Genomic DNA, 72,089 nt, shown 5'->3' on the forward strand with positions numbered 1-72,089 from the left:
AAAATATTCTTAAAAATAATAAAAGCAAGAGTAAATGTACAGAAAAAAACTAGAGTAGGAACGAGCAAACAAAAGCAAAGAAGAGAACTACAAGTCCCATGCTAGAGGACAAATCTCTGAACCAGCTGGAAGTTACAGTAGATTTGCTTCTATGTTTCATGCAATAAATATGGAAGAAAACATCTGTTGGCACCCCCTCCTCCCCAACACAAGCTAGTCTGATATTAATTCAAGAAGAGTTGTTTTGATTTTCTAGGTTGAATATTCTGAACTGAGTGAAGGATGCTACTTTATATCCTTGCACTCTCCTTTTATTTTAGAGTTAGAAACCTACATTAAGAAGTGTTGGGCAACGGGATCCCTGGGTGGCACAGCAGTTTGGCGCCTGCCTTTGGCCCAGGGCGCGATCCTGGAGACCCGGGATCGAATCCCACGTCGGGCTCCCGGTGCATGGAGCCTGCTTCTCCCTCTGCCTGTGTCTCTGCCTCTCTTTCTCTCTCTCTCTGTGATTATCATAGATAAATAAAAATTAAAAAAAAAGTGCTGGGCAACCCAGGGTTTTAGATTAATATTTTTAAAAATATTGTGATTTAAATTGGATTTCTATAGTCATTGCATAATGGATCATAATTCCACTGAATATCAAAATTTCCCTATGAAGTTTTGCATCAAATTTTCTTGATCCATTAAAATGCATATTTGTATTTATATTGGGATTATATTTAATTTATGAATTAATCTAGGGAAAACTGAGTTCTTACTACATTGAATTATCTAAGAACAGAAATGTCTTTCTACTTATTCAAGTCTAATATTGTACAGAAGTGTTTTAAAATTCCACTCATATAGTAAAATTGTATACTTTCTGTTAACCTTACTTTTAGTTTCTTATCCTTTTTGTTATTTTGTTTTTTATCCTCTCAATATATCTACTATTATTTATATATGAAGACTATTGATTTCCTATTAGGTAATGAGAAAACTTATAAACCTCTGAGCTAAAAATTACAAAGTTGAATATTAAAAATATTTTTATTGAATTTTCTTTTTTCAATATTGTTTGGACATTTAGAGAGGATTTGAGGATAAAATACCTAGTTTCACAAAGTGTCTTTCTATCCAAAGAGGGTTTGTAGACATGACTATTTCAGTTTATTTTTTGAAAATGTATATATTTTGTCCTGATTTTCCCTCATGAATTTTAAGAAGGTGGAAGTGTATGTTTCATTTTTGTGGTGGTATAGCTGAGCTCAGGGATAGACTTATAGCTCAGTCATACATGAATATTCTCTCATTAGAGCCTCCTCTGTATTGAAGTATTTGGGTGGTAAATCACTAGGGATATTCACTTCCACATTTGGTCTCTTTACTTACTTTATTGAATCCTTTTACTATTTGAGTTGGCCATTGTTTCTTTGGGGTTTTCCAGATGACTGACTGTATCATCTACACATAGAGAACATTTTATTTAGTGTCTTCTTACTCCAATTGGTTTTCCTCCTTAATTGAACAACAATGGAGTTATTGGACTCCTTGCCTTATTTCTGATATTAATGGGAATGGCTCTGGTTTTCCCCAAATGTAAGCTAGTGTGTTTAGGATTAAGATAATTATGCATAAAATCATCATAGGAAAGTCTCTTTTAATTCTTATTTTCATGTATTTTTTTAATTGGAAATGAGTATTGACATTCTTTGAAGGCTTTTTTTTTAAGATTTTTATTTATTTATTCATGAGAGATAGAGAGAGAGAGGCAGAGACATAGGCAGGCATAGAGAGAAGCAGGCTCCATGCAGGGAGCCCATTGTGGGACTCGATCCCAGGTCTCCAGGATCACGCCCTGAGCTAAAGCCAGACACTCAACCACTGAGCCACCCAGGTGTCCCAGAGGCTTTTTATTTTTACATCTATAGAGCTATTTATATGATTTTCCTTACATATTCAGTATAGTGTGTTACATTAATGCAGTTATATTATATAGAGGTCCTAATCCTGAAACAACTCTGAATTCTTGAAATGATTTTTACTTGTTCTTTACATATAATTTTCTTACTATAGTGCTGAATTCTATTTATTTACATTATACGTGGAATTTTTGTCATGATATTTGTAAGTGATATTAGTCTAAAACTTCTCTTTCTTAGGTGTAGATATCAGTTATGTTTAGGAACAATTTATAATACATTGAGACTATCTGGCTTTTGAGGTTTGGTAGATTGCTTTGAGATACCATTTTGACCTTTTGCTTTTCCCAGGGGTAGTTTCTTAATAACTTTCTTAATATCTCCAAGGATAATTCATGAATTGAAATTTTCTATCTTTAATGAGGTTAATTTTTGAAAAAAAAATGCATTTCTCTAGGAAATTCTCCAATTCCTTTAGTTTCCCTACATATTTTCAAAAAGGTCTCAAAATTTCTATAAAATTAATTTTGTTTCAATGGTTGTTTTCCTTTCAGAATCTCTTATTATATGTTGCGTATTTTCTCTTTTTTTCTTAATTTTTTTTAGCAATATCTCTATTTGTTAATCAGGACCTACATATACATTTGACAGAAAGGACCAATAATCATCCAAATTTCTTGGCCTTTAGGATGAAGTAAATATCTGGGAATTTGAAAATGGTTCCCTTGGAAAAGAGGTGAATATTTTGTATGTCTGGGATGAGACATAAACAGATATTTGATGACCAAATTGATACACTTGGTTAGGAATTGACAGCTGTAGGAAATATCCACTTATTTTCTACATCCATCTGTGGTCTTCCATAGAAATGGGAGCATATCATCACATAAAAGAAAACTACATTTCTGAACTCCCTTATAGCAAAACTTATCAATGATGTACACAGATTCTAGAAGTACACACAAGGAAAGGAATAGGTTTTTAGTTATTTCTCCTTTGCTTCCTACCTTCATGTTGAATGGCTTTTGAATATTGTGTTTGGAGTGGCCATTTTAGACCCTTGCAAATGGCACTTACACATGGAGGAGAAGCTGAAAATAAATGGTGGTGGGTTCTCTGATACAAGCATACCATAGTATGCAAGGACAAAGACATGCCTATCAATCTCTGGCTTTACACTTTTTTGAACTTTAACATACGGAATCATGATGGGTAATATTTGACTCTAGTTTCTTTTACTTGACAATATGCTTGTTCAATATGTTCATTTTGTGGAATAAAATACTTTGTTCATTTTTATTTTTTAGAACCTTGTCCATCATATGAATTCCCCTCAAATTATTCAGATATTATACTACCAATGAGCATTTAACCTGTCTCTACTTTACAGTTAATGCTGCTATGAAGATTTTCTTGTGCTTCTCTTTTGGTAACTGTGTGTGTGTATATATGTGTGTGTGCACTTAACTGATTGACATGTATTTGTAGGTACATAAATATATATAAATATTATGTACACTTATACACAGGAATACAATTGCTGAGTGATAGCATACATAACAGGATATAGAAATGTAAATTAAAGCTGTTTTCATAAATGTGTTGCCTATTTGGATTCTCTTATGAAATTCCTATTAATACTTTCAACCAATTTTTAAATTATTTTTCTTCCATTTTCCTATTTAAATATTTTGTTTACGTATTCTGGATATGAGTCCTTTGTTAAACAAATTTCAAATAAATTTTACCACTTTTTGGCTTGTTTGTTCTCTCCCATGTTAATGATAACTTTAATTGTTCAAATGTCATTGTTTTAACATAGCCCAAATTACCAATCTGTTCCTTAATAGATTGTGTTTTGGTGTGTTTAACAATAATAACAACAAATATATATATATATTATGCAAGCTTTTGAAATAGTCTACAAGCTTTATTATTTTTAACTTTACTCTTGAATCAACAATCCATCTGAGATTGCCTTTCGGGAAATGTTGTAAGCTCAAGGTTAGGATATGGTATGTGGTTAGGATTATGAGATTTTTAAATATCATATGAATATTCAATTGACCCAGGACCATTTCATATAAAGTCCATACTTTCCTACTCAGCTGTCCATATATATATGCTGACTAGTCTTCAGATGTTCTCTCTCATTGCATTTGTCAAGGTTTTATCCATTTTTCCAGTACTATATTATTGTATATATTTCCATGATGAGATTATAGGCAGGACTCCTCAAAATATTACACTTTAGCATATGGATTATTTTGAATTTAAATTACTTAAGAAACAGCCAGTTCAATAACACTCTGACCCTCCTTTGTTTTCCTGAAAGCAGGAAATTGTCATGTGAAGGCCATATCTGTATCTAGAGAGTAGAAAGCATCCTTACCACCAGAGATAGGGAAGTCAGGGCTGAAAAGTCTATATAAACAAACTTTATTACTTCTTCATTACTTTGCTACATCATTCCCAATCTCTGTTGTCAAATCTTCACAAATAATTGTTTATATACAAGCTGCCCCCTTTGGTCACTTCTTTGAGTCTCCTATTTCTATGAGCTCTTGTACACATGAAATTAACTTTGGTTTTCTCGTTTTAACCTGTCTTACATCAATTTAACTACTAGGTCCACCAAAGAAATGAGAAATGGATGGTCTCCTCCCCTGCAATTTTGGCACCCAGCATGGAGTTCTTCACTGGCTGGATACTGCTTGCTCTGAGGCTGTGGCACCCCAAAGATTCGGGATTTCTGATGAGAGTTGCCAGAAGGTAAGAGTTCTTACCACATCAGTATTCCAGATCTCTACCTGTGGAGCCTGGTGGAAGAGAAAGTGGTAAGAGTCCTTTTCATTCCTAAATTGAAATTGAACAGAGGAAACATTTGTGTGAATTAATTCCTTGTGTATAGAAACATTGATTTGTTATGAGTACTCTTGTTTTCTATTGATCCCTTTCCTCCCAGAGATGGTCAGTGTATTCCTTTGTCTCTGCCTTTTGTGTCATTTGTCTTAAAGAAGAAAACTATAGGGTAAAACAGACATAGGTCCTATAAACCTGTTCCAACCAGCCTCATCAATTGGTGAGTTCATGCTTCTTGCCAGACCAATGTGTATTCAGACAAGGTTTGCTGTGGGTCCCCCATGAGAAAATAGGGTGAGGCTTTCATTTTACTTGTTCTATATCTTGATAAGCTTAGCTTTGTGACAAGTGAGACCATTTTTTTCTGATTTCTGCCATCCAAAAGATACATGTACTATTGTGAACTCGGTAGCCAGTTGAATAGACTGGGATTCGGTGACATGAAATCATAAGCAATATTCTCTTTGTCTACCAGCTTTCAGGGGATTTTGTCATGAGAAGTCCCACTCTACAAGGGACATTTGTTGTCCTAACCATTCCTTTGTTAGTGCTGAAGAGTCCCATTCCTGTAACGTCTGCCTGACGCTATCAATCTATAATTCTTTATGACTGGAGGCATCCCATGTTCCCATGAGAAACCAAAACCATTTTTACAACACATTTCTTACAGCCTGTGACAACAAAGATCTTTACTTTGTTAGGTTGACTCTAGGGGTCAACTTCTCATAGGGGTCCCCAAAGTGGGATTTATGTGTCCATAATATGTCCATATCATGTGTCCATGATAAAGATTTATTCTAAGCCTGGAAACTTATCTTTGAGTATTTCCATAAAAGGGCTTATTAAATTATGTTATTAGAATAAATATGCTAATGAAGGTCCCATCCTTAATGACTAGATAATGGATCTTTTGAACCAGAAAAAAACTTCTATGCTTAAAAAAAATTTTAGGTGAATTCTCATCCTAAATATATGTCTTATTGGTATCTCAGGAAGATGAAATTGCAAAGAAGACATAAAGGAATATAATGGCTAGCTTAGAGATTTTCTTAACACAATGAAGGAATAGAAAGTAGTTTTGGAATAAAACCTAAAGTCCTTATCAACACAGACTCCCTTTTTCTGTCTTCTTGTGTATCACTTTATCCTCACTCCTTGTCTTTGAGTCTCCAGAAGATGTTTTAGATCTCTGGGGCCCAGGTCTGAATCCCCCTTCTCAAAATCCAGGCCAGCTCTTAAACAAATTTCCTTGCTATCCAAACTCCTCCAGCTTCCCCAGAAAATTCCTTAAACACATAGCTACCTGTTTTAACTTCCCATTCCTTACACGACTTACAAAAAAGCACTCCAGCATGACCCGTAGGCCTGGGGTCTGCAAGTTATTTATAGAAATGCAAATATCAAGAAGTCAATTTAGCAAGAGCATCTGGGACATGTGGTGAGGCTTGTTTTACTGTCCCCTACAGCTCCTCTGACTTTCCAGGGCTCTGTAATCAGGCCCTGCCAGCATCAGGTCTCCCTATGTGATATCCTTTGCAAATATACCCTGGACCCCCACTGCAGAAAGAATTTATGTACCTTGGACACAGTAGATCTATCCAATTATAATGCCCTTTTACCTCCATTTTCAGAAGATCCTACCAAAATTAAAGAAAAATTAGAAACATTAATGATCATTCATAAGCCCACTCATAGAGATTTTGACTGGCTGCTGCTAAAGAACATTCTTCCCACCCATGATTATATTGTAGTTTCAGACATGCCAAACAGCCCAGGGGAGAGAAAACAGATCCAGAATTTCTCCCCAACCCTCCTGCAAATGACTAGTTAAAGGCTCAACTGAAAGTGGATATTCAAGCACTGATGGAAACAATAGTAGAGGCTTTCCCTTCTAAAGTGAATTAGTCTAAGTTTGAATTGTATACTCAGAGAGGAGAGCATCCAAAGGTCTTTACTGAATGTATCATACTGACTTTTTCAAGGTGAATTTCACTAAACCCCAAAGCTCTAGAACACAGGAAGTTTTTGATTTCCAACCTAGTAGGAGATTTTCTTCCTGATACAAAGAGGCAAACTCAAAATAATGTAGTTGGGTAGACCAGCCAGCCTATATGTCATAATAAAAACAGCTACTCAATTTTTTTTGAGAATTGCTTACAGGAATACAGAAATAAAAGAGTTTAAATCAACAATTCTTGCTTTGCAATTGGAATCTCTAGAGAAACAAAAGCATAACTCTAAGAACAACTCAAAGCTCACTGGAAGCCCTTCCTATTTGCCTTCAGGTATTTGTAGATATTATTAAAAAAAAAAACAAAAAGCCAAAACCGAAAAATAAAAAACAGGATGTTGAAAGAATGATTGTCCTTCACTTAGCAGAAAGAAAAGTTTAAAAAACAACTCCCCTAGGCTCCAGCAGCCCCAGGGAGTCTGTTTTTCTCCTCCTCTGGGATAATTCTCCATCAATTGACAGAGTTAGCCAATCCTCAGTCATACTCCTACCATGAAACTTAAGCAGAGAATTGGGAATGGAATTTTTAATTGACATTGATAGGACTTCATGCATTCGGAGGATTTATCTCTACCTGTCACCTCTGATTGTTTTGAAGCTGTTGGAGTCGCAGGACGACCTATCGCACTGCTGCTATACCACCAGCTCCCCCTATCTCTGTAGGCCCCCGTACCCAAGAGGACCCTCTAGTGTCCAGCTCCTCACCAGCAAACCTCTTGGGTAGAGATTTGTTATGCAAGTATAATGCCACTATAAAATGTCAGAAGAAAGGCATTTTTATTTCCCAGGCCAAATCTTGTTTCCTACTTCCCTTTCCAGAAATTCATCTTGATTTAAATTCCTCTGAAGAGGGTGAAACTTTAAAAGATGTCCCAATTAGTCTCTGAGCCACACATGCAAATGAAGTTGGATTGTTACTATATGCAAAATCCATATGCATTACTTGGGAAAAGGATAAATGCTTTCCATCAGTAACTCAATACCCTCTCTCCTGAGATGCAGAGTAAGGAATTGAACCTATAACAAACTCATTTACAACAGGGTGTGCTTTTCTTCACTTCTTCACCCTGTAACATTCCAATCTGATATGTAAAGAAGAAAGGTAAATTTGACTCAGATGGGAACCTAAATCTATTAGTTTTTGCAAGACCCAAGAGGCATAAACTGTTTTGTAATTCCTTGCCATCTGTTAGTACCTAATCCAGCTACTATTCTTAAAGTGATTCTCTTTACATTTATATTTAGAAGAAGACAGTTAACATGCACTCAAATACCTCAGGGATATTGTGATTGCCCTGCAATATTTTCCCAAGTCCTTAAAGCCAAGTTAGACTCTGTTGCCTTTACTCAGGTCTCCACTCCTGTTCAGTATGTTGATGACCTTTTACTCTGCAATCATGCTAAACAGGGTGCTCTTATTGACGCCCTTATTCTCCTAAAGACACTAGCTGAATGAGATCATAAAGCATCCCAATCTAAATTTCAATGGGTGCAAACAACTATTAGCCTACTTAGGATTTGAGATATATCAGGACATTCAGAAGTTCACTCCACATGATTAGGGGATAGCTCCGTGGTAGAGCAATTGCCTGCAAAAGTTCATCCCCAAGTGCCTTGAGACTGATGAAGGAACAGAAGGCTACCTGAGGACAAGGCAGCACTCTCTACAAGGTGACAGACCACCTATGAGCGAACCCTTTTGACTAACCTTCCATCATCTGTCATTGTAACAATTAAAATCCAAGTACTTTACTACCACTCCCCAATGTTCAGCATTATGACTTTTTATTAAGGAGAGCCTAGAGTTTTAGAAGTAGGTAAGAGGTCTGCAAAGGAAGAAAAGAACCTAGATTAGAATGAGGAAGAACAAACAAAATAAAAAATTGGTGCACATTTCCCCACAACTCACTTAACCAGTCTCTAATCCTGGGAATAGACCAGTCCAACAAAATGACTGCACTTGATTCATATGATGAGTGTTCATCTTCTCTTTTAACAGATATATTTAAGACACTATTTGTCCTGTTAGATTTACCCCAAAGCACCATTTCCACCCTTGTTTGCACCAGCTCTTCCTTGCCTGGCAGTCAGAGTATCTAGGGCATGACAGTTTGGGAGTACAATAGAAGCTAAGTTTGGATAGTGGTTTTGAACTCTTGTTCTATTACCATGGAAAGATTTAAGATCTTTTTTAATCTGTAAATTCCAATGTTTGGAAGTTAGGTCCTCCACACTGAAGAGAACTTGCGAAGGTGGCAATGAGTGGATTTTCTATGATTTGGCACGTAGCATGTGTATATGGCATGACTTTACGAGCAAAGCAGCCAAGTGTGTAATTCAGCATTTAAAGTGGAGTATCTGGTGATGGTTCTCAACAATATTGACATTGGTTTGAAAACGACCTATTTAAAGTTCCTCAAACCATTTGTTGGGGTAAGAAAAGTGGTTACTGTGTTGTTTCATAGGGTTGATTTTAGTCATCTGGAGAAATATAGTTGCTAGTCCTCTAAGGAAAAAGTTTGAGAAAATTAAAATTACTTCCATGATGAGAGAAAACAATGGGAGATGAAAGCAAATTCTACATTAGGGGCACAGGGCTACATATTCTTTAGGATGGAAAGTCTGGTTCGCTCAGTTAAAACAAATAAACAAAAACAGGTAACTGAGGTCCTGCTGGGTTGTCAGAGGAATCTGACTGAGGTAGGTCATAACATCGAATATGCCTTGTAACCAACTTCATAAATGAGAACAATGATCACAAACTGTGCTTTCTTCCTTGATGTGATGTGCATTTGCTTATTTATAAATTACTTTTTATTTTTTCCCTTTCTCATTACTTTATTAATTAACATATATTGTGTTGATGATATTTAACTTTAAACTTCAGAATAGAGAATGTAAATGCGGTATTGTAGCTAAATGAAAGGAATGGATATTTACCATCCTAGCATTCTTTGGGCCTAAAATGTAGTCAAGTACCTGGGGTCTTTCAATCAAATGCACTTTCAAGAGCCTTTGAATTGGCTATGAACAGCATGAATAAAAGAAGCTTTAAGAGAGATTAGCTCTTACTTACACATGAGAAAGAAGAGGCACCCTGATATCCCTTTTACAATGGTTCTTTTTTTACTGAAGTAGTTGATGCATGATGATGATGTTATGCTTGCTGGTGTTGACTCCTACTGCCTTTTAATTTTGTTTTTCTTAAATTTAGGTAGGCAGAATGATTTCTGTTATTTGTAAAAACCCTGATCAATATAAAATTAATGATTAGATTCTTGCATATTGTGTGTGTATAATTAAAAGAAGTAAAAAATAGCTTCCAGTCACTCCATATAGGAATAAGTCCTCTTGGGAGAGGATTCTTCAAAAATATATAACTTAGTTTATGCAAAATCTAAATCTTGTCACTAACTGATCTTTTAGTCTCATGTGATTTTATGTTACTTTTCAGTATAACTCTCATTTACAACTCCTATACAAAGGATTATAAATCCTTTTTAAAGAGTATGGTGGTTAAAATTTTTATCATTTTAAATGTTACTATAATATTTTAGTAGAGATGAAAGGTTAAAGGTTGATATTATTTTCATTCAAATTTCCTAATTATTAGAATGCCAAACCTGTTTTCCAGTTTTAGGTTTCTTCTACATTGCTTTTCTTTCCTTTGCTTATAGCAAGTTCATATACCACTGCCAGTTTTTACACCATATACACATTCACTTATTATTTCGTTGGGAAAAAAAAAGAATTGTTGACGTGAATAATTCTTTATGTAGACATTTTTGTTATGTTTCCATAATGTAATAATTCCTTCAGAATGAAGATAATGCTACAGAATCTATTAATTGCTTAGTGTTTAAATTTGTAGCAATGTATTCTTTATATATGATTTTGCCTTCTACTTAACGTTTATTCAATATGGCAATAGGGTGTTTTTTCTTAAATGAATTGTCATACCAAAAAAGTAAAAAAAAAATTTATCATTCTCATATCTGTCCTCAACTTGTAGATATATTTGCAGAATGAGTAAAATAGTGTTAACTCATGGTCAGCATGTGGTTTATAATGTATACCAGAACTTTGTCTCCCAAACCTGTACTTCACTATTTTTTGTTTTGTATTCTTTGTATTTTTCTTTATAAATGTTATCTTAAATTCTAAATTGTTTTTGTCCTTTAAGTTTTCAATTATTTTGAATGTATTTTGAAAATTTTCAAACACTGATGTGTCAATCTCTTAGATAAGCATTTCCCAAATATTTCCAATGAAGTGCCTTTAACAGCAAAAATGTGAAACAGTATTCCTGTGGAAATTCCATTTGGAAAATTCTCATGAATACTGAACCTATTTTACAAATGTAAATATATTTTAATTTCTATTTCTTGATATATTCGTTTCATTAATGTGAAAAAAAACCTATTGCCCTAATTTGTGAAATTAAAAAAAAAAATCAGTGTTTCTAGGATATCATGCACACATTCACTGAGCCAGCTCCACTGTCATGCTTGCCCATGTGGATCTTTGACTACTCTGCCTTCTTTATTACCCACGATGAATAGATTGAAAAAGAGCTCTTCCTCTCCTTTAGAATATTTCTTGATTGAGTATTTTCTTACAGGCTGTCTTGGTATTTGACATTACTCTTTTTAAACATGAATAAATGTGTTTATCCAATTTGTTATGTACTGTGTATAACCTAAATTCACAGGTATGAATCTGAGTATGTTTATAAATGCCTGTCCGCATTTTTTACAGAATTTAAGATAGCATTTTAGAATACTATTCATTTCCAATCCTGTTTATCTTTTATAATTAAAGGGTTTTTTTTTTGGTTTGTGTTTGTTTGCTTGTTTCTTTAGTTTCCTTCCATTTAATTTAAATATTTACTTGGATTTTGGATTAAATTAGTTGACCAAAAAGTAAGTTTCTTGTTTATTAAACAAGATCTATTTTATTGTCATAAGGTGGATCACCTCATATTTTCAAATGTTAACATCTTAACTTTTCCTTAAATGGAGGAGTAGGTGATATTTGCTGTAGGAGAGTGGAAGAGAGAAAGACAGGAAGTTTTGTTTTCGGAAATTGGATCACATTATCTTAACACTCATTTGTCATCTCAATGGCAAAAAATACTTCAAAATGTGATTTGGACAAAATTGTATTTGGTAGTTCACCTAAATCAATACATTTCTCTGTACTTATAAACTGAGGAAAGGAGATAGACTTTGAATTTCTAGAGTCTAGCATTAAGAGTCAGACATCTTGTTGATATATAATAAAAGTTTTTTAATAAACTGAAGGAATGAATTTATTTCTGTGGGGTTGCAAATTCATCCATGTGACCATTTGCCTTTGCAGAGAAAATTTTGCTTTTTTTTATGTCTTACCTTCCTGATGGTTCATTCATTTGGCCACTTGACAAATATTTATTTGTGGAGTGATATGATATGCCAGATATTTCTATTCTATGGCAGAGAAAAGCAATACATGGGAAAAATAACAGAGAAATAGGAGTATTTTAGACTGAGATAAAGTACCAAAGACAAAATAAATTTGGAGAAAGTGTTGAAGAAGGGCATCTATCTGGATTGCCCAGAAAAGACCTCACTGTTGTTTAAGTTACAGACAAAAGGAAGTGAGTGAATGAGTCATATGTCTATGGGGAGGAGAGAATTCTAAGTAGTCAAAGGACAAGAGTAGAGACCCTGTAAAAGAATTATGCTTAGTAAGTTCGAGAAAAACGGGGTGTGGGTGGCTGGAGGAGAATAGGGAATGGGAATAAAGTCAAATAGATAATAGGGAATCACATTTTATGAAACCTTGGAGTTCATTATAAGGAATTTGTCATTTACTCTGAATCCTATAAGAAGCTTCTAGGGGAGTTGGAGCAGGAAAGTGGCCTGATATAATTTAGATTTTTTTTGAGCTTTATTGAAATATAATTCACAAATAAAAATTGTATAAATGTTAAGATGTACCCATGACATTTTGATATACGTATAAATTGTGAAATGATTGCCACAATCAAGTTAACACATTCACTGCCTCACATAGTTACAGTGTGTGTATGTGGTGAGAATCCTTAAGATGAACTCTTAGACAATTTTAAGTATACAATACAGTATCATTAACCACAGTTACCATGCTGGACATGATCTCCAGAACTTATTCACCCTGCATAGCTGAAAGTTTGTTATCCTTTGTGACCAACATCTCCCCACCCCCTACCCCTGCCGACCAACATTCTATTCTGCTAGTATAAGTTTGACACTTTTTAGATTTCACACATAAATAAGATCATGCAGTATTTGCCTTTTAAAATTTGGCTTCTGATTTAAATTTAACAGGATTGCTGTAACTTCTATGTTGAAAATAGTTGGAAGGAACCTAAGGGTGGAAACAAGAATGGGTAAGCTGCGATTGCAGTGCTCCAGGAGGGATGGGTGGAGGCAAGAGGAGAGAGTGAGAAGGGGCCAGATCCACTGTCTCACATCCAATTTACAAGCATTTTCCATATTCCGTACTCATACCAACACTCCAACCACCTTGCTTATAGCACATCATTGCCTTTTCTCATGCTCTTCACACAAGATTGATGCAGCTGTTTCTCTAACAAAAATTATCATTCAAGTCCCTTCTAAAAACAAATTCCTGCACAAAAGCTTTCTTGATTCCTCCCAAGCCAACCATGCGCCATGGTACAATTTGTTCTGTCAAGTGTTGACTTCCAAATGCTAATCTGCCAGATTCCCAGGAGTATTAAATTATTCCCCATCTTGCAAAAGCCTTCCAAAGAAGAGATGATCCCTCTTCCCCATGAATAATGAAATCTAAGATACAGAGAGCTTAAATGATGTCTCAAAAACTGTCCAACTGATGTACAGTGCTAGATCTTAAAGCCAGTAACATTTTGCTTCAAAGCTCAAGAATTTTTCACCCTGCCACATAGCCACCTTATGTGTCATTTATATGATCATATATAATAACAGCAATAGCAACAGTTCCTGTTAATATAATCCAAGCTGCTCAGTAGAGGAGCTCTTTGTCATTCACCTTGGAATTCATTTCAATTGACCATAAAAGAGAGATAACATTGATGGGTATTTTGGTAACTTTCCAGTAGCTTATTCTCCTCCTAAAGAGCCTAAACTGTTTTGTTTTATTCCATTATAGTAACTATGTGTTCATCTCTACTATAGTTCTATTTTTCCTCTTTAAATTTTAATTTAGCTGTTTTAACAATACAAAGTAATTTAAAATGTCTGATAGTAGTTGGTTTAACTTTTAACAAGTAAAAAATTAAAAATTATAAAATCAGCCCACTGTCCAATTTAAGCTCTTTCTCCACTGCTTAATTAAGGATTTAAATTAGGATTTATGATTAGGAGTAGATTTTAGGATTTGATCATAGAATAATGAATTTATATCAATTGTATATTGCATTTTGAAAGCTTTATGATTAACACCTAAATCACTATTATGATATTATCATATAATTATAATGATGATTATTACTATTGTATGATTATTTTAAAATGAAAGATTCCAGGGATTCTAATTATAAGATACACATTTTTTGACTTTTTCACAGTTTCACTAATTGAGATATGTGTGAGACTTGATAAAATATAGTTAGGCAGAAAGTAGAATTAAACTTTTCAAAAGGAATAAAATAAGAATACATTTTTCTAGAAAAATCCCTACCAAAGGCACTTCCTGTGCTGGAAAAGGATTAAATTGTTTTGGGAGAGATGCTAAAAACCACTCACATTTTACTTTAGTTACTGAGCCTTGAAATATTGCATTCTATAGAGCATTTTCTATAGAGCATTTTCAATATTTTTCCCTGCAACTTTATGCTAACATAAAATATTTTAAATGTATAATAAAATAGAAATATATTTGAGATGCATATTAATAATTTATTTAGATCTTATTAAATAATTGACTTTAAGAGGAATGTATCCTTAAGATCATCAGATTTATGGGACATACATATAATTCAATGGCAATTTTGGTTGGTCATATTATTTCTTTAATCTTTCTTTCCAAAATTTCATTAGCTTTCTTGGCATTAAGAAAACCTTATACAAATTTCTGGAAAAGTGAATAAGGTTTATATTCCTTATATATTTTTAAAATTTTAAGTGAGGAAGCCATAGATGACACCTTATTAGGTTTTGTTCTGGTTTGATTTTGTGTAAAATTTCAATCAACTTAACTTTAAATATTTGAATTGTTAATTATTAAATGACTTATTTATATATTCATAATTAATAACTTAAATGAATCATTAAAATATTTGAATCATTGCAGATGTTCTAGTGATAATAATTAAAATAATATTAACCTATCTAATAGACTTCTTTTTTTCCTTTAGAAATATGGCACTTTGAAGTGTTTGGGACTAACAATTAGTAGTCAAAAGGCCAACTGCCATTATTTTCATAACACTATGTGTTAGAGCAAACATTGATGTTTAGAAAATACAGTTCCTTGGTTTTAATATGTTTCTTAGACCAATGTGCCTCTTTATTGAATCCTCACAAATAATGCAATATATATTTAAGTGTTTTCTATGCCCTCTGTGCAAGGCATTGAGAGAGTGTAAAGATAAATGGGAGAATATTACAAATTTATTCCACATTCTTTTCTGAAATATATTGAGCAAGAGGGTGGAGGGCAGGCCAAAGAAATGTGTATGCTTTTTTATGAAATATACATTTAAAAGTATTTTTCAAAACACCTTATAAAAAAAGTTAAACAGTACGATGAAAACAAAAGAAATTTTAGTGCAAAGGACCAGGTGTAGCACATGCCAAAAATGTCCTAAATCTGTGGTACATCCAAGATTACTTCCCGATCATCAATGCAAAACAGGTAAAACTGATCAGTGATAGAATTCAAAGTCTAACATATACAATATTTCAATAAATCAAAAGTGAACATTTCTTAAATATCTAAAAAAAATCTTATAGCTAGGCTGTCACAAAGGGGAGACTTGGTTATTTACAGAATGTGGCCTCTGACATAATCCATCAATTAAAATCAGAGATTTTTATATGGTTGTTAAAATGCATGTGCTTTTTGTTTTCTTCATTTAAGGAGTTATACTTTAAAAATTAACTCCTCATTCTCTCTCCTTGGATTACTCTGATAACTACTACTCTATTTTCTGTCTCCATATAGTTTGATTATTTTAAGGACCTTATATAAGTGGATTATACAATAGGTTTCTTTTTTTTTGTCTGGCTTATTTCACTTGACATAATGTTCTCAAGATTCATCCATGTTATAGCATGTATCAAAATTTCATTTCTTTTAAAAACTGAATAATATTCCATTGTATGTACATACTGCATTTGGCTTATCTCTTCATCCGACGTTGGGCATTTGGGTTGTTTCCACCTTGAGCTAGTGTGAATAATGCTGCCAGGACCATTTTGTACAACTAATTTATGAGTCCCTGTTTTCATTTCTGTGAGGTATATACCTACAACTGAAATTTCTGGATCATATGGTAATTTTAATTTTTTGAGGCAAGGCCATATGTTTTCCACAGAAGCGGAACCGTTTGATACTCCCACCAGCAATGCACAAGTGTTCCAATTTCTCCACATCCTTGCTAACACTTGTAATCTCTGTATTGCTTTTTTTCAAATAACAGTCATCCGAGTGTGTACAAAGTAGAATCTCATTGTGGTTTTGATTTGCATTTCTCTAATGATTAGTGATATCAAGCATCTTTTCATAAGTCATTAGTATATTCTCTTGGGAGAAATAGCTTTTTAAGTCCTTGACCCATTGTTTTAATATGTATATATAAAGATTTTTCTGTGGAGCAGTTTTAGATTTACAACAAAACATCAAGGAAGAGATTTCCCATATATCCCCCATCCCAACATATGCACAGCCTCCTCATTAACAATTTCTCCCACAAGGGTGGTGAGTTTATTACGGCTGATGAACTTCCACTGGCACATCATAATCACAAAGTCCAGTTTACCTTAAGGTTTACTCTTTGTGCTCTACGATCTATGTATAATGGCATATATCCATCTTTATATCATACACAGTATTTTCACTTCCTTCAAAATCCTTTATTCTGCTTATCCATCTTTCCCCCCTACCCCAATCCCTGAAAAAACTGATCCTTTTTCCATCTCCATAGTTTTGGCTTTTCCAGCATGTCATATAGTTTGAATCACACAGTATGTAGCCTTTCTGATTGTCTACTTCCCCTTGATGATCTGCGCTTAAGTTTCCTCTGTCTTTTCATGACTTGTTTGCCTCTTTCCTTTTAGTGCTTAGTAATACTCCATTGTGTGGTTGTAGCACAGTTTATTTAACCACTCACTAACTGGAGGACATCTTGGTTGCTTCCAAGCTTTGGAAATTATGAATATAACTGCTATAAACTTCTGCGTGAGGGCTTTCTGAGGACGTAGGTTCTCAACTCCTTTGAGTAAATACCAAGGAGCACAATTACTGTATCATATGGCAAGACTATGGTTAGTTTTGTAAGAAATGCCAAGCTGTCTTAAAAAAAATATTTATTTATTTGAGAGAGCGCGAGTGTGCACACACAAGCGTGGGGAGAGGCAGAGGGAGAGAGAGAAGCAGACACCCTGCTGAGCAGGGAGCCCGATGTGGGGCTCGATCCCACGACCCTGAGATCATGACCTGAGCTAAAGGCAGACACTTAACCAAATGAAGCACCAAGGTGCCCTATCAAACTGTCTTCTAAAAGTGACCATACCATTTTGCATTCCCATCAGCAATGAGTAAGTGTTCCTGATACTCTACATCTTTTCCAGAAATGTCAACCTGATATCAGTGATAACTCGGTACCAGTAAAGACTGGTAAAGAAAAGACCTCTTTTTCCTATATATATCCATTCCACCCTTCTCTTTCTTGTGGCATTATTGTTATAAATATTAAGCCTACATATGTTACAAATCAAATAAAACATTGTTATGGTTATTGCTTTGTAATATCTTATGTCTTTTAAAGAAGGTAAAAAAGGAACAAGTATTTGTATTTTTTATAGTAACCTTATTTACCATTTTTTATTCTCTTCATTTTTTCATATAGATTCACATTATCTGGCCTTATTTCCTTATTCCCATGCAGCTTGGTTCCTGTCTGCTACCAATGTACTGTGATTATTGAATACATTATATTTCTATATGTTGTAAGCCACAAAATACAATTATATACATATTGTTTTGTGGACTTATTTTCTAAAAATTGCTTCAGAGAAGGAAAGGGGAAAAAAAGAGAATGAAAAGGAGCAAGGGAGGGGGATGTCACAGAAAGTTTTTTAAAAGTGATGATAACTTTTATGATAACTTCAAGCATTATTTCTAAACCATTTGATGCAAAACATCAGTTCTAGGAATTGTCTAGGTTGCCAGGTGAAACTAATGTAAAGAATGCAGATGCTCTGTTTTTCCTCTTGAAAGTTGGCAGGCTGCATTTCTAATATGAAAGATTCTGAGAAATCTCAAGAGAAAGAAATAATTTTGTTCATTCTAATCCACTCCACTTTGACCCCATAGATTTTTTTCTTTAACTAAACATCTCATAAAACATTAGAATTGCCTTGGACAATTCGTTTGAAAAGTGAACATTTCCAGAGAGTGTCAAAATGAATGTGGATTAAGGGAAGCCATCATATGTGGTGACTGGGAATTTGCTGGTGTCTTATAAGAGGGAAGATTTAGGGGATCCCTGGGTGGCGCAGCGGTTTGGCGCCTGCCTTTGGCCCAGGGCACGATCCTGGAGACCCGGGATCGAATCCCATGTCGGGCTCCTGGTGCATGGAGCCTGCTTCTCCCTCTGCCTGTGTCTCTGCCTCTCTCTCTCTATCTGTGTGACTGTCATAAATAAATAAAAAAAAAAAAAAGAGGGAAGATTTAGGAGGATGTGGGACTGCAAGACACGGGGGGGTTATGAAGGTGAAAGTGAGATATGTTAACAGTAGATGAGATCCCTCAGTTCAAAGGATAAGGAATATTTATAACATGAAGGAGAAAAGCAAGGAAATGTAATTGTTTTGTCGATATGGATTTAGCATCTGTAGTTTTAATCATGGTACAGCTCTGGATCTAAAATTGGATAAATTCTTAAAAAGGAATTTAAACTTCCAAGTAGTGTCACCACTCCTTGAGGAAAATGGAATGGAGGAAGAAAACAGAGCTCTTAAAACCATGTCTCTCACAATGTGATATTAGGTCCACAAGCCTCAAAATTCCCCTATGGCATGGGGCTGACCAAACTGGACTTCAGAAAGTATCCCCCCGTGAGAAAAATGTCCTGTAATGGTTCACCGGATTATTTGTATCAGTCCAGTTCTGCCCTCAGATGCCACTTAAACTTTCTACCTCCAAATGTTTTGATCAGCCAGTTCCTTCAGTCATTAGATCTTTCAGGATCTCTGTCTTCCTGGACTCAGAGTTCATTGGAGGCATTAGGACACCTTGTTCCTCTTCTGATTCATCTTATCATCTAAGAAAAAACTTACTGTCACTTACAGTGAACTTTCGCAGAGAAGCTGAATGACAATGAATGTGGAATTGTCATCATTAAACACACTGCAACAGGGTTGGGTTTTTGCTGTTGGTGTTGTTTATTTTGTTGTTGGGTTTTTTTTGTTTTTACATATCAGATTACCAATTCATTAACATTAGGCAGCCACTTTACAATTACTACATGGCACTACATCCATAAAGAAAATGTCAATGAAGCCATCCTTCCTGTCACATTATTGTTATTTTATTTAGGTCACCAGCTCTGACTATGCACTAGAGAAATTCTGGGGAAGGGAGACAAGTTACTTACGTGTACAGAAATGACTTTCTGCCTCTGTAATTAAATTGTGCTGCAGGTAATCAGTCTGTTTCCTGAAGGTCTGAGGTAGGTTATAGTACATGCTCTTTAACTCGATGATGGCTTTAGTTCTTCATAGAAAAGTTTCCCTTTCTTTTCAGATGCTTTTATACTTTTGTTCAAATTAGAATACAGTTTTTTGTTCTGTTGATTTCTTTGAATGTAATTTAATCAGTGTCCTTGCATTTTAAATCACTTTGATTATCTTATAGCAATCATGAGATATTGGTATAAATAAAAATGTGTGTAATTGTTATAAAATATTAACTCCTGATTTATTGAAAATCAAGACAACACTGTTTCCTTTATATCAGTATTCAAATATATATTTATTTCAAACTGCACTCAGAATATTGTATCCCTACATATATATCTGTATGAACATAAATATTGCTCTTATTTGTGATTTAATATCAGCAAAAGAGAAGAAATAAGAGTAGGTAAATCAATAAATCAACTTTATTTTTGGCAAGGTAGAGAGTAAGTTTCTTTTGATTTCTGCAAAAAGTGAATAAATGTACTTTAAAATAATCAACTCCATAACCTTATGACTTCACTGTGACATTTGAAGAAATCATTTAATTTCAGGTAAACTTTCAAAATAAAATATGAAGTTGCATATATTGAAAGCAAAGACTAAAAATATTTGGAGAAAAGGAAAGTAGGAAGATTCATTAATACTTTTTGAAATTAAAATGTTATTAGATATATGCACGATAGACACACATATACATTATACATATGTATTCAATCCTATGCCAACAAATCTCATTTTTAGTTCTATCAGCCCTATTTTCTTGACACTCATTTGCTACATTAAGAGAATATTTCTACATGTCATATAAATTATGAATGGAATTAAGAGAAACATGCAATGTTTCTGTATTTGTTTCATCAGTCAGAAAATATACGTGGCCCATTTTAAGATCTATTTTTATTTCAAGGTGACATCTATCATGATAGTGAGGAAACCAACTAAATACACAGTTGATCCTTGAAGAGCATAGAGGTTAGAAACAGTAACACCCTCCACCCTGTTGAAAATCTAAGTAGAACTTTTAATTCCCCTAAAACTTAACTGCTAATAGCCTATAGTTGACTGGAAACCTTACAATAACATATTCAATTCACACATATTTTGTATGTTCTATGTATTGTATATTCTTATGATAAAGCAAGTTAGAGAAAGGAAAATGTTATTAAGAAAATCATAAAGAAAGCACCTGGCTGGCTCAGTCAGAAGAGCATGTGACTTGATCCCAGGGTCATGAGTTCGAGTCCCATCTTGGGTGTAGACATTACTTAAATATATAATACTTAGAAAATCAAAAGAAAAATGTATTTAGGGTACCGTACTATATTGACTGAAAAAATATGCAGATGAATGGACCCATGCAATTTAAAGCAGTGTTGTTCAAGGGTCAACTATAGTTTTTGCCCTTAACTCTCTACAACAGATCTATGAATGATGGACAAACGATCCCAGGAGTTTTACATGGACTGTGTCTTTCTTCCATGTTTCATTATTTTATTCTTTGTTAAAAGATAAAGCAGTAATCAGTAATTTTCCAGTGCTTTTAATAATCAAATACATTTTTAATAACTCAAAATTTAATTTATTTAATGAGATGGAGAATATTTGTCCTTAAGTCCTGGATAAATGAGATTTTTCAACACTGATGGCAGTGCTATAGTTTGAACGAGATAACAAAATCAGTCCTGTGGTGCTGGCTAATTTTCCCTGCAACACTGATTAGCTTAGACTTGCTTAAACATTTACAACATCCATTGTTAGTTTGAATGGCTGTAACAGAATATTATATACTGGTGGCTTAAACAATAAATATTTATTTCTCACAGTTCTGGAGGCTGAGAGGACTAAGGTCAAGATGGTGGCAAACCTGGTGTCTGGTGATGCCATGATCACAGGTGGCTCACTCTTTGCTGTGTGCTTACATTGCAGAAAAAGAAGGAGCAAGCTCTCTGGTCTCTGTTTATAAGGGTATTAATCTCATCTTGAGGACCTAACTCATGACCACCTCTAAACCTAATTATCTTCCAAAGGCCACATTTTCCAATACCATCACATTGAGGAGCAAAGCTTCAATATATGAATTTGGGAGGAATGTAAATGCTCAGTCCACAACACCTACCCTCTCCATCTCTAGTCTGGGTCATTAAGAACATGGACAGAGGTCTTTATAGGATCTATCAGTAAACCTCTTAAACTGGAAGACTGGTTCAGTCTAGGAACTGCTCTAAAATCATCATAAAAATTATCATGTATCTTTTTCTGTTTTAAATATGAATAGTGTCATATATTCTTGGAAAGCAATATTTTCTTTATAAATATTATACATAAAATAAGCATAATATTTATACTTTCATGTGCCATGCTTCTTCTGATACTGAGTTCAAATTTACTATCTTCATTAAACATGTAATTGCTTTGGATCTTTATCTTCATTCTATATTATATAGGCAAAAATCAGAGAAGAAGAATGTGTATTTTCAGTCCTGTGAGAGATTATACAATTATCCTCAGTTTTAAAATAAGCATTACATTTTATTCTGTGTTTTCCCTCATTTTTATTTTTCTGACTTTTAAATTCTTATATGAGTTAGGCAAATATAAATTAAAAAACATAATTTTATTGTTAAAGCAAGATTAATATCTGATAACCTTGCTTTTAATTAAAAAATAAGCATATATGTAAAATTATAAGATATGTATAAAATTATATAGCTTCCATTAATATTTCTTTCTCATCATGATTCTTTTGTAATCTTTTTAAAACTTATTCTTTAGATATATGACCTCATAACTGTATGGCTTTCAGTATCTCCTGACCATCAATGTAGAACAAATTATTCATGTTTCAGTACTTCAATAATGAGATGTCAGCCCATAATCCTTGCTGTTGAAGGGATTGTCAGAAATGATTGAATCCCTGGTGATATGACCTAAATGCCATTGAAAACTTGCCCTCATAAGAGAGTACATGCTATCTCAAAAGCTCCTCTTATTCCTCTTAGTTTTTGTTGTTTTGCATAATATCATGCATGTACATCATGTATTTGCATAACTAAAACTGAAAAATGTGTGCAAGATATGAATATGCATAATTCAAAATCAATTCAGCAATAATCATATACATGGAACATGTATTAAGCACTATTTTAACACTTATTATGAAAATCTACAAATAGGTTAAAATTAACCTTTATTTCATAAAATCAAAAATGAATTGTTGGAACTGCTAATTTTCAGTTGTTCCATGAGGAATGTGTTTCCTTGCTATACATTTTGTTTAGCTTAATTATCATGCCTTTGACAGTGTTAAAACAAATACAAATCTCTACTTAATGATTTTATATCCATGAGAGTTTCCTTTGGCAATGTAAGTTTGCAAAACAGAAAGGGTATGTATCAGAGTTCTACAGACGAAAAAAAAACAAAAAACAAAAAACAGTAAAGTATATATATTAAGAGATTTACTGCAAGAAATTGGCTCATAAAACTGTGGAGGCTGCCTAAGCAAGTATGAAATTTATAGGACAAGCCAACAGGAAGGGCAGGCTGGAACTCTCAGGCAAGAGCCGAAGCTAAAGCCCATGGGCATTTCTTTCCCCGCAAGGAAACTTCAGTTCTGCTCTTGACTTTAAACTGATTGCAACGGGCCCACCCAGATTATGTGGGATAATCTCTTAAAGTCAGCTCCTTATGGGCTTGAATCACATCTACAAAGTATCTTCACAGCAATGCCTAGAACAGTGTTTGATTGAATAATAGGACAGAACAGACCAACAAGTTGACACAGAAAATTGACCTTTACTGGTTATTTCCTGTTTTCGTGGGATTAACAGTCACTAGATACAAGAATGACAAAACTGTGAGTGCTTACCTCTCAATGTGTTAAATCAATGGAGTTACCACAAGATCTTTATAACTTATATTGTGCAAGGTCTGTATTATGGTTAGACATATTTCAGTACTACTTACAGATTTCAAGATCTTATGACTGATAAGTGCTTACAGCTTTAACCTATTTTATACATCATACTGTGAGATCTAGATAGGATTATAAAAAAACTTAATTGTACTTATGAGCAGATAATAACAAATTCAAATCAACTTATAACATGAATACTAATACCAAATCATTATACTAACTTATACCAAATACTTATACTAATTTATACCAGATCAATTTATACCATTGAATACTCCAACTTCAATTAATTCTTTCTGTATTGGTCATATAAATGATAAATAATGAAAATGTAAGAATAATTTTCTGGCTTAGATATATATGATACAGAAATATATAAAATAAAACTTCCCAATATGTTGAAGATAAGACTGATCTAGTAATATATACACTAATCTGCTTTAAACCTACTTGCTTTAGGGCTTTTTGTTTGTGAAAGAGTTAACTAGGAATCAGAAATGCCAATGTTTCAAAAATGTACTCAACTAATAAGAATCCCTTTTCATTTTCCATTTCTTCAATTTTGGGTAAATAAACAGGCTTCCACTGGATATTAAAAAAAGATCACCAAGGGGAACCAGTTTCAGTGCAAGAGAAGCATTATCTATGTCCATTAAAAAAAAAAGTACATATAATTTACAATTATACAAGTGTGTGTGTTTATGTATTTAATACAGATGTTAAAGTAAGAAAATGTTATTCTCCACTGATAATTGAATAGACATGAGGATATAATTTTCACATAGACTTTTTAGATTTGTGAATCACTATTTCTGAATAATGTATATAAAGGGGAATTATGAATAGTAAAATGTATTATTGTACTCCAAAATTTGGGCTTTAGTTTTTTAAAGATTTTATTTATTCATGAGAGAGAGAGAGGCAGAGACACAGGCAGAGGGAGAAGCAGGCTCCATGCAGGGAGCCTGATGTGGGATTTGATCCCAGGACTCCAGGATCACACCCTGAGCCTAAGGCAGGCGCTTAACCGCTGAGCCACCCAGGGATCCCAAACTTGAACTTTAAAATAAATTATAAGTACTCCTTAATAAAGTTCAAGTTCCTTAAGGAGACGTTATGCTTCATTTATACACTGTACCATTTATCGCTGTGATTCAGTAATTACATATTTATGATATTTTTAATTATTTATGCTTTCTTTTATGGTCCTAACATGCAACACATTGTCACATGGCATAAATATGTCTTATTTTCTTCTTACTTTGAAAAGTAAAGGATGATTCAAATTGTTCTTCATATATACCCATCATTTCTGAAGCATGCACTTGACACTGCACATTGTACAATATTAATTCCTGTGGCGTACTTAATACTGTCCTGAGTCCAAGAGGCTAACTCCCCAAAAGGCATATAGTAATTCAAAGGGGTAATATACCCTAGTAGAAATAAACAATATATACGTTATAAGATATTTTGTAAAGAAATTAGAACCTGTCCCTCTTGATTCTATGAACTCATATTTTCATGAGCAAATGGTTTAAAATAAATAATAGAATAATGAGTGGTACGTTAACAGCAAATGTTATCATCATTAATGATTTTTTTTTCTGGCCATATAAAATTAAGATCATACTTGAGTAATTCACTGCAAAAAAAAATGGTTAGAAAATTAAACTTTAATAAAAAACATAGGCTTTTAAATATAATTATGCAGCAATACTGGAAAGCAAATCATTTGCTTATAATGAAGTAATTATGATTTAAAAATATTTGGCTGTATTAAGAATAATTTAGTAGCTGTAGCTATGATTATTTTAAGATGGGAAGAACAAAGATATAAAGATAGGGATATAATGTATATCATACATAAAGATATAGTATAAAGTACAAAAATGAAAAGGTAGCAAAATAAACATCATACATAAATAAGTATTAATGAAATAAGATATTGGCAACAATATAATTAAATGTCTTAAAAATGTAAAGGTGAAATTTTTATAAAGCCTTTAAATGAGTCCTCATTACTCAGCTTGGGTTAAAGCCTAGAGTTGAAAAATCACGTAATAAAAATTCTGATTTGCAAAATAATATGACATTGAAACACTATATGAACCTGAAAAGTAAACCTTTGGGAAATGATCTAATGGTAACAATTATACAACACATAATAGGATAAGAGTTCAACCATATAAATATTGATGACAATTATCTAGGAATTAAATGCATGTTAAAACCGTAAGTGCCATATGAGAATTAAATACTTCAAAAGAATATTGTTTGGAAACACAGTGGGAGACCATTCTACAAATTCGGGCCTTATCATAAATGCATCATGATGTAAGGGCTTGGATTTGATAGTCTAAGAACAGGTTATGCAGTTCACCTGCATAAGAAATGATGTTCTTCTTCACGGGGAACTCCTGAAAAACCTGCTCAAATACAAAATTACAAATTAGACACTTCTAGAAATATAGCTTATAGAACCAGGGTTTAATTTAGAAACACAAGCATAAAATAAAAAAATCTGAAAAAAACTTAGAACAATCTCCATATGTTGCAATTATTGAGATAACTATATAATCTGCTTAGTATAAAAACCTTAAATTAATTTACTGTGCAAAGGAGCAATATCCTTGTATTTTAAATGTGTAGTTTCAACTAGAGGCACACACACCTCAGTTTTAAAAACCATGTTATTAGGAGTGCCTGGGTGGCTCAGCTGGTTCAGCGTCTGCCTTCAGCTTGGGTCCTGGCCTCAGGGTCCTGAGATTGAGCTCTGTGTTCCTGCTGGACTCCCTGCTGAGCAGGGAGTCCCTCTGCTCCTCCCCCTGTTTATGTTCATTCTCTTTCTCAAATAAATAAAACCTTTAAAAAAAACACATTATTTTAAAGTTGTTCAGAGTAATGTAACAGCATCACAAGTAAATTGATTTTCATTTTCATTAAAAAGTTATTCTGGGGATCCCTGGGTGGCGCAGCGGTTTGGCGCCTGCCTTTGGCCCAGGGCACATTCCTGGAGACCCGGGATCGAATCCCACCCACGTCGGGCTCCCGGTGCATGGAGCCTGCTTCTCCCTCTGCCTGTGTCTCTGCCTCTCTCTCTCTCTCTGTGACTATCATAAATAATAAATAAAAAAAAGTTATTCTGTTCACATGATTATACATACTTCCATAAAGATATAATTTAACATGTCTTATCAAATCACTTGATAATCCTTCCTCTTTTTTTCTAAGATTTTACTTATTTGAGAGAGAGCATGCATGAGCAGGGGGAGGGGCAGAGCGAGAAGCGAGACTCCTCTCTCAGCAGGGAGCCCATGGGGGGACTTGATGCCAGGATCATGACCCTAAGTGAAGGCAGATGCTTAACTGACTGAGCCACCCAGCTGCCCCAATCTTTACTTTTATTAACAAATCATTTGATAATCTTTACTTTTATTAATAAAAAGTTATTACTGAAAAATATGGAAGAAAATATTTGAGGGGAGTCTAAGTTGATAACATGTTTGGGAAACAATAGTCTGATAGAAAGTTTTCTTCTTGTTTGGAATGAAAAATGTTCTGAATTTAATGCCATATTAATAAATTTTTCTTCAAAAGCACAAATCTGTTGTTAAATAAGTGCTTATTCAATGTTTGTAAAAATGAAAAACATATTTTTTCCAAAAGATGGTATAAACAAACAGAAATGAGGAAACAAGGATAGGTTGTAATTCAGAACTCTCATGAGAGGACAAAACCCTTTAGAAAACACAGTAGCAATGTGGCAGATAGTAAAGGGAAAGAGAAAATATTTGAGAGATCTAAGCTCAGTTTTATTTCCTATGTAATTTGAATCAATTTATTGTCTTCCAAATTATTATAGTTTGCATGCTCCATATCGGAGACCGAAACACAACTAAATACCATAGACAACAAAAGGAGCAGACATGGTTATGCTAATACAATGTTTCTGAAGAAAATGCATTTGACATGTTAAAATGGGATAAAAACCCAAAATTCCTCTGTGATCCTCGCTGAAGTTAGGCTTATTTGAGTTTAATGGAGGCTTAACATACTTCAGAAAAAAAAAAAAGGAATTAGTACTAGGTTCATGTATTTTATAAGAAGAAAAATCAAGGAAAACAAAAAATGAAGACGTAAATACGATTCTTTGCAATACATCAGTGATTATTTCCTTAATTGGATAAATAACTTTAAGCTCAATCCAGTACAAGGTGCGTTTTGACACGGTGTCAATTTTCAGTTTGCTTTCAAGTCTTAATTAGAATCATATTTTTCTATGCAATTTCTGTTTGAATAATTGAGATAGAAGAGGTACTAATGTGCTTGTTAGTGCACAGTTAAATCTATTGTGTAGCTTTTGTTTTACTTGCAACAATGCTTTTACATCAAGTGATTCCCTTGTGTGATCATCGATGATTTTCATTTTGCATTTATTAAATAATAATATTTTTGAAGTTTACTTCCATATCCATAATTTGTTTTACTCTTTTAAGTTTTTGCTGCGTGAGGAGGAATTTTAAACATTTCTTGCTACTCGGTAGCTGGAAATACTAGGTGAAGAAAGGGTGCAGGAACTATTGCTTGCAGTAGAAGAGAGATGTATGGGATACTCAACTGATGATGATGATGAGGAGGATGACAGCTTGTATTGACATCTGTCTATATGTCAGACACTGCTAAGCAATTTCCATACCATTAACTAATTGAATCTTCACAACAATCCTAAGGAGTATACATATTGTTTTTAATTCTCAGACACCCCCTGAAGATTAGAGAGGCAAATAATGTAACCAAGTTTATTCAGTTAGCTAATAGTAGAAGCAATAATAAAACACATCTAATCAATACAATACTCACACACGTAATTGTGTGATTACAATGTCTGATTGCACAATGAAGACAATGCACCAGTATGAAATGATGGAACTAAGAGAAGAACCCCCAAGAAAGGACAATAGATTGTGCCCGGTCACGAGACTATTTTATAGCACTCTTTTTAAACACTACTTTAGTGTCTTTCCGAAACTTAGCACTGAAAATATTTTGATACGCTGCATTTCAAATCTTAAAGAGGAAATAATTAAATGAATAGCAGGATATGCAGTGTGAAAGAAAAATTGACAGAGAAGGACATGAGAAAAGATCCTATATTATATTCAAGAGTCTTGAGTGAAATGATATATAGTTTTAGAACATTGTAAGAACAATTGTGACTAGAACAAAAATCATGCAGAATAGTGTAGCAAAATGAAATTGGAGTGGCTGAAACCAACCTCTGCAGAACCTTCTATTACCTGTTAACCATGTCATCCTAGCTCTTTGGTCTAGGAACAAGGGAAAGGCCACAAAAGGGTTTTAAGCTGGTGGGCATGGCATAACCACAGATGTATTTTGAGACACATCTGGTTTCAATGTACGTGGAAGATAGCTGAGGGACCTGAGTGCCCGAGTAAGAGGGAATGGAAGCTTGGATGAGGGTTGGAGACATGGCAATGGAGAGAAATTCACCATAAAATTGACGGCAACACCGGGTGCTTCCCATGCCTTGCCTGAATCCATTCAGCCTACCTCGGATGCCACAGTAACTAGTTCCAAACATGCTGATGGCAGCAGGTCTCTGTGCTTTCAGGATGTCCTCTTGCCATTTACTGGAGTATGGATGGTCTGGCTTCCAGGCAAGAAGAGCTGGGAAGTTAAGGCCCCGGCAGCCATCCTCACCCAACGACAGATGAAGAGTCTGGTGGATAAATACTCTTCTTTCCTGGAGGAGACACAATTCAGAGGTTTAGTCCTCGGTGTGGCAGAGATTCCTCACAGGGATGGAGCTCCAGTTATGCACAGCAGTAACCTCCGCAGTCGTGCACCTACTTGAAGCTTTTCTCCCTCGTCTCCTTACCTCCTCCACTCTTCCCAAATAAGATCCCCTGCACCCTGTTCTGGGCTTTCGGGACACCTTTGCCTGGCAACAAAGGCAACAGCACACAGTGATTTCCTGGATATAGCAGAGGGGAATCAAAGGAAAAATTGATGATGACACTAGGTTTCTGTCCTTTGGAACAGGATGGATATTGAAGTTGTTTTCTAAGTAGAGAGCATCAGAGAGGGGCTACCTTTGGAGAAAGCTCAGGAGATCCATGTTTCAGCATTCTGTGCTTCTTTCCAGTGAAGGCAGCCAACAGCAACACCCAGGAGGCATTTTTTTTTTTTTTGGTACACATACTGGTCAGAGCTATACGAATCATTGGTGTAAATGTGGTGTTAGGATTGAGCATAACATTTCCTAGGCAGAGAACATACAGTAAGATGAGGATCCAGAAAGAAGCCCCAAGAAACCCTACATTTATTGGTCAATTGGAAGAGAATGAGAATGAAGTTGGGAGAGAAGATAGAAACAAAGCTGAGCGAGTCACCCATTAGGAACTTGAAGAGACTTTGAGGTCATAGAAACAAGAAAGGAGAGCCTACTCCTTCACCGTTAAAGTCTTCCTGTAAATAAACATCTTGTGGGTTTGGGAGAAGGTGCACAGAAAGGATGGCACTTGTATGATGTCAGCCTTCTCACAAAGGTAGGGTTTGCTAGTTTAATACTGTTTTTAGCAGTCTGGTGGAAAACAAGTATGTCTCTACCACTTACCTGTATTTTATTCATCCTAATGCATGATGCAACCATGCTTTTAGTCTCCCTCTATAAAGAGGCAGGACTCTATTTTAAAGTGTGATTTCCTTGTATTTCTACAAAACAATAATTGCAGAGCAATCACCAGCAGGAATGCTTGAGTCCTTTCTGGTGAAGAATTAAAGAGGAACTACAACACTAAAGACTTGTACAGTTATGGCTTCATTAATCGTGATCCCATTTCTTTGTCCAATGAAAGCTTTATTGACTAACACCCATAGTTCTGTTCCTTGAATCTACATCCCTTCGCCAGGAAAGAGTGTGGCTAATCATACCATGTGTGCATGGTATGAGATTTTTGGTCCTCAGTGCTGTGATCTCATAACTGTTCTAATATTTGATAAATATGAAGGGATTTTATTCAGAGGTGGTGATGACATCTGAGAAACTGTTCTGTCATACGTGAATACGTGGAACTTATGTGATGATCTCTTTTTGGAGATCATCCAGGACACTGGATCAGATCGCTAAAAGCAAAAGAGCATACTTCTTACGAGCCATCTGGTATATTACGTTTTATGATATCGCAAAACCACTTATGTTGGAAAATGTAGCTTGAACACAAGCTGAGAATCACTCTGCATTATTCACTCTTCCATCAACTGCCAACCTGGGGGAATTGATTAACCCTAAATTCTGAATCTAATTTTTAAGAATTTGTAAACTGGCTTTGCTATTCTGTCAACATTTTTCTCAAGTAGATGCAATCAACTTGCCAAATCTATAGGAAATTTCATCCATTTTCCTTCTAATTCTCAATGCATAAAGGCCCTTCTATTCAGGTTACTGTCTTCACGGCCTAATGCATGCTCATTTGGATTCTTTATGCATATTTTTAGATACTTTCCTCCAGTTGAGAATGCTTTATGTCTTTTGTTGGTTCATGTCATAGCCACTTATCAAGGACAGGCTAATTTCTGGGACTTCCATGGCCTCTTCAACCAGTGGTACCAACAGTTGTAATGAGAGTCATGAGTTGAGTTGCCTGCTATAGAACCTATTTGTGGATTTTGCTGTTTCTTGTGCATTCTTTAACTCTTCAACAAGATTACAAACCCATTGAGAACAGAGGTTTCTTACCTGTTCACACCAGTTTACCACACTGATGGCTTTATCATCAGTCAGGTCACATCTTGATTTAAGCTGCAGTGCCCATTACCTTAGAGACTTGAGCTCAATTATTTAATTTCTCTCTGTCTAAATCTCATCTGTGAATGGAAATGCTTATGGTACCTACCACCAAAGCAATTTTTTTAAAAGATTTTTTTATTTATTTAGAGACAGAGAGAGACAGAGACACAGGCAGAGGGAGAAGCTGGCTCCATGCAGGGAGCCCAACTTGGGACTCAATCCCAGGACTCCAGGACCAGACCCTGGGCTGAAGGTGGTGCTAAACCACTGAGCCACCCGGGCTGCCCCCAAAGAAATTTGTGAAGAAGTCAGATAACTCACCCAATAAAATTAATAAAATGGGTATATACACTATTTCCTCCATAAGTGTTGGTAATTTTGAAATACAAGCAAAAGAAACCCACTCACTTGCTAATTGTGAAATTCAAAAATCATATTGTTCCATGCAAGTTCTTAAAATTAGGAAGGAAACATTTTAATATTCCTTTTATAATATATCACTGCATAAATAATATGTATTTAGTAGATTCCAAAATTAAAATTCTAATCCCACTATTTTTGCATTTTAGTGAACCTAGAAATTAACTCATGACTTTATGAAAAATAAAATACATTCAGTAGATTTGCCCATAGTTGTGAGAATATGTATTTTTTCATAATATAAAATTGCCTATTGCAATTAACACCAAATAGATAATTAAAATATATAAATGAGTAACAAAATATTTGTGTGGTAAATATATATTTTTAACTTATTAGCTATTTTGAGAGGTTAGGGAAGTGACACCTGCTAGGGATCAAAGGAATAAAACTGATTAATAAATAAATAGGATTTATAAAAGAAAACAGCATTCTCTTATATTATCTCCAACTGATTTCACAGAAGCTTAAGGATCATCCTTCACAAAACATGGAAATAAATATATGCAATGGCATTCACATATTAAACTAGAAAGGCATCTAATTGTATTTTAATTTTATAGTATTTGAGGGAGTTTGATTAATATTTTGATCAAAGTTGAGCCAATTTAAATTAGTTAAATTAGCTTGTTCTCTAGATGATTCCTAGGGGTTGCACATTTGTTCCATTTAAAGGCAAAAAGTCTAAAATGAGGTAAGGGCATTCATTTCGACAATACAATTTAGCACCAGAGAGGATTTAGTATAAATACATTATTTAGTCGAGTTTAACATTATATGTTTATTTAAGTACCACAAAATAAATCATGGAGCATAATTATAGCAGCATATTTGTCACAATTATTTTTGACTTTTGTTTTTGCTAATTGCTCAACTTGCTTTTGGGTTTTTATCTAAATGTAAATACTGAATAAAAGAGTATATTAGAATGTTAAAGATATTAACAGTGAGGTTCAGCCACATGTGTGAGATTGAACTGCATAGTGGTTGATAACCAGAGAGATTCCAATCACTCATTTTTCTTGATCTGCAGTTGATATGCCCAAGATTAAATACTTCCTCATACATGGTAGAGTTATGTCTTGTGATAACTTTCATAATTTTAAGACTAATGTTTTTTTCCCACAAACATGATAAAAGCAATAAACATGTTCAAAGAGACCCATACTATGAATATAATTTGTGAGTTATTTACTAAGGGAAATAAAGTATATTTTATTGATCCTAATTTCATGATACCACCAAAATTCTTACCAAACTTCTTCTGTTACATAAGTATGTGTATTATTGGGTAGTGGTGAAGGTTATACAAAACATGAAGATACTTACTGCCACTGAGCTGTACCTCTAAAAATGGCTAAAATGGTAAATTTTATCTTACTATATTTTATTATAATAAAAATATTACTATATTTAGTGAGTTCATATTATATTTCTGGTACCACTTATTAAATAATATGTGAATTTTAAATATTTTGCATTATAAGTTTGATATTATTTGACTAATCTATTACTTTATGATACATGAAAAGTTCAGTGAAAAACTAAGAAAATTTATTCTACAAATATATTTAGGGTAAAAGCAAAATGTTGAAAGGGCTTAATGTTTGATGAATACATCTTTTGAATCATTTTTTAAAAATCTTATTCATTTGAGAAAGAGCAGGGGGAGGAGCAGAGGGAGAGGGACAAATGGACTCCACATTAAGTGCAGAGCCCTACATGAGGCTCGATCCCAGAACCCTGAGTTTGTGACACGAACCGGAATCAAGAGTTGGATGCTTAACTGACTGAGCCACCCAAGGGCCCTGTGAATTATTTTAATTCTCTGTAATTTGGGGCACATTTTATTTTTTAATTTATTTTTTAAAGATTTTATTTATTTATTCATGAGAGACACAAAAAGAGGGAGAAGCAGGTTCCATGCAGGGAGCCCAATGTTCTATTATTTATGTGTGGAATTATAAGTAATTACACTCCCTTTGGTTGTAACTTTAGCTTTTCTTCAGTGCAAAGTAACAGATAATACAAAACACGATACTGAAACTTATCCGAGCTCATTGTTCAAGATCTGCAATGTGTAGGCAGTAGAAACTGTTATCTTGTTCCTATAGGTAACATTTAGCTGTTTTCCCAGTATTCAAGGGTGTTTCCTTTTGAAAAATTGTTTTTCATAAAAGTGATATCTTACCAGGTATTAGGAAACCTCATTTTGTGGTTGTCTATATAAGCTGTTAATGAGCAATGGACCAAAATAGGATCAGTGCTTGATATTTTCATCATTGCATCGTTCTTAGTGAGTAGGAGAGGCATACTCCTATAAACAATCACCCATACCATTTCATAAGATCTGAAAAGAAAAAAAAAATGGAAGATAAAAAATTTTAATTTGATAGCAAGGCAATTGGTGTTTTCTATCATTGTATAATAAAATGATTTTTCCTCTTTTTTTTAAAATTTCTTGACACATCTCTTTCCATTTTCCCCCTTCTTGGATGCAGTTCAAATTATTTCCTGTTAAACTATTCTCTTCCATAGTATAAAATGCTCTGGGAACTCTTCTAATCAATATCCCATTGATAATGTGAAATAGAATGTTTGGTAGCACAAAATTTGATGTCATGAGAAGTCGGAAAAGTTGACAGGATGCATGAGGACTTAACTCCCTTTATCACCATCATCATTCCAAAACATCAGCCTCTGATTTAACAGAGTAGTCGGCATTATTTGAGACAAGGATTGAGGTGGGGGACAGGAAAGGACCATGTTCTTTTATGTTATTTACTGTCAGGAAAATGAACAGCAAGCCACAGATGAGAGAAAATATTTGCAAAAGACACATCAGAGAAAGGACATCTATTCAAATATCTACCAAGATGTCTTTAAACTCAATCATGGGAAAACACAATCTGATTAAGGAATGAGCAAAAGACCCTGACACTTGATCAAAGAGTATACACCCTTGGCAAATAAGCCCATGAAATGATGCTCCACATTATACATCATTAAGGCACTGAAAATTAAAACAATGAGATACTACTATGCACCTATTAGATGGCCAAAATCCAGAACCATGACACACGAACTACTGGCAAAAGCACAGAACAAGAGAACTGTTACTCAGTGCTGGTTGGAATGCAAAATTGTATGGCCACTTTGGGGGACAGTTTGGCAGTTTTTTTATTTATTAGTTTTTACAAAACTAGACAGAATCTTACCATAAGATCTATAAACACACTCCTTGGTACTCACTAAAGGAGCTGAACATTTATGTACTCCCAAAAAACTCACCCAAATGTTTATAGCAGCCTTATTCATAATTGCCCAAACTTGAGAAAAGCCATGATGTCCTCCGGTCTGTGAATGCATAAACAAACTATGGTCCATCCAGACAACAGAATATTATTCAACATTAAAAGAAGTGAGCTATCAAGCCACAAAAAGACATGAAAGAACCTTAAACACACATTTTTTAATAAATTAATTTTTTATTGGTGTTCAATTTGCCAACATACAGAATAACACCCAGTGCTCATCCCGTCAAGTGTCCCCCTCAGTGCCTGTCACCCATTGACCCCCACCCCCCGTCCTCCTCCCCTTCCACCACCCCTAGTTCATTTCCCAGAGTTAGGAGTCTCTATGTTCTGTCTCCCTTTCTGATATTTCCCACACATTTCTTCTCCCTTCCCTTATATTCCCTTTCACTATTATTCATATTCCCCAAATGAATGAGAACATATAATGTTTGTCCTTCTCCGATTGACTTACTTCACTCAGCATAATACCCTCCAGTTCCATCCACGTTGAAGCAAATGGTGGGTATTTGTCGTTTCTAATGGCTGAGGAATATTCCATTGTATACATAAACCACATCTTCTTTATCCATTCATCTTTTGATGGACAACGAGGCTCCTTCCACAGTTTGGCTATTGTGGACATTGCTGCTAGAAACATCGGGGTGCAGGTGTCCCGGCGTTTCATTGCATCTGAATCTTTGGGGTAAATCCCCAACAGTGCAATTGCTGGGTCGTAGGGCAGGTCTATTTTTAACTCTTTGAGGAACCTCCACACAGTTTTCCAGAGTGGCTGCACCAGTTCACATTCCCACCCACAGTGCAAGAGGGTTCCCTTTTCTCCGCATCCTCTCCAACATTTGTGGTTTCCTGCCTTGTTAATTTTCCCCATTCTCACTGGTGTGAGGTGGTATCTCATTGTGGTTTTGATTTGTATTTCCCTGATGGCCAGTGATGCAGAGCATTTTCTCATGTGCGTGTTGGCCATGTCTATGTCTTCCTCTGTGAGATTTCTCTTCAAGTCTTTTGCCCATTTCATGATTGGATTGTTTGTTTCTTTGCTGTTGAGTTTAATAAGTTCTTTATAGATTTTGGAAACTAGCCCTTTATCTGATACATCATTTGCAAATATCTTCTCCCATTCTGTAGGTTGTCTTTGAGTTTTGTTGACTGTATCCTTTGCTGTGCAAAAGCTTCTTATCTTGATGAAGTCCCAATAGTTCATTTTTTGCTTTTGTTTCTTTTGCCTTCGTGGATGTATCTTGCAAGAAGTTACTGTGGCCAAGTTCAAAAAGGGTGTTGCCTGTGTTCTCCTCTAGGATTTTGATGGAATCTTGTCTCACATTTAGATCTTTCATCCATTTTGAGTTTATCTTTGTGTATGGTGCAAGAGAGTGGTCTAGTTTCATTCTTCTGCATGTGGATGTCCAATTTTCCCAGCACCATTTATTGAAGAGACTGTCTTTCTTCCAGTGGATCGTCTTTCCTCCTTTATCGAATATTAGTTGACCATAGAGTTCAGGGTCCACTTCTGGATTCTCTATTCTGTTCCATTGATCTATGTGTCTGTTTTTGTGCCAGTACCACACTGTCTTGATGACCACAGCTTTGTAGTACAACCTGAAATCTGGCATTGTGATGCCCCAGATATGGTTTTCTTTTTTAAAATTCCCGTGGCTATTCGGGATCTTTTCTGATTCCACACAAATCTTAAAATAATTTGTTCTAACTCTCTGAAGACAGTCCATGGTATTTTGATAGGGATTGCATTAAACGTGTAAATTGCCCTGCGTAACATTGACATTTTCACAATATTAATTCTGCCAATCCATGAGCATGGAATATTTTTCCATCTCTTTGTGTCTTCCTCAATTTCTTTCAGAAGTGTTCTATAGTTTTTAGGGTATAGATCCTTTACCTCTTTGGTTAGGTTGATTCCTAGGTATCTTATGCTTTTGGGTGCAATTGTAAATAGGATTGACTCCTAAATTTCTCTTTCTTCAGTCTCATTGTTAGTGTATAGAAATGCCACTGATTTCTGGGCATTGATTTTGTATCCTGCCATGCTACCAAATTGCTGTATGAGTTCTAGCAATTTTGGGGTGGAGGCTTTTGGGTTTTCTATGTAGAGTATCATGTCATCAGCGAAGAGGGAGAGTTTGACTTCTTTGCCAATTTGAATGCCTTTAATGTCTTTTTGTTGTCTGATTGCTGAGGCTAGGACTTCCAATACTATGTTGAATAGCAGTGGTGGGAGTGAACATCCCTGTCTTCTTCCTGATCTTAGGGGAAAGGTTCCCAGTGCTTCGCCATTGAGAATGATATTTGCTGTGGGCTTTTCGTAGATGGCTTTTAAGATATCGAGGAAAGTTCCCTCTATCCCTACACTCTGAAGAGTTTTGATCAGGAATGGATGCTGTATTTTGTCAAATGCTTTCTCTGCATCTAATGAGAGGATCCTGTGATTCTTGGTTTTTTTCTTGCTGATATGATGAATCACATTGATTGTTTTACGAGTGTTGAACCAGCCTTGTGTCCCGAGGAAAAATCCTACTTGGTCATGGTGAATAATGTTCTTAATGTGTTGTTGGATCCTATTGGCTAGTATCTTGTTGAGAATTTTTGCATCCATGTTCATCAGGGATATTGGTCTGTAATTCTCCTTTTGGTGGGGTCTTTGTCTGGTTTTGGAATTAAGGTGATGCTGGCCTCATAGAACGAATTTGGAAGTACTCCATCTCTTTCTATCTTTCCAAACAGCTTTAGTAGAATAGGTATGATTTCTTCTTTAAACGTTTGATAGAATTCCCCTGGGAAGCCATCTGGCCCTGGACTCTTGTGTCTTGGGAGGTTTTTGATGACTGTCTTCAATTTCCTCCCTGGTTATTGGCCTGTTCAGGTTTTCTATTTCTTCCTGTTCCAGTTTTGGTAGTTTGTGGCTTTCCAGGAATGCGTCCATTTCTTCTAGATTGCCTAATTTATTGGCGTAGAGCTGTTCATAATATGTTTTTAAAATCGTTTGTATTTCCTTGGTGTTGGTAGTGATCTCTCCTTTCTCATTCATGATTTTATTAATTTGAGTCTTCTCTCTCTTCTTTTTAATAAGGTTGGCTAATGGTTTATCTATCTTATTAATTCTTTCAAAGAACCAACTCCTGGTTCTGTTGATCTGTTCCACAGTTCTTCTGGTCTCGGTTTCATTGAGTTCTGCTTGAATTTTAGTTAACTCTCTTCTTCTGCTGGGCGTAGGGTCCATTTGCGGTTTTTTTCTAGCTCCTTTATGTGTAAGGTTAGCTTTTGTGTTTGAGTTCTTTCCAGTTTTTGAATGCTTGTATTGCGATGTATTTCCCCCTCAGGACTGCTTTTGTTGCATCCCAAAGATTTTGAACGGTTGTATCTTCATTCTCATTAGTTTCCATGAATCTTTTTAATTCTTCCTTAATTTCCTGGTTGATCCTTTCATGTTTTAGCAGGAGGGTCCTTAACCTCCACGTGTTTGAGGTCCTTCCAAAATTCTTGTTGTGATTTAGTTCTAATTTCAAGGCATTATGATCTGAGAATATGCAGGGGATGATCCCAATCTTTTGGTATAGGTTCAGACCCAATTTGTGACCCAGTATGTGGTCTATTCTGGAGAAAGTTCCACGTGCACTTGAGAAGAATGTGTTTTCAGTTGAGTTTGGATGTAAAGTTCTGTGAAATCCACCTGCTCCAGTGTATCATTTAAAGCTCTCGTTTCTTTGGAGATGTTGTGCTTAGAAGACCTATCGAGGGTAGAAAGAGCTAGATTGAAGTCACCAAGTATAAGTGTATTATTATCTAAGTATTTGTTCATTTTGGTTATTAATTGGTTTAAATATTTGCAGGTCCCACATTCGGGGCATATATATTGAGGATTGTTAAGTCCTCTTGTTGGATAGATCCTTTAAGTATGATATAGTATCCCTCTTCATCTCTCACTACAGTCTTTGGGGTAAATTTTAGTTTATCTGATATAAGGATGGCTACCCCTGCTTTCTTTTGAGGACCATTTGAATGGTAAATGGTTCTCCAACCTTTTATTTTCAGGTTGTAGGTGTCCTTCTGTCTAAAATGAGTCTCTTGTAGACAGCAAATAGATGGGTCCTGCTTTTTTATCCAGCCTGAAACCCTGCGCCTTTTGATGGGGTCATTAAGCCCATTCACGTTCAGAGTTACTATTGACAGATATGAGTTTCATGTCATCATGATATCTATTCAGTCCTTGTTTTTGTGGATTGTTCCACTGAACTTCTTAAAGGGGAATTTTAAGAGTCCCCCTTAAAATTTCTTGCAGAGCTGTTTTGGAGGTCACATATTCTTTCAGTTCCTGCCTGTCTTGGAAGCTCTTTATCTCTCCTTCCATTTTGAATGAGAGCCTTGCTGGATAAAGTATTCTTGGTTGCATGTTCTTCTCATTTAGGACCCTGAATATATCCTGCCAGCCCTTTCTGGCCTGCCAGGTTTCTTTGGAGAGGTCTGCTGTTACCCGAATATTCCTCCCCATGAAAGTCAGGGATTTCTTGTCTCTTGCTGCTTTAAGGGTCTTCTCTTTATCTTTGGAATTTGCAAGCTTCACTATTAAATGTCGAGGTGTTGAACAGTTTTTACTGATTTTAGGGGGGATCTCTCTATTTCCTGGATCTGAATGCCTGTTTCCCTTCCCAGATTGGGAAAGTTTTCAGCTAGGATTTGGTCAAATACATATTCTGGCCCTCTGGCCCTTTCGGCGCCCTCGGGAACCCCAATTAAATGTAGGTTTTTCTTCCTCAGGCTGTCGTTTATTTCCCTTAATCTGTCTTCATGGTCTTTTAATTGTCTGTCTCTTTTTTCCTCAGTTTCCCTCTTTGTCATCAACTTGTCTTCTGTGTCACTCACTCGTTCTTCCACCTCGTTAACCCTCGTCGTTAGGACTTCTAGTTTGGATTGCATCTCATTCAATTGATTTTTAATTTCTGCCTGATTGGATCTAAATTCTGCAGTCATGAAGTCTCTTGAGTCCTTTATGGTTTTTTCTAGAGCCACCAGTAGCTGTATAATAGTGCTTCTGAATTGGCTTTCTGACATTGAATTGTAATCCAGATTTTGTAACTCTGTGGGAGAGAGGACTGTTTCTGATTCTTTCTTTTGAGGTGAGGTTTTCCTTCTAGTCATTTTGCTCAGTGCAGAGTGGCCCAAAACAAGTTGTATTGGGAAAAGGAGAAAAAGAGAGAGAAAAAAAAGAGAAAAGAAAAAGAAAAAGAAGAAAAGAAAAGGAAAAAAGAGAAGAAAAAGAGAAAGAAAAAGAAAGGTGAAAAGGGGTGGGGAAGCAATCAGAAATCAAAAAGACAAAAAAAAAAAAAAAACCACGGGGGAGTATCTTCTGATTCTGTATACTTTAAGTCCCTTGACTTCCCCTGGAACTTGTCTGTCTAGCTGGTCTTCTGGGGGAGGGGCCTGCTGTGCTGATTTTCAGGTTAAACACACAATATTAAGTGAAAGAAGTCAGTTAAAAAAGGCTTCACAGTGTATGATTTCAACTTTATGATCTTCTGGGAAAGGAAAAATTATGGAAAGAGTAAATATATCAGTGATGGCTGGGGTTAGGTGGAAGGAATGAATTGGTGGAACAAAGAGGATTTGGGGGGCAGTAAAACTATTTTATGCTACTATAATTGTGGGTGTATGCCATTATACATTTTTCCGACCTCATAGAATATAGGACAGACATCAAGAAGGATCCATGATGTGAACTGTGGACTCTGAGTGATTATGATGTGTCAATGTAGGTTCATCAGTTGTAACCAATGTACATTCTGATATGGATGTTGATAATGGCAAAGCATATACATGGGTGGAAGCAGGGAGCATATGAGAAATCTCTGTACCTTCTGCTCAAGTTTGCTGTGAGCTTAAAGCTGCTCTAAGAATTAGGTCTATTAAAACAAAAACAAAAGTAAAAATAAAAACCGACAACATATCATAGCAAGGTTATCTGAAGCATTTTACATTATTTAAATTGTTCTGCATGCTTTTACGTCTGTTATTCTAGAAAGAAAATATTTTTTGTTAAAAATTTTAGTAATTTATTTGAGAGAGGCAGAGCACACACAAGCAGGGAGAGAGGCGGAGAGAGAAGCAGACTCCTTGCTGAGCACAGAGACTCTTGGGGAGCTACTCCCAGGACCCCAGGACCATGACCTGAGCTGAGGACAGATTTTCAACCAACTGAGCCACCAGATGCTCCCCTGAAATTTTTTTTAAGGGGAATTTTTTTGGATTAAGTACTTAATCATGAAAATTTTGTGGCATTGTGAAAGATCTCTGAGCTTTGGAATCACGTAGGCTTTAGAATCATGTAGACCTGTGTTTGAGGTTTTCTGCACCATATGATTTTTAGGACCATGTGCAAATAATAAACCTCTAATAATAATACTAATAATCTAGATTACAGATTTGTCGTTTTGTGGACACTAACTGAGACAGGGGAATTCTGGTTAAAGAAGAGTTTTTGTTGGAAGATGATGAGTGTCACTATTTCAGATGTCTTGTAATCGAGGTTTCTGGGGGAATTCCAACAAGAGATATCTAAAGGTGTAGGTTTGAGATATGGATTTAGATATGGCATATATATATATAAAGTTTCTGGTAATGAAAACACTCAAATGCATATATTTATTTAGTTTTATATATATATAAAAGTTTATATATAGTTATATAGTTTATATATATTTATATAGTTTATACATGTAGTTTTATATATATTTATATAGTTTTTATATATAATATACATATTTACTTGGTAATTAAAACACCCAAATGGAGTGTATATGTATATGTGTGTATATTTATAAATCATTATATATCTGGTAATTAAACTTTTGGGTGTTCATGGGATAATTTAAATGGAATCTGAAGTATCAGAAGGTGACACGACCAAAAATGTTGCATTAGAGGAAATTGGGGGAGAACCATTTAAAGGGTAAGCAAAATAAGTAAAGCCCACAAAGAAAATTGCAAATGGATATCCAGGGAGTCATGAAAGAACCATAATAGAGTGATGTCAATTTGTTATGTTTCTTAACCTTTATAACAATTACATTGTTCTTGATGACTAAGATCATTAGTCTAATAACTATAATTAGTTATAATTATGCAAAATGGGAATGTAATTTAATGTGTTCTCTATTTACTGTTCTCAATAGATCTCATTAATAGTGTTTATGAACAAAGTGTTTATCTCCATCTTAGATTACCTCTAAGGTCCTTGCAGCCCTAAACTAGGATGCACATGAAATCGTGCCGTACTTAGAATAGTAGCTTGATTCCTAGAAATGCAAGTGACTTGCATGGAACTTTGCCCATAATAGTTGCTAAGAAAATCTAAGGGACTTTTTCAGCCTGATGCTTAACTTACAGATAAGTCAATTGAAGCCAAGAAGTAATAATTCAAAAAATCCAAAAGTTTACTTAATGTCAGAACTAGGACTAACATAAGACCTTAATTCCTCATTTATCATCCATATATTTTTTCATAATGTTACAACACCTCTTCTTGAGCAAGAAGGAATATTTACAAATTAATATGTCTTCAGTGATGCCAATAAAAACTAAATGAAACCCACCTTTTAATGATATTATAGGTTACATTAAGCCAAACACTCAATTTATGTTTTTTAAAATTTACTTAATACACTATTTTAGCATCCCATAGACATAGATTACTCTGATCTTCTCAAATAACTTGCCAGTCTCTATAGTCTTCCATAATTTGTAGGCAGAGTGCTTTCTCAAAAACTCTCTTAAATGCTTAAATAAGATACTACTATTGCAAAATACATGGACATTATGTTCCTATTTCTCTTATTTATATTCAATATGTTCTTGTGTCTCTGAGTGTACTGACAAAATCAACTACAGGATCATACAAGGATGAGGGCATGAGAGACCCAGGACATTATAAATTCACTAAGATAATGCCATCCAGGGCCACTTACCACTCTGCCACTTTTTTATTTTTTATTTTTTTGGCATTAGGGTCAAATTAATTATGTATTTTTATATTAGCATCTAAGTTTATTAAATTTTGTATTTGCTTTATATGGTTCTTTACAAATTAGTATAATATCTGAATACTGAGGATTGGTAGAAGCACCTAATAAAATTCCACACATAGCTCTTTCCTACCCTTCCTGTTTGAGTTATGACTTGTATTTTTTTAATTCTTTTAAAAATTATTGATTGAGGGGATCCCTGGGTGGCGCAGCGGTTTGGCGCCTGCCTTTGGCCCAGGGCACGATCCTGGAGACCCGGGATCGAATCCCACATCGGGCTCCCGGTGCATGGAGCCTGCTTCTCCTTCTGCCTGTGTCTCTGCCTCTCTCTCTCTATCATAAATAAATAAATAAAAAATTTAAAAAAATTATTGATTGATTGATTTTAGAGAAAGTGGGGGAGGGGCAAAGGGAAAAGGAGACACTTAAGCAGACTCCACGCTGAGTGTGAAACCCCAAGTGAGGCTGGATCTGACAACCTGGAGATCACGACTCGGCTGAAACCAAGTTGGCTACTTAGCCACCTGTACCACCCTGGTTCCCTGAGTTACAACTTTTATGACACAAGATGATAAGAGTGATATCAATTCCAAAGAATAATTTTTCTTTAAAAAATACACTTGTAGGGGCACCTGGGTGGGCCAATTGGTTAAATGTCTGCTTCAGGTCATGATCCCTGGGTCCTGCTTCTCCCTCTCTCTCTCTGCCCTCCCTTCGACTCATGTTTTCTTTCTCTCTCTCTCTCAAATTAAAAAAAAAAATCTTTAAAAAATATGCTTGTGATTTTAATTGTTTTTACAGGGTACAAATTAATTTAAAATTATATATTAAGATAGTCACACCTATATATTATATACAAATTCATGGTAATATATCATCATATACTAATGTTTTATTATTAATAATATTATAGAAATTATCTAAAATATGTAGAGTATAGGGGTGTCTGTGTTGTTCAGTCAGTCGAATGACTCTTGATCTTAGCTCAAGTCTTGATCTCAGGGTTGTGAGTTCAAGTCCTGCATTGGGCTCCATGCTGGGCATGGATAATTAATTAAATAATTAAGAAGTAATAAAATACCTGTAGCATAAATCACTCTTCAAAGCTATTATAAGGTAGAGAACATATATTTTGCAGCTCTTTTAAATTTCTTGATCCTTAATTATTTTTTAAACAATAATTATTGATAGAGGAAAATGAACATAAATATAGAAATGTAAATAGTGTTAGGAATTGTGAATAATAGAATGGGAAAAACAACTTTTCACTCAACTACTTTTATAAATATCCTAATTAAATAGAAGTTTTGCAAAGATTCATTTGTAAGTTATTCTAATTTTGTTTTGTTAAAATTTTGTCTAATGTACAATTTGGATTTGAGAAAAAATAAGTTGACTGTAAAGTGCATGCTAACATGGAGATTTCTAAAAATCATAAAATTGAGCAGATCATTCTGCTTGAACATTTTTCTCTATACAGAAAAAGTTAAATTCACTGGGTATTCAACTCTATTTACTTCTAAAAACTCAAGAGGAATGATTTTTATACTTAGGCTGAAAGCATTTTAATAAACTGTGTTTTGTATATTCTGATGAGGTTCACAAATGCCCAAATACTTAAATGTATTTTCTAGTTGAATTACAGTGATAAAAAAAGAGTATTGAGTAGGAGTACCTTGAAATCTGTTGCTTTAAACATAACATATATAATGCCATCAATCTACGTGATGTACAAGCAAACAAATCCAACTTTATAATCAAAGGGAAAAAATGTCACACTTAAAGTACTTTTGTGCTGCAAAGTGTCTAAGAAGCTTTTCAGCTGTCATGATTTTACATGATCTTTTAGATGATAAGACAAAGTAAACATGAGTCTTGAAAAGTAGTATTCTATTTTCTGTGGATTCTAATAATCCCTAAAATAAGATAGCTAGTAAGTTCTGGAATATTTCAGGTTGTAAATCAAATTCATTTTTCACTGTATTCATGTAACTTGTTTGAGTAGCTATAGAGAAACAAATTGAGGGAAAATGATATGAATTAATATTAAAATAGTTTAACTCAAAAAAAAAAAGCACTTAAGGGTTATGGTATAAACCCAAATACCATTGACATCATATACTTCAGTCTTTATATCTTTTGAAACCCGGATCCTAGATAATGCAGGTGAAAAATGTGTTGAATCAATTACTCGTATTTTACTAATAACTCAGTATTCATACTTGTACATTTGCTATATTTATTACAATGGAAGAACTATTTCTGATACTCTCACAAAATAAAATGGTTCCTAAGAATCAGACCTAGGTTTTTTTAATTTCTTTTGATTTAGTTATGCTTATAAATAAATCCATCCGCTGTCCACGTGCAGCATATGCTTTCAAAGGAAATATTTTTTGGCTAAACACATTCTCTAAGTACCAGAAAAATACTTACTTCCATTTAAATAGGAAACTAATTGTCAAATGAAAAATTTCTCAAGGTGAAACTCTATTTCAAAATAAATATTTTATGCTTTTGATTTGCTTTCTAAAGTCAAAAGTGAAGTTACACTATCAGACACAGTGATCTACTTCACATGCTCACTTGATAGTATTTAGATAGTCCCTGTGAAATCATGTGTCAGAGTGCATCTCAGAGCACAGGGAATTTGAGATTTGGATGTTTGTTTGCTTCTTTCTATTTTATTTTTTGCATTTTCCTCTTTAATTTTAAAATTAAGTTTCATATTATACAGTGATTACATCTAACTGAATGAAAAGCAATCTCACAACCATGCTTAGAGCATTAGAGTTGGAGATGCTCATATGGAAGGATTAACATGTTTTCCAGGCTATCAGGGTGTCAGTTCACTTGATTAAGGAAGAGCTGTGGAAGGGTTTCCCTGGCCTCGAATTAAGGTAACAAGTATTTCTTGAGCATATGACTTTAGTCTAGAGCTTAAATTCTTCTTTTGGGGGTGGGGGAGTCCAGAAGAATGCTTAAACCAGTCATTTTCTGGGCTCATAATTCTCAAAATGTATATGGCATGGAATCATTCTAAACAATGGTCCTAAATAAATTTTTGAAGTACTAGAAAACCCTAAATCTCTCTAGAGTGCACAGGTTATTGTATTAACAGAGGAATGATTAGATTGACTGTTGAGTTCATATAACACTTTGAATTTTGCTTATTTTGAGCCTGTATCAGGGAGGTTAAGCCATTCAAGGAATAGTACCTACATATTTTCTTATTAATCCAGGATTAACTCTTAACATGGAAAAGAAAATCTACTAATTCCCATTAAACATGACACAAAATGATACTACTTTAGATTTTTCTTTGCTTTCTGAAATCCACAAAGTTTTTGGAGTGTGGCTATAATTACTTTATACAGTGATTATAAAACAATGAGACAGATTCTGCAACTGCACAGGAAAATGCATCATTGTATTAGAGCTATAAACAATGAAGAAAGAAGGAAGGAAAGAAGGTAGGAGACCATTAGCAGAAATAATTCATGGTGTTGCATTAAAAAGTATAGGAAGGAATATATTGTTATAATTTTCTGTCCAAGACCACCTGCCTAAATTAACATTTTATATATGTACATATTTTTAAACAATAAAAATAGTGCTTACTACAAGAAAATAGCACTTATTTTGGCCATATGACATAATGAAACTGGAGAAATCACAGTGACTCAAATCCAGAAGCAGTATAAGACAGAAAAAATATAATTTTGCTACAAAAATGTAAAAAGATTTAATATGGCGAAAACAAAACAAAACAAAAAAACCTATATGAAGAAGTCAAAGGCAAATTCCATGTGGGGACTATTTTTAGCCACCCAGTCTATAGTATTTTTGTTGTAGTAGCCTGAATAGACTAAGACAGTGAGATTAAGTGCCTTGTGAGCTTAATTAGATGAACAAAATGTAGAACATTAGAAGACTTCTTATATATAAGTTGTTGAAAAGGCCCTTATGTAGGAAAGATAGAGTAGGAATACTTTTTCCTATTTCTCCCTCTAAGTACAGCTAAAAATACTTGGATATCATGTAAATCAAGCATAAGCAGACTCTGAAAGATGGAGGAGAGAGGCAAACTGACGATGTACCTAGGAACCCAAGGAAGTCTCGTGGGTTTTCTTTTTACCTCATAAATCATGGACTCTGTGTTTCTTGGAGAAATCGGCCATCCAGCAAACACCAATGGGGGTAAGATAAAAATAAATTAATAAATAAAACAAAGCCAAGTAGAGAGTTCCTTGTTCAGCCAAAGGACCAGGCTTGAGGGACAGAAAGTGGTTATACAAGAGCAACTTACTCCAGCCACAAACCACCCAAAACAAAAACAAAACAAACAAAAACAAACACTAAGAATATGTTTCCCTTCCCTCTGGTAGCAAAAGCCTGGTGGAGATCCTAGATCTGCACCCTATTATACTGTAATGTGATGTCCCTAGCCTCCCCATCCCCTTTTTTGGCCAAGTGATACCAGATAAGGTTGAGTGGAGAGTAAAACTTTTACCTCCATCAAGTGTAATGAGCTCTCCCTTCCTTGTCCCAGAGTATTATGATCATAGGGAGGGAGTTAAAGTCCACACTTCTAAAATGGCTATTCATTAATCTTGAAAAAATACAAAATAAACTTTCACTCAATGCTAGTTTTAAATGCATGTAAACGGATAAGCATTCCTTGATGAAATGTATATAAATACAGAAGTCAGAACAATTATCCTATATTTAGTAATTATTCCAAAGGATTCCATGTTGTACACAAATCTTTTAAAATTTCATTTGAAAATCAATTTATTACATACACTAGGTAGTTATATTGTGGAGAATATATACACGCACACACATCTATATGCACATGTATACAAGACTGATGATCATAACTATTAAATATATGCAAACAGGCACTTGTGGCTTTGGGTAAAGTTTTGAGTAGATAGCATCATGTGTAGACTTAAACACCACTGTAGAACATCAGGTATCCCTAATGGAGGGAAACGTGATGTACTTTGCAAAACTTTTGCATATTCAAAAGTAGCTCATGTAATGATAAAGGAATTGATGGGAAAGATACCGTAGCATGATTCAGTAAGTTTTTTTCATAAATTGCAATAATGGAACAAAGAAGTATGATAGACAATACATTATACCTGATATTATATAGAAATGATTGCTGTTTTTTTTTTTATCTTATGCATTTCTCCATTTCTGATGTCCATACTAGGAACCTAACAAATGTATTTTTAGTGAATGGACTAATAATATTTTATTGAAAAAAGCGCCATTTGATACTTTTCTGGAAACATGGGAATTTTATTCTTTACTAATATAAAAATATATAGACATATACATAACAGCATTTTTAAAGACTTTATTTGTTTTGGAGAGAGAGCATGCCTGAGCAGAGGGAGGTGCAAAGGGAAAGGGGGAGAGAGAATCCTCAAGCAGACTCTCTAGTGAAGTTCAAGCCCCCTGGACTGGATCCCAGGACCCTGAGATCATGACCTGAGATGAAACCAAAAGTTGGCCACTCAACCAACTGAGCCACTCAGGTGCCCCTACATATCAGCATTTTTAATGACTCTGTTAAACACAAAGGTGGTATTTCTCTTGGTAACATATCGCTGAGATGTAGTTTTTGGCTTCCTCGGATCAAAGTGTTAATTCTTGTGAGGCAAATAAGCCAATATTTGGGATGCCTTGGTGGCTCAGTAGTTGAGTGTCTGCCTTGGGCTCAGGTCGTGATCCTGGAGTCCTGGGATGGAGTCCTGCATCCGGCTCCCTGCAGTGAGCCTGCTTGTCCCTCTGCCTGTGTCTCTACCCCCCCCCCGTCTCTCATTAATAAATAAATAAAATCTTTAAAAATAAAAAATAAGCCAATATTCTTCCTGTTATCATAAGAGAAAGAGCCATTTGTTCTTCATAAGAAAAAATAACAATCCATGTTGTTCACTCCTAAGGGCAGTGCCAAAGCCATGAGCACTTGCACTCACTGCAGGTTGGTGGGGCCCCGGGCCTGGCACCAGTAGGGATGTGGGTATGAGCACCAGAGCAGACAGCTCTGCCCACCCCTGGGGACTGAGATCCACCCCTGATAGGAATCACCTGGGGCCTTGCACTGGTCACCAGAATGGTTTGGAAGGGAGGATCAGAAGGACACAAAGGACCAAAGTGAACCTCACCACAAATCTGCCTGAGAAGAGTGATAGTAAGTCTATGGTGTGGGGTGGTAAGATCTTTGGGACAGGCTAATGGAAACCCAGACACCAGTTTAGGAGTCTGACCTGGGGTCTTGGCTTCTCATCTATGTAAGTAAAGGATAAAGTCAGGTGATCTCAGATTCCTTCCTGGGGTTCTATGGAATTGTCATTATTAATAATCAGAACACTACCTTCCATTTCTTAGGTCTTCACTGTATGTTGGGCATGATACCAAGTACTATCACATATATTCTTTTATTTCAGCCTCACAAAAACCCTCTAAGGTAGCACTATTACTGTCATCCCGTCTCTTACCAATGAACAAGGTCACACGGCTAGCAAGGTGGACAGCTAGGACACACATCTGTTGGAGCCTAAGACCTATGCTTTCTTTGTGATATTATATTTACATATACATATTTTTAAAAATAATTTATTGCAGTGAAATTCACATAATGTATATATAACCATTTTAAAATGAACAATTCAGTGATATTTCATACGTTCAAAATGTTATACAGCTACTGCTTTTATCCACTTACAAAATTTTTCTGTTCTCCAAAGCAAAACCTGGTCACTCCCCATTCCTTCTCCTCTCTGCTCTGGCAATCACAAATCTGCTTTCTGCCTGATGGAATTAACTGTTCTTAGTACCTAGATTTCATACAAATAGAATCATACAATATGCATGATATAAAAAAAATAAGGCCAGGTTTGTAGAATTTTTATTTTGTTTTATTAAAGATTTTATTTATTCACGAGAGACACAGCGATGGTCAGAGACACAGGCAGAGGGAGAAGCAGGTTTCCTGCAGAGAGCCCGATGCGGGACTCGATCCCAGGACTCCAGGGTCATGCCCTGAACCAAAGGGAGACGCTCAGCCGCTAAGCCACTCAGGTGTCCTGAATTTTTATGCTCTATGCTTACTTTTTACACACTGTGCCTAAGGATGAAGCCAAAGGCCTTTGAGAGATGGAAGATTTCTCAAATACCACCAAGAACAGCAGTTTTCTTCAGATGTGTTTACTCTGTTTTATTAGAAAGGAGCACCTGGAATTCTTATTTTTTATGCCCAATCTAAAATTTTCATATTTCTCATCATTTGTATTGTTTTTGTCGTTTGTCTTTTGAAACTGCTTTTTGGGAGAGGTTCTCAAATCTATCTTCTGCATTGCTGATACAGTTTTCTATAAAATCAACTCTGCTCTTCTCTGACTCCAATAAAAATGTTAATTTTGTTACTGCTCTTTAAGTTCTAAGCAGCTAATCTTATTGTCTTTTTATACAGGCACATTTACTGTATGTGGCTTTCTGCTACCATTTCATAAAAGCCATAATCCTTTGCCTCTAACAAATGCTAAGTAATTTTCTAAGATAATTTTAATTTTTCATATTTGCAATGGTTTGATCAATTCAAAGACAATACATTTTTTATGATAATAATCTAAAGGCACCTGATAAAAGGATAGTACTTAATTTTAACAGAATTTACCTGTATCACTTATAGTCAATATCTATTTTACAATTCTTATTTTAGAGTATTAAATTATTAATAGTATCATGTAAATTATTCTTGGAAAAATTATGGTTGTCCAAACAGTTATAAACATTTTCATGATAAAGTATCTTCAAGACACTGTATCATCAGCTTGCAACCTATATTTGATGATGATAGAAGTTCACATATGGCTTTCAATAACAGATTTTATAACAGCTTCAACATAATTGATTATCTGTCTTTTTTCATTTTCATAAAGCTATCTCTAAAATTTGCCTACACCAAAGTAAATGATCTCTATCTTCCTAACAAATATAATCTTGCTTCAAATTTTAGCTTGTGAATTTCACCTATAGTCAAGATATCTTTTCAACTTTGTGTTGATCACCAATCCACATTTTATTTAGACCTGGAAGTTTACAAACAAATCAATTAAATGAATAAAATTTACTTTATGTTGACAAGTTATAAGAACAGTTAAAATCCTAATTCATTTAGCAGGAAGTCTAGGTTGACGTGAATCAAATTGAATTCTCTAGAAAATAAACATAAGAGTTCACATGTGCTAAAATTACTTTCAGAACATCAAAAGCTATCTGTTCATATAACAATTGAGATTCACAACTATTAATGTAAATATAGCATACTGTTAAGTTACAAGGACATAGCAAAACTGAGGATGTACAATTTTATCATGGGGATAGGACTGCACTAAAAACAAGCATATCATTCACTTCAATTAGAAAATCACTTTGGCTGTTGCCATCAACTCAAATTAATCAGATACTTACACAGCTTTGGTTTCACAATGAGTATCATTTCAAATACAGATATTGAAAAGAACTGTCTGATACTTCCTTTAAAAAATGATTTTATTTATCTGAGAGAGAACACAAGCAGGGAGAGGGGCATTGGGAGAGGGAGAAGCAGATGCCCCACTGAGCAGGGAGCCCAATGTGGGGCTCAATCCTAGGATCCTGGGATCATGACCTGAGCCCAAGGCAGTTGCTTAACCGACCGAGTCACCCAGGTGCCCGAAAAGTCTGATGCTTCTATTCTTGACTAGTTTACATAGGAGAAACAATTATGCAGGTGATCGCTTTCAGGCACTTGTAAGGGCTGATTGAGAAGAGAATTCCATTTACAAAAGTGGGTGGCCAGGATGAAGAGGGGTTCTGATGGTGAAATGGAGAATGCTCTTGCATTCAGTTAATTGAAAAACGGTATGTACAGAAACAACAAACAAACACAAATCAGTCTGAAAGATAGATCACATGCAACTAATAAGGGAATTATATCTAGATACTAGAAAATAAATGACCAGCAATTAGGTTAATCTAATTGATTTTGTTGTCACTCAGAAGCATTTTGTTACTATGTTACAAAACATTTTATTTAAATGATCCTTAAGAAAATATCATTGTTTAATGATTTTAGAGTCACAAGTCCTATATTTTAGTAAATGCAGAGTATCAGCATTTTAAGTCACAAGAAAACTGGTAATATTTGGGGAATCTTCATGGCATGACCAACCACAGTACAGAATTTCATGTGATGTGATTGCCTTGAACCATTTGCAAGGGAAAATAATTTACTAGGGGCAAAACACTATAGCTAAAATCACATATTTAATAAGACTCATTGATATTATTAATGTAGGAATGTTTAAATGTCAAGGGAATAAAGATGTCTCAAACCTCTACTAATTTGAAAGATTCCAATGAAACAAAATTTAAAGACACTTTTACTCTTTATACATTCTAAGTGTTTAATGTAGAGCAATTCAGCTGCAAATAATTTTTTCAAAGATTTTATTAATCTATTTGAGAGAGGGAAAGCAGGAGTTAGGGGAAGAGCAGAGAGAGAAGCAGACTCCCCACTGATCAGGGAGCCCAGATGAGGAGCTGGATCCCAGGACCCCGGATCATGACCTGAATAAAAGCAGATGCTTAATTGACAGAGCCAAGCAGGTGCCCCAGAGAAATTCAATAATGACAAAAATGAGTATGCTGGGCTGGAATCAGCTTAGAGGCTTCTTTTAATCAATATGTTTTTGGCAGCCTCCATGGAGGAAGTTGTTACTAGGGAGAAGAGCAAACAGCAAAGAAAGATGGATCCATTTGAAGCATCAAAGTGTGTCTATTGCTCCTTTTGTAGGCAGTCTGCCATTTTAAAATTTGAATGACTTTTCCAAAATATTGGAATTAGAAATACATGAATAATTTAAGAAAACTGGGATGAGACTTATGATTCCAATTGTGTATGGGAAGGGGAGAAGCCTAGATTCAGGCCATAAAGGAAGTTTCAAAAACTTTATAAGAATTGAAATATTAAAGGGAGTGACCTTTGAAGGGAGCACAATGAATGTGGAAACCAACCAAAACTGACAGCTAGAACATCTCCAATGCCTAGAAATTAAGCCATAAACTTCCATATAACCAGGAGTTTCAGAGGAAATGATAATGCAGGGGCTCCTGAGTGCTCGATTGGTTAAGTGTCTGCCTTAAACTCAGGTCGTGCTCTCCCTATCCTGGGATGGAGCCCTGTGTCTGGCTTCCTGCTCAGCAGGGAGTCTGCTCCTCTCTCTCCCTCTGCTCCTACCTACCACTTATTCTCTCTCTCTCTCTCTCTCTCTCTCAAATAAATGATTTTTAAAAAGAAAAAAGAAATGACAATGTATATTTAGAAATCTTTTAAAGAAAATAATGAAGGGGGAGGATATGTTAAAGTTGAGTAATATAGCTAATAGTGTTTGTATGAAAATTCCTCACCTTATTTATTTATATATATTTTTTAAAATTCCTGATCTTAAATGCATATATTAGCAATGAAGACAGGCTGAAAATCTAAGAGCTAATCTCTCATCTCAAGAATCTAGAAAAACAACAGAAAATCAACAAAATAGAAGGTAGAAAATAAAAAGGAAAACTCAAATTCATAAAATAGAAAATGCAATTGAACAAATCAACAAAATGTTTGAAATGTTTGAAGATTAATAGGTTTGAAAAACCCCCAATGAAAAAAAAAGAAAAGAAAAAAGAAAAACCCCCAATGACAAGATAAATGAGTGATAAACTCTTGAGATGAAGTGAAATGAGACAAATGCAAATGGGATGAGATAATACTACATTCCCAACAGAATCACTAAAGTGAAAAGGAAGAAATATAAACAAAACATGGAACAAATGGAACTCTCATACATAGTTGATGACTAAACTACAACCATTTTGAAAAACTATTTGGTACTATTAAGCTGAACACTGGTGTAACTATGGCAAATCATATACTTCACATATTTTGTATGTATATTTACAAAAAAATACATCTTAGAAAGTTCATGGTATCATTTTTTTATAATTTTTCATATTGGGAACATCTAAATGTCCATAAATTATAGAATGAATATGTCTGTCTGTCTATCTCTCTCTTTTTTTTTTTTTTTTTGGCCAATGTAATAGCTGTGAAATAAAATCTAATATTTGTGTCCCTGAACAAGATGACAATTTTTGTACAGGGCTTAACTTTGTTCCTCTTAGTTACACTAGCAGACTATTGACATATTAATTAGTGTTCTTTTGGTTAATCATGATTAATTTAGTTCTGGATTATGCACTTTATCCCTTGGAACAGGAGCTGAATGGTCATACATAAAAACCTGAGAACTAGCAGTAGCAAACTCTTGACAAACAGAATCTTGAGGCAATAGGATCAAAGGTATGTGACATACAAAGAAGCAGAAGAAAGTACGTATAGCTCTCTCCTTGAATGTAGATTTAGGAAACATGAGGAAATTACGAGAAATAATAAACACAAATTAACATCTCAAAGTATTAACTAATCACATAAGATTTTGTATTATACATCAAACATTTATAGTAATCACAAACACAGACAATTGAGTTTCAAGATGCTAGAATCTCAGATAACTTGTGTAATAAACATAAAAGTTTGATTCACCACTTTCATTGTTATAATCTGTACTTTGATTTGTTCTCTTTATACTCTATGACAAAAGGAATTGTGACAAATGATTTTTTCAAAAGGTCAGGATTATGAAAACTATTTTCCTCCAGGAGGTCAATAAATATTATTGCACTAGTAATGATATTTCTGTTAAAGTAGGACTAATTTTGGATTATGTAGGCTCACAACCCAAACCATGCCTGTGAATCAACAGAGAAGCTAATTATAAATAATAATGTCCATACTCCAACTGTAGAGTTTGATCTACTAGATTGAGGCTCAGGTCTAAACAAAGTGGCAGTAATCATCAAGCTGGTAATGAAAATGCTTCAACAATACTTCTACTAAAAATATTCGAGCATGTACAAAAGTGGAGTGTAATAAACTCTATCAGTCAAATTAATCACTCACTCACAAGTGTGAATTATGTGACACTTGTACCTTCATCCACCTCCCTCCTTGATAAATTTGAAGCAAACCAAGACATTATATATTTTAATATGTAAACAGTCAGTATGCATTTTAGTATATATTATATAAAAGATCAACTCCTTAAAAATCATAACTGTAGGGGCACCCAGGTGGCTCAGCGGTTGAGCATCTGCCTTCGGCTCAGGACGTGATCCTGGAGTCCTGGGATCAAGTCCCACATTAGGCTCCTTACATGGAGCCTCCTTCTCCCTCTGCCTCTCTCTGTGTGTCTCTCATGAATAAATAAATAAAATCTTAAAAATAAGTAAATAAAAATTATAACTATAATTCTGTTATCATACTTTAAATGATTAACAAATTCTGTAATGTCAAATTTTCAGTCAGTGATTGTACTCTAGTGTGTCTCTCTCTTTTCAAAACTTTTAAAACCTAGCCATTGAGCTTTATACATTCAATTGCCTGTTGTGTTTCTTATATAGAGTCCTAAGTCCCAGATGCCTGGGTGCCATCCCTGTTTGATCCCTTCTCCAAGCCATAATCTTTAATAACAATCACTCTTATTCTCAGAATGTCCTATTTGCTTGCCCAATTATTCTTCTCTTAAGTATCCTTTAACCTGTAGGTTTTGCTTTTTCTCTTTTCCCTTCGAGTATATTTTTATGTTGAAGAAAGCAGGTTGGCTATCCTATAGATGTGTTTGCAATCTGTGTTTGCCAATAGCATCCTTGTTTTATTGTTGGACATGCTATTTTTGTCCTCTGCACGTCCTGTAGATTCGTTGTCAGACAGGCATGATTAGCTTCCAGTTAGATTTTCAGAGCAAGCACATTTCCTTGCTGGTATTCCATTTTTCTACAAAATGGTTCTCTCTTCTCTTGTGGTGCTTGCGTGTATTGATGTGCATTCTCTAGATCCATTATTTCACTAGGGGTTAAAATGGTGAACATCTGTAATTCCTTTTTGAATTTTTGGTGGAATATTTCTTCAAAAAGAAATGTCCCCAGTACACATCTAGACTCTCTGAGGTATAGTTTGTATAGGAAATATAGAATAGATGCTTGATGTTTCTCTTTATATGCTAGTTTTCAAAATGTTGAATTGCTTCCTTAGCAACCACAGAAGTGGCAATTATGAACTCATGGATTTAATATATTGGATTTGTTTCAATTCATTACAGTTATTCATTTTGAATCTCAAAATTTCCCATCTTTTTACCAATGGTTGATTCCTCTTGCTGTCTCCTCTGTTCTTTAGACAAGAGCGGTATAATCTTTAATAGCTGGCATTCTAGTTTGGCAAGATATTCTATGCTTACATTATGGCCCTAGACATGATATCAGCTGAATTATCTAAAGAGCCCCGATTCCCCCCCCCTTTTTTTCCAGAGTGTGTGTGGGATTGGGGAGAATGGTGAGAGAGACAATGGCATTTATAGAATGTAATCTAGGTCTCAGGAATGATCAATGCTATTGGGTGGATCTTCTCAGAAGAGAGGAAATATGCAAAAGTTTATATATTTCATATGCTTATTCTCCTACATTCAGGGATATAGGGTCTTTACTTGTAAAGCTTATGATTCCTCTTACACAGAAGATCCTAGCTGTCTGTGACATCAACATACTTATATTAATTCACAATAAACTCAATGCAATCTCAGAATAATGACAGCTACACTGTCACCATGATATTTTAGGATATTTTCCCTTTTTTCCCCTTTAATGTGTATTATGCTAGAGTTACAGCAAATTAACTCTGTTAGCCTCTCTAGAAAAAAAAATCACCTCATTTCATGTTATGCAAGTGCTCAATATACTGAAAGTAATTCGTTATTTTTAAATGTTTTTAAGGATTACATTTTATAATACTTGGGTTTTTTTATATAAAAGTTTTACATGGGTGAAATAAAATGTACTGAACAGGATAAGCTTAAAGAAGTTCACTTTCTATCCTGGTAACCTCCCGCTGTGCAGTTCAATTCCCTCTCTCATGTGTAGCCATTTTTAAAAAATAGCTTGATTCAGCTTTCAAATCATATATGAGTTCAATATATCTTATATATATATATATAATATAGGTAAATATCTATTCTATATAATAGATATAACATACACATATACAATATTATATATATGTATACACACACATACACACATGCACAAAATTCTACAGGTACATATACATTCCCCATTCTTGGATAGGTAGTGGCATATTATACATATTTATATGCCTTTTAAAATATAATGATCTTGAATATAACTTCATGGATTAAATATAAAAATGCTCCTTCCTTAAAAAAATGCCCCTTCTTGCTTTTCAGAGTTTCCTGGTATGCCATTTATATGAATGTACTATGTCTTGTTCATCATTCCTGATTAATCAATATTTTTAGTCTTTATCTTCTTCGGCAGTAATGGAAGGAATGATAAAGTCATGTATAGTGATGATCCGAATCAGAAGACAATTGACAGCTACTTTGAGCAAAAAGATGCCAATAGTTACCCAGAAAGTTTTGTGTTAACTCCATGGTCTGTCAAAATTAGAGACTTTTTCCCTATTGCGTTGAGCCAGGAATCTCTTGACGTGCTGAATCAGAGACCACCTCAGTAACTTTATATATTAAATGCATTGTCAAATACTGTCTAGATATTATTCACACCTTGTGCCGGCCTCAGAATAAAGGAAGGCTCATCTGATCACCGTAATGATGCCAAACCCTGGAAGCTTTTTGCTAAATACTAGATAACTGGAGGGTTTTGTCTAAAGTCAACATCTCACTGGGAGAATTACATGGTATTTATAATCCCTTTAATTACTTTCTACAAAACAGAAATTATGAGCTAATTATTCAATCCAGTCACAAGTTTCTCACATTCTTTAGATTCAAAGGAAAAATGTCATTTTTGGTTTGTTTCTGATTCATAAGTGAAGAAAACATACACAAATTGGAAAAAAACGAATTCTTTACAAACAAAGGGAATTTAAGCAGGGATTTGCAGAGATGTCTTTTTTTTTTTTTTCCCTCTAAAAGGATAGATGTGTGCTCTGCTTTATAATGGGACACCAGAGTTTAGCAAATCTTGAGAGAAAATGGTTACGGTCTAATAGTCACATTTCTTTCTGTGAAGAGAAACAATTTCACATGGTGTAGTTAAGTTCTCAGGCCAGATTTGAAGACATTTTGAGAGTGTTCCATAATAACAAGAAAAATAGAGTGTTTTCAAGTCCAAACTTCATCAAATTTGTGTATTAAAACTCTTCAACTGGTTTACCCTTTTCAGGAGTCCCAACTAGAAAACATTCAACAGAATTTGTATACTATGGAGGTTATATTTATGTCTAATATATATATTTGAAAAGTATACATTTGTTTATTGTCATTCATTTAGATCATGTCAGATATATATTTATGAAATTAATTTCTAATAACATATTCCAACATAGAATACATTCTACCTATTCTAACATATTCATTATATAGGAAATAAAATTTTAATTATACCTACTATGACTGCTAGTTTTTTGATCATTTGTTATAAGACAATCTGAAGATATCTTCTAGCCATAGTTCTGTGAAATATATTTTATCTTTTTTAATGTTTTTAAGAATTCTGTTAATATCATCAAAAGTATCTTTTAGTGGAGGAAAGGTGAGAAGAAATTATTTTTCTTTTTTTTCTATGACAGATTTTTCTTTTGAGTATGTAGATTTTTATCTTACGAGTGTAGTGATTTGTGTAACTAATAAAATTTGAGTTTTGACTGTTAAAAGGTACAAAAACAAAACTGTGGATCAGTTCTAGCCGTGTTTTTACAATAAATGTTCCTGAACATTTTTTTTGTGCTCATCATTGTATTACTTTTATATTTTTCATGATATGATTTATGTTATGATTAATATATTAATCTATTTTTATATTGAAGGAAATATATTATTGCCATCATGTTACTATATTAATGTTATAATACATATAATATGTATATATCATTAGATATTATTAGATTAATAATAGCAAGAATAATAATTTCACTTCCAAGATCACTCTATCCACAATATTAAAAAGTGATCAACCTTGTCTTAAAATTTGGTACATTAAAAAACTGCTTTTTGTCTAGTCTTTTAACAGAATTAAAGATTCTTTTCTACTGGAAATTTATATATAAGAAAAAACACACTTTTATTTATTGAAGTCTTTCAGCGTATGTAATCAAAGTTTTTTTTTTTTCTTTTTGAGAGGGGAGGTTGTCAACAGGAAAAGATAAATTAGTGGGTAGACGATGACTCATAACCTGCAATTATGTACATAAATAAATTAGAACAAAATGAAGTAGTGTCAATCTTAATGTACATTATAAAGTTGAAAGAAATATTAGTAGACAATTAGTTGGTTGAGAATCAGTGATCTTAGATTTACTAAGATGTACCTTAGAAATGGTGACCATAGAATGAAATGCTAAATGCCACCTCCTACTCACATAAGTGTATCTCACCCTTTATTTGACCACAAAACTATTGAAAGAACTTTGGATCCAACAAGCATCTGCAATAAGAAGCAATTAATGATTCATAAAAGGGGATCAATCTTCATTGTAGATTACCTTACTGATTTTTTTTTCTGAATGGTAGCCCAGATTGAACAAATTAAGATAGTACAAAGCACTAATGACAATGTTCCTTATACATAGACCTCAAAACTTTGCAGAAATAAGAAAAGTAATTAAAAGGCCTTCAAATTCCAGAAAAGACCCTTTTCCACAATTTCTCTAAATTACTAAAGATTATACTATGTGATTCTCAGCAGGTTATGTATTTGGGTTTCAAAATATATATGACTTTACACACATTGAATACTTAATAATAAACACAGACTTATGTGTCCGGGATGAAATTTGACTATTTTTAGTTGTATATTTGGGGACTTGTTTTCATATTTTATAAACAAATAGTTGTGATAAGTATCTATTTTTAGAATCCTGCTTTTTCAGATTCCAGGGTGACTCAGGGGTTTAGAGCCTGCCTTTGGCCCAGGGCATGATCCTGGAGACCCCTGATCGAGTCCCATATCAGGTTCCCTGCGGGAGCCTGCCTCTGCCTCTGCCTGTGTCTCTGCCTCTCCTCGCTCACTCGCTCTCTCTCAGTCTCTCATGAATATATAAAATAAAAAAAAAAAGAATCCTGCTTTTTCATCCCCAAAAGTTAGCAGAATGCACATATTTTTTACCCTCTTGGAATTTCTGCCCTTGTTCCAAAAAAAAAAAAAAATGACCGTTTTCTGTGGATTTTATGAGATTTCTCTTCCCAACATTACAAGAACTTCTACATATTTATACTCATTTGACTGTGTTTCCTTCTTTGTCTCCCATTGGCTCTTCCTCTTCCCAGAATCACATATATATGTTTTGGAATTTATCAGATGATACATCCTCATCATATTTTTTTCACCAATTAGTTAATATCTGCTTCTTGCCCTCATAATGATTATAATTTTCTATGGATTTTCAATTAAAATGTAATAAATCTTACAGCTTTCTGATTTTTGTAGCCAGTTTTGAGAAAAATAAGACAATTATTTTGGTATACCTCTTTGTTCCATTCCAGTAAGATTCTTTAACAGAAGGGAAAAAAAGTTTGTATACTCCAGAGAAATTGAAATCGAAACTCTTGTTTATAGAGAGATGTACAGAAAAAGATTGATTATGAGAGATTGGTTCACATAATTATGGAGGCTGAGAAATGCAATGAGCAAGGTAGAGGCCCAGGAAACCTGGTGGTGTGGTTCCAATCCAATTCAAAGGCCTAAAAACCAGGGGAGCCAGTGGAGTAAGTCCCATTCTGAGTTCAAGGAACAAGGAACACCAATGCTCAAGGCAGGAGATGGTTGTCCCAACTCAAGAAGAGAGCAAATTTGCATTTCCTCTGCCCTTCTGTTCAATTCATGCCCTCAGCAGATGGGATGACTTCGACCCACATCCTATAGGGAGGTAGATATTTTTTACTCAGATCACCAATGCAAATGCCAATCACATCTAGAAATATCCTCATAGATGCAATAAGAAATAAAATTTTACCAGCTATCTCGGCATTCCTTGACCCAGCCACATTATGCATAAAAGTAATGTGTTTTTTTTTAATTTTGTACTTTTTTTCAAAAATAGAGAAAATTTTTATTTTTATTGTTTTTGAAGATTTTATTCATTTATTTGAGAGAGAGAACAAGTGAGGGCAGGGGCAGAGGGAGAAGCAGATGCCCTGCTGGGTGGGGGAGCCTGACTCGGGGCTCTATCCTTGGACTTCAGGATCATGACCTGACCTGAAGGCAGATACTTAACTGCCTGAACCACCCAGGTGCCCCAACATTTTTATTTTGTGAGGCATTCTATGTTTACAGCTGATGAGCTTCAACTAAATACAAATAAATGTATATAAAATAGAAAAAAAAAGATGTTTGAGCCTAAAAGAGTTTAAACATATAAATAGGCATCATCTGATTTCTTTTAAGCAACCATGATCCATTCTCTTCTCTTAAGCCATCTCAATTTAATCAAATCATAGACATGGAATCTGTTTCAATTTCAGTCACCTACCTATTTAACTGTCACTAGCATCTAGTGTAGACCACCCCTGGAACAACCAGCCTCTATGAACATAGCCCTTCTTGACTGTGGGCTACCAGACAGGTTTTATTAACACTATGAAAGCAGCTGGAATGAGATTTCAAAACCCATAATAACACTGAGTGTGAGCTGTGAATATTTTTTTTTGCTATCTGACTGTGGCAGAGATGGCTCCTTGCCTCTGCTATTATGTGGAATTTTTACAGAAATAGACTGTCCTTACAGCCACTATATTCCCTAGACACGGTCTCATGCCAATGTGACCATGTGACTAGGTTTCACCAATGAAAAGAAAGTTGAGTTGATATATGTCACTTATGTCACTTGCCATGAAATTTTATGAAGGATATTGCATTATAAGTTCTCCCTTTCTGTATTTATCAGCTGAATACAGGGAATGTGAAGCTTAAAAAAAATTGATATGAAAAGAAGGCCCTTGAGTTTCAACATTAAAAGATTAATGAAAGCCAACCACATTGGGTATTACACATATGTGACATAACTGTTTATTTCCATGATTCTTTCAGTAATTATTAGATCTTAAGGCAATGATGTCATTCTAACATATTTACATCATACTTATTTACCTTATGCTTGTGTTTACCAAAGAAAGCAAGTGTACTGAAGAAAGAAAATATTTATTCATATTTGTACAATCTAGGTTGACTATTTCCTTTGTCTTTAGTGTCAAGGTTTCCATTAGAATATTTTAAGGTTTTTATTGCTGTTATGTAGAAAAACAATAGATTTTTCTAACTTTCCTTATATCCTATGGTCTTCCAAAAGATATTTAGTAGTTCTATTGTCTAAAAATTGATCCTTAGGATTCTCTATTCACCAGATCATATAATCAGCAATGGCGATATTTTTATCTATTACTTTACATCTTCATGACATTGATTGATTGATTGATTGATTGACTGACTGACTTCTTGCACTATTAAGTACCTTAAGTTAATTTTTTAAAATATTTTATTTATTTATTCATGAGAGACAGAGAGAGAGGCAGAGACACAGGCAGAGAGAGAGGCAGGCTCCCTGTGGGGAGCCAAAAGGAGGACTCGAATCCAGGACCCTGGGATCACAACCTGAGCCAAAGGCAGACACACTCAACCCCTGAGCCACTCAGGTGCCCCTTGAGTTCAATTTTGAGTGGAAATAATAAGAGTAGACATCCTTGCCATTTCCCTACATTAGAGGAAGCACACAACCTTTCTCTGTTAAGTAGGATGTTAGCTATGAATTGTCCATGCATACCTTTCACTGGGTTTAGGAAGTACTTTTCTGTTCCTACTTCACTAAGAGGTTTTTTTTGTTGTTGTAGTTTTTAAAATGACAAACAGGTTTTAGTTGTGTCAAATTATCTTTCTGCGTCTTTTAAGATCTTACAGTTTTCTTTTTTATTTTATTAACATAGAAAATTATATTTGCTAACTTTTCAAATGTTAAATCTGTGTTGAATTCCTGGAATAATTCCCACTTAGTAATGACATATTACCCTTCTGATGCATTTTCATTTGATTTATTAATATTGTTTAAAGAGTTTTACATTTGGTTTTATTAGGGTTAGTGTTCAGTAGTTTGCTTATGATACTGTTTTGTTTTGGTAGCAGAAATGTTGACATTATAAAATGAGTTGGGAAAAACTTTGTCTATTTTTCTGAAAGATCATATGGGATTTTTATTTCTTCCTTTAATGTTTGTTAGAATTCATGAAATCATCTGAGTCTAAATGTGTAGAGAAGAAATTTTATCTACAAATTTAATGTCTTTAATAGATATAAGGCTATTATTTGTTTTTTTCTGTATATTTCTCAATATGAATTATGTGTTTTTTGAAGGCATTTGTTCATTTTATCTAAATTGTTGAATTTCATAGAAATGTGTCTCACATCATGACTTTAACGTCTTTTAAAATTTTTTCAGGACTACCTAGGTATCTCAGTCAGTTAACCCACTGACTCTTGACTTTGGCTCAGGTCATGATGTCTGAATCATGAGACTGAGCCCCACATCAGGCTCTGTGCACAGCACGGGGTCAGCTCTGCTGACCTCTCCCTCTGCTCCTCCACCATGTTCACACATGCTCTCTTTCTCTCTAAAATAAATAAAATGATATTTTAAAAATCTCCTTTTCATTCTAAATATTTAATTACTGATATTACAGTACTTGTGATCTTTAGTCCCCTTTCTTCTTTTTAAGCCCGGGTAGAAATCTACCAGTTTTAATATTTCATTTGGAAAAAAACAAAACAAAACAAAACAAAACAAAACAAAAAAAACACTTGCCCTTAATTTAAATGGGTTTTTCTTTTTATTCTGATTTCCATTTTTTTTTTTTGCTTTCTACTCTTTATTCTCATTCTTTTTGTCCTTTCATCCCTTTAATTTGCTCTTCTCCTTCAGTCTTCCTAAGGTAGAATTTTGACATCATTAATATTAAATGTTGAGTTTTCTCTTACATATGCATTTCAAAGCCATAAATTTCCCTATTATTATATATATAAAGTCTTCTTTGAACATTGGCTTATTTAGAATTGTGTGAGCCTAGAGCTCACTCACACACTCTCACTCTCCCCTGTGGGAGAAATAATGGCCTAAAAGAGTATCTTGGCACTGGACTGTGCTGCCTAGGGCGAGTGGGGCAATGTTGACACAGTCAAACTGTTCCTCTTACAATTTCAGTACCTCCACATACATATTTTTTTTTTTTTTTTTGCTTCAACAGTGTACAGAAACTTCTCCATTGGAAACCTGGTCTTCTACAAAGCCTCTTTCATCTGTGGGTGGTGGTCTAAATCAGTGTTCTCCAGGGCTGCAGAGGGCTGAATTCAGGTTACAGACCACAGATGGGACAAAGTCTATCTGCCGATTGCTTGATGCTCAGATGGGTGAAACTCCCTAACCTCTGGGTCCTTGTGTTCTGGATCCCACAACCCCCACAAAGGCAATTTTGTTCATGGATGGATGCAAAATTGTTGTGGTGGCAGTAATGAAGGACATTTTACTCAGTCACATTCCTGACATCATTTCCCCCTTAGCCTTCCAAAAAGATTAATGTTTATCTTCAACGGAATCCTCATTTGCATGGCTCAAAGTGATTCATGACCAGGTCCACTTTCTGGCCAGAAAGAAGGGGAAAAGTCTCTTTACCTCTACAGTGGATTTCTGATAGGGAACATCTATTTGAGTTTTGCTCAGCGTGACAATCTCTGTCCTTTAATTGGAATGTCTAGCATATTAAAATTCCATCATTATTAAACCATCATATGATTAGGTTCAAGTCCATTGACTTGCCACTTCTGTTTTCCATCTGTTTCCTCTTTTTCTTTTAGATATTTTCCTGACACCTTTTGAATTCATTGACCATATTTTAAAAATCCATATATATATGGAATTTTATATATTCTATTAGCTTTTGTCTATAAGTTTTTTGTTAATATTTTCCAGCAGCTGTTCTAGGGTTTAAAATATGCATATTTAACATATCGAACTCTACTTTAAAGAATGTTATGTCATCTCATACTAAATGTAACCCCCTTATAACTATATGCTTTCCTTCCCCGACCCAGCCTTTTGCACCACTGCTTTCATACATATCACTTCTACATGGATTATCAATGTCCAATATACTGTCACTATTTTGCTTTGAATAAAGTAACTTAATTTTAAAATTATAAAATAAAATAATTACTTTTTAAATATATTTTAAAAATAAAAATCAGGATAATCTCATTAATATTTGACCATATGATTTGCCATCTCTGACTTTATTCATTTGTTTTTGTAGCCCCAAATATTTATCAGGTATCATGTTTATTTTACTGCTATTGCAAATCTGTTGGTGACATGTTTACTTGACCATTGTCTATCTAAAGACATTTGATCTGGAATTTTCACTGGATATATAGTTTTTAGTTAGCCGGTTTTACTTTTATTTATTTAGTTAGTGACCTAGTTTTACTTTTCTTTGAAGATATCAGTCCATTTTCTTCTGGGTTGCATAGTTTCAGATAAGAAAGAAATGTATGCTAAACCTTAACCTCTTTTTGTGCATGTGATGGTTGTTTTCTTCGGATAGCATGTATTATTTCCTCTTTATCACTGGTGCTTAGCAATTTCCTTGTGATGTTTCTTGATATGGTTTGTGCGTGCCTCTGAGTAAATGTATCCATATCCTTGGATGTTCTTCTTTTTAGGATTCCAGTTTTATTTATGATAAACCAATTTTTATCTTGTGAGATGTGTCTAAAGATTTTTTTTTATTAATTTCAATAGCGTTTCTCTCTTTGCTTCATTTTTGATAGATTCTATTGCTACATGCTCAAGGTCACTGATGTTCTCCAATGTTTTCATGTTGTTAATCCCACTCAGTGAATTTTTCATTTCAGATACTGTATTTTCTAACTTCCTCTGTACTTGCTACATATATATTTTATGCATGTATATTTGTACAAATGTAAACACACATGTATAAACAATTTCTACTCAAAAAGTTGGGAAACTGGGCAGTAATCGACTCATTTTTGATTTCCCTTCTTTCAGTGATCATAATGCTGCTCATCCTGTTGCTGAATGTCAAAAGTTTCTTCTATTTTGTCTAGTTTTAGAAATTTAAAAGTGTTAAATAATTAATGCTTTTATAAATGTTTACTTCAACAATCTACAAATTAGAATTGTAATTAAGTAAAAATGCAGGCAATTTTTATGTTGTATGATTTCTACATGTAAAACAAAATTATGACACATTAATTATACATAATTTATTAAAAATGTTGAATGTGTTGAAATTGTTTAACTTAATTTTTTCCATAATTCAGAGTAAAATTCAAAATAATTAGTTAAAAATTTTTAAATTCTACCCACTAAATATGAGAGGACAAAGATTCATCATCTCTACCATATAGAGATAACTGATTTTGGAATGAAGTCCTCCAAAAGAGTAACTAATAGTCTCACTCTTGCTTCCTAATAGTAGTAGCAAATAAAAAAAAAATCATTTCGTGAATAATATGTGATCCATAGTATGGTCTAAAAATATAAGAATAGAATACATATTTTTTAATTACTATTTATAAAGGCCATAGTTAAATTTCTCTAAATTCTCTATTGATAAGTTCATTAATGTTTTTGTTTCTAAGGTAATATGTAGATTTCTTCCCCTCCCAAGAACATTAGTGTAGAAAGCATAATAAATTATGAAAAATGTGAACATCACTAATCATATAAACTCATGATATCACTGTGTATAACAGCTATTTGTGATTATTATTTAATAAATAATCTAATAAATGGTTGCTATTATATTAGCAGTGACATGAAGCATAAAATACTTCCTATTATATATTTGCTATAGCAGTTTATTAATTTCCCTATAACATCAGTCATTACTTACAGATTTATCAAGAAAATGTTGTGGATGCCTTTCCAACAATTTTGTTTTCTGAACCTATATTTTGCTTATGGTCTGAAATAGCAACAGTGTAACTACTTAAAACTACAGTTCAAATAGGTATATAGTTGCCAATCCTATGAATCAATATTGCCATTTTCAATTGCTGTTGGTAAGAAAAAGGTCAGTTCATTTCCAAATCTATAAATTCTGACTCTGAAAGTCACTACAAAAACTAATGTATTATTTTCCACAAACGGTGTTTCCCAATATAGATTTTATATAAGCAGTCTTTGAAACTCTCTATTTTATAATGATCGTTAGGAGTGTGATAAATCTTTTGATCTAGAAGGTGTAGAGGCTTCTGATTGTCTAATTTCTTACTAGTCAAAGAAATAAATCACAAGTATATAACACAAAGTTTGTTCTTGAGGTAGAGTGACAAGGAAAAAAAAATTAAACACTTGTGGATTTTTTCTACATGATCTCTGTTGTCTGCGCTGGCCTCAGCGTTTTTTTTTTTTTTTTTTTAAACTCCTTTCACAGAAAATGCATCCTCTAAATGTATTTGTTTTAATTTTTTTTTTACTGGAAATCCAATGGTATTTAGACTATATATATATTGTATAATATATATATTACTCTTTGCATTATTTTGGCTGCCTTTCTTTGCAGTCTATTTCCATATTTTGAAACTAATTCATAACATTCCAAAACTCTAATGAACTTAACTTGCTTATATATCTATTTGTTTATGTATCTACTCACAAAATTGAACAGGATTCTATCTTTATAGAAGCATTTTCTGACCTGATATCCACAAATTATCTTTTCTCCAAAAATGTCTAAATTAGAATGACTTTGCATTTCTTCTCACTGAAGGACACCTGTTACCACATGTCTTATAAAACTCACCATCTTGTGACTTTCTTCCATCAATATATTTCAAAAACCTTCTTTCTACCACTGTGGCACTCATCACCTTATTAAAAATGTTTATGTGTCTCTCTCCTCTCTGTGCTATCAACTCTACATAGCACAAGTTATTTTTCACTATTTTTATGCTTGTACAGTGCCTAGAATATAGGATATGCTTAATTTTATCTTTTGAATGGATTATTAATGAATGTGGGGGGGCAGGTTTCTTACACAGATGTACACAAAAGTAGGTGTAACTGAATATGACGTGGCAGATGGGAATAATGGTTTGTATACTCAGGATAATACCCTGAGCTCCAGATGTACGTTTCTTCTTTAGGTATTGTTAGGTCTCTATTGTAACCCTAATAAAGCATCAAGAAATCCTTATATCCTATCTAAACTGTCATTTCGGGACGCCTGGGTAGCTCAGCAATTGAGCATCTGCCTTCAGCCCAGGGAGTGATCCTGGTCCGGGGATCAAGTCCTACATCGGGCTCCCTGCAGGGAACCTGCTTCTCCCTCTGTCTTTGTCTCTGCCTCTCTCTGTGTCTTTCATGAATAAATAAATAAAATCTAAAAAAAATAAAAATAAAAAATAAATTGTCATTTCTAAGGACTAAAAAAATGATGTCTCAATTGCACAATACTCCATTGTTATTTGTGCCTTTAATATTAGCTGTAAAGAGGCAATAAGCAAAAATCAGAAATTTTAGCTTATTAGCAATAAATGAATTTTATGAATGTAATGATCACTGGGCTTTGTTGAAATTTCTAGAATGAATTTAAATCAGGAAGAAATAATATTTTATTGATTAGTTGTCTCCTTTCCTGCTAAGGAAATCACTCATTTGCCTCTTGACACCATACAATATTCCAATAAATATTCAAGAAAGACTCAGTGGTAGGTTATTTCATTAACAAGAAGACATAGACAAGGCTTGATGTGCTCTACCTGTCTTGGCAGGAAGTTTAAAGTACAACTTGAAATGTATGGAAAGACCTTGCCCAAGGCTACAGATACAAATGATTGCCTATGTAGAGAAGATTTTTTAATCAGTAGATTATATAACAAGATGGTAAAATTCTTGCTTGTTTAGCATTTTGAAAAAGCTTTCCTGTAGGTTATTTTATTTGGAAATAGTAAAAAAAATGTCTTTCCAACTTCCCCCTGACTCTGGTCTCATTTATTTTAACCCCTGATTCTATGGTAAATGCATCCTTTGCTAAAACAAATTAAATTGCAATTCTCTTAAGTGTTTTTTTTTAATCCAATTGGGATAATAACAGATTAGGAAGGAGACAGTAGAATTCTAATTTTAGGTTCTATATCCTATTTTAAAATGTTGCATTCCAAGGCGTCTACTCCCTTGATGATTTTTATTGAAAATTTTTGAGTAGAATGTGAACAAGAAAAAGGTGTTTTATCGTTAACATACATTTGCAAGATATCTTATCTCTGGAAGATTCTGTTATGAATTATTGTCCTGTTGGATTTAGTGTGTAAACTTCATGAACAAGGAATTGTCTAGAATATTTGGGGATTTTGTGATAGAAATACTTATGATTTCTGCTTTGCACAAAGGTTGTTTTTCTGTTTGGAGGAAAAAGTTGTGGGGCTAATGCCAATTTTAATAATCAAATAATTTGTTGAAACCAATAATTATCGAATGTTTCTTTTAGCAAAGTTTTTAGAGGAGTCATTATAGTTTTCAGTCAACTATGAAATTGACTCATGATCTTCTAGTCATGTCACTGAATTTTTAGATAGCCTTCTCAATTTCATGAATAGCAAAACATAGATGATATATTAAGATCTGATGTGATTTTCTGGGAATGGTGACTTGACTTGGTATAGAATATGGAAACAAAATTATTTTCCAAGTTGCTCGGATACCTTTTCTTCAATTTCAACATACCCCAATTTTTTTCTAAGGCTAATTTTGTTAACACTGGGGTTAAGAAAAATTTAAAAATAGCATAAATAAGATAAATCACTGCAAATGCCTCTCACAGAAGTATTTCAGTGGGAAAATATAGGAGCAAAAAAGAAAACTAAATGGAATAAACTTTTATTCCCAAAAGAGGAAACAGTTGAGAAATATAAATTTTAAACAATCACCATAAAAGGGGGTGCAAGAATAAAATGAGAAGGTATATCAAAAAGTGCCTCATTTTGGGGCGTGTGGGGGTTCAATTGGTTAAGCATCTGACATTTGATTTCAGCTCAGGTCATGATCTCAGGGTTGTGGGATCGAGGCCCAAGTTGGGCTCTGCACTCAGCAAGGAGTTTGTTGATGTTCTCTCTCTCTCTCTCTCTCTCTCTCTCTCTCTCTCTCTCTCTCCCCCCCGCCACTCATGCACACACACACACACTATATATATATATGTATATATATATATACATATATATATTATTTATATCTGCCTCACATTTTAATATATTATGATTAAGCAACAGAAATTAACCATAGTTACTATTTCAGCTGCAGTTATCTTTTTTACCCAGTTCTCTTGTCCATATTCTCAGTCAGGATAGAAAAATACTGAATTCATATAATCGAACTGTCTCTGTACTAATCAGCACTTTTTCATTTTGCATTTCAAATGTCTGCATGTGTAAAATAACACTAACTAGAAGAAAAAAAAACAACTTTGACCAAAAGTTTTCTATTTCTACAACCAAGCACCCTCTAATTTTTAAACAGATTTTATTCATTTATTCATGAGAGACACAGAGAGGCAGAGACATAGGCACAGAAAGAGAAGAAGGCTCCCTGTGGGGAGCCCTATATGGGACTTAATCCCAGGACCCTGGGATCACACCCTGAGCTAAAGGCAGATGCTCAACCACTGAGCCACCCAGGTGCCCCAACCATGCACCTCTTGACACATGTTGGCTAAAATGTCTCAAGCCTGCGTGTCCTAACATTGCCCCATCTGTTTTGTTTTGGAACAGGTGACGTCCATGTAATGTAAATTAAAGGGTAAGCAATAGCTGGTTGTTTTCTGTTCGGAGCATCAAGCAACGCCATCCACTATTTGATCTATATCTATGACTGTTAGGACTCTGTGGCCTTTCTGGATCTCTGGTCGATGGTGGGGTATTTCCAAGGCTGGGAGGATTAGGAGTCATTGGAGGAGTCTTGCCTTAGAAAGAGTTCCTTAGAATCAGAACACAGAGAGCTAGTGCCATTAGCTGGGGATGGCTAAGGAGCTGACTTGCTTCAGAGGGGTCAACAAGGGCTTATTAAGGCTCTAGGGGAAGAGCTAACGTGGAGCACAGAGAGGGTGAATAGCAGCCCTGAGAGGCTGGAACAGCAGGTTTGTAGAAATCCCCGGGGAGAGAGAGGCCGGAGTGGGGCTGGAGGACAAAGCAAACTACAGACATTGCTGGCTTTGTAGCCTTGAATCTTTAAAGCTACAGGAATCTACTGGAGAGATTTTAAAAAGGATAGCAACATGATAACAAGCAGTATGTTTTAGGATACAGACTGCAATAAAAAAAGGGGAAAAATGCACTGAGGTTGGGATAAAAACAGAACGAGAGAAGTCAGAGAGGAGTCTATTGTATTTGCCCAGGTGAGAGATTGTGATAGCTTAGAATCAGGCGATTGCAGAAGAGATGGGGAAATGTTAAAGAGATAATATTGACAGAACATTTTGGTCCTCCATGGCTACCGATAGCTGCTGATTGAGGTGCACTTGAGAGCTCTAATCGCTGCAGATCTGAAAGGCTCGTTTTTATGTGCTCATATTAAAACATAGCACAAGCGAGGCTTCCTTCTTAAAAAATCAACGCACATGCCCAAGTCTTTGGTTAAGCAGCATTCCTAGTTGGTCTGAACGCGGAGACCATTACTTCCAATCT

This window comes from Nyctereutes procyonoides, unplaced genomic scaffold (genome assembly GCF_905146905.1).
Source record: "Nyctereutes procyonoides isolate TBG_1078 unplaced genomic scaffold, NYPRO_anot_genome, whole genome shotgun sequence".
NCBI lineage: Eukaryota > Metazoa > Chordata > Mammalia > Carnivora > Canidae > Nyctereutes > Nyctereutes procyonoides.